The sequence below is a fragment of the Glycine max genome, chromosome 17 (assembly GCF_000004515.6).
Source record: "Glycine max cultivar Williams 82 chromosome 17, Glycine_max_v4.0, whole genome shotgun sequence".
Lineage (NCBI taxonomy): Eukaryota > Viridiplantae > Streptophyta > Magnoliopsida > Fabales > Fabaceae > Glycine > Glycine max.
The window spans coordinates 28,200,706-28,272,794 of record NC_038253.2 but is presented as its reverse complement, the minus strand read 5'-3'; the positions used below and the strand labels follow the sequence as shown (position 1 = coordinate 28,272,794).

General features: G+C 41.1%; 2 protein-coding genes, 1 long non-coding RNA gene and 1 pseudogene across 3 annotated transcripts; 1 reads left to right on the top strand and 3 right to left on the bottom strand.

Annotated features, from left to right (window-relative positions):
- Window positions 1-38,549: 38,549 nt before the first annotated feature.
- On the top strand, window positions 38,550-40,308 carry LOC112999940 (uncharacterized). The gene is made up of 6 exons (XM_026126360.1): window positions 38,550-38,618; window positions 38,704-38,832; window positions 38,935-39,383; window positions 39,564-39,734; window positions 39,984-40,019; window positions 40,113-40,308. Exons 1-6 carry the CDS (start codon window positions 38,550-38,552, stop codon window positions 40,306-40,308), a joined length of 1,050 nt encoding a protein of 349 aa, XP_025982145.1.
- A 5,281-nt stretch (window positions 40,309-45,589) lies between these two features.
- Window positions 45,590-57,781, bottom strand: LOC102667849 (DEAD-box ATP-dependent RNA helicase 8-like; annotated as a pseudogene).
- A 1,992-nt stretch (window positions 57,782-59,773) lies between these two features.
- LOC121173808 (uncharacterized) lies at window positions 59,774-60,540 on the bottom strand. The gene is made up of 3 exons (XR_005889261.1): window positions 60,415-60,540; window positions 59,954-60,025; window positions 59,774-59,874 (listed from the first exon to the last, which is right to left on the bottom strand). It is a non-coding gene; the product is annotated as an uncharacterized lncRNA (long non-coding RNA).
- A 6,001-nt stretch (window positions 60,541-66,541) lies between these two features.
- On the bottom strand, window positions 66,542-69,094 carry LOC100812122 (uncharacterized). Its single transcript, XM_006601521.1, has 5 exons — window positions 69,091-69,094; window positions 68,435-69,010; window positions 68,159-68,299; window positions 67,399-68,069; window positions 66,542-67,018 (listed from the first exon to the last, which is right to left on the bottom strand). The coding sequence occupies exons 1-5, from the start codon at window positions 69,092-69,094 to the stop codon at window positions 66,542-66,544; spliced, it is 1,869 nt and encodes a 622-aa protein (XP_006601584.1).
- Between the last annotated feature and the right edge of the window lie 2,995 nt (window positions 69,095-72,089).

Here is a 72,089-nt window from a genome sequence, read left to right as displayed (position 1 = left end):
AACACATTATAAAGAGAGAAAGCTCTAGACGAGGTTTCACTATTATCAAGCAAGTCGGAGACCTAGCATGATGATAGATTCACCTCCACTCCTTAAATTCCCATGAACCCGGGTGTAGGGCCCCCCCTTTTTTTTTACTCAAACCCGTGGGTGCTTAGAATGCAGTGTAAAGAATGCGAAATAGACAACAGTTATTTACATTTTACACAGTTCAACAAATTCACACACGAAGTTTCACAATTCCACAATTCCTAAAATAGGCCTAACTCACAAAAAGGTCCCCAGTGGAGTCGCCAACTGTCGCAACGTGCCCTTCGCGGGCGAGCGAGGGCGAGGCTCACGGGTGCGCTTTCCAAAGGAGGAAAGATGCGCGGAGTCGCCACCAACGTTTATTTGTGGAAAACGTCGGAAAAAACCGAAGGAAACCGGTCAAAATGAAAATCCTAAGTTCGGGAGTTGTATTTACGCTTGAGGAAGGTATTAGCACCTCTTACGTTTGTCTCAAAAGACAACAGCCTTATTTTTAGAATTGTGGAATTGTGTTATCTTAACTTTTATTTCTTTTTATTTTTTGAGGTCGACAAAAGCGGGGCTTTTGCTCCTACGTAGTTCTTTCTTACGCGTGAATCAAGTGATTCTTTTTACTTGAAAAGTGATCATTTTAAGGCGTTGGACCATAAAAATGATCCATTTTACTTGGTAAGAAAACTGAAATGATAAACTTTCAAAACCCTATTTTTGTGGACGAGCTTGACTAGGCGAGTTGATTTTAGCCTTAGTTTCACTTTAGTTATTTAGTCAATTCAATTAAGAATGAGAAATCTCAAAGAGAAAACGTCCGATTGATTTTTCGCTTTATTCTACTAAAAGGTACTTTTCCGATTATTATATTATTATTTTACCTCTTTTTTTATTTACAACGTGGTTACAGTACGACCGAACGGTCGAAATTCATTTTAACCAAAATTAACGGATGATGCGATTCAAACGATCGGTGGAAATTTATTTTATTTTTAGATTAAGCGAGAAAAGACTTAAATAAATGGCTTAAGCACGTCAAAAGGGGGTATAAAAAGTAAATGAAAACGAGAATAAAAATACATGAAACAAAATGTGGACCACCACGGGTACATATAATGAATTCAAAAGCTTGGTTTGAGGTACTTACCCGTTGAAGACTGAAGAAAACGAAGAACGAATGATGGATCTTGAAGAACGGTCGAGAATCTTCGCGTAATTACTCACGGAAACGTTACGGAAGCGCCTCGGCTTAGATTTTCTTCACGGAAATAATTTTCCTCAGCAAATTCGAAAGAGAGAGAAGTGCCTAAGGGGCTGAACCCTTTTCTTCTTCACTTCTTCCCCTATTTATAGCAAAATAGGGGAGAAGCTTGCTGCCCAGCTCGCCCAGGCGAGCAAGGTTGCTTCCTCCAGAAGCAACAACCTTCTGGAGGAATCTTCTGGAGAGCCCAAGTGGGCCTGGTTGCTATTTGCATCCCCATTTTTACTAAATACACCCCTCCTTCTATTTTTTTGGTGATTCTTTTTCTGTAATGTTACGAAACTTTACGAATTTCGTAACGATACTGTCATACCCTAATTTCGTTCGGGGACCTTTGCTTGATGACAGGCGACCTTTGTTTGGTCCTTGTAAGGTGCTTGGCACCCATCATTAGGCAATTTGTGAAATTCCGGGACATGCCGAAAAACAAAAGAAAATATTGATGCACAATCCGTAAGGTTCCGTAACAACCCGGAAATCAAATGGAAGCATCATTGCATAAATAGTGGGGTTCCGTAACATTCCGTGAGTCAAAAAGGGGATGATTATGTAATCCGCAAGGTTCCATAACATTACGGAAAGAAAACAAGTATCGTTACGAAATTCGTAAGTTTCCGTAACTTTACGAAAAAAGAATCAACAAAAAAGGGCAGGGGGTGTACTTAGTAAAAATGGGGGTGTAAATAGCAGTCTGGCCCACTTGGGCCTTCTAGAAGGTTCCTCCAGAAGGCTGTTGCTTCTGGAGGAAGCAACCTGGCTCGCCTGGGCGAGCTGGGTGGCAACCATCTCCCCTATTTTGCTATAAATAGGGGAGGAAGTGAAGAAGAAAAGAGTTCAGCCCCTTAGGCACTTCTCTCTCTTTCGAATTTGCTTGGAAAAATTGTTTCCGTGAAGAAAATCTAAGCCGAGGCGCTTCCGAAATGTTTCCGTGAGGAATTTCGCAAAGGTTTCGACCGTTCTTCGACGTTCTTCATTCGTTCTTCATCGTTCTTCGATCTTCAACGGGTAAGTACCTCGAACCAAGCTTTTCGATTCATTATATGTGCCCGTGGTGGTCCACATTGTGTTTTGTGTATTTTTATTCTCGTTTCATTTACTTTTTATACTCCCTTTTGACGTGCTTAAGCCATTTTACTTAAGTCATTTCTTGCTTAACCTAAAAATAAAATAAATTTCCACCGATCGTTTTTATCCGTTAACTTCGGTTAAAATGAATTCCGACCGTTCGGTCGTGCCGTAACCACGTTGGAAATCAAAAATATGTAAAATAATAATATAATAACAAAAAAAAATGTCTTTTAGTAAATAAAGCGGAAAATCAATCGGACATTTTCTCTTTGGGATTTCTCATTCTTAATTGAATTGACTAATAACTAAGGTGAAACTAAGGCTAAAATCAACTCGCCTAGTCAAGCTCGTCCATAAAAATAGGTTTTTGAAGTTTGTCATTTCAATTTCTTACTAAGTAAAATGGATCATTTTCAAGGTCCAACGCCTTAAAATGATCACCTTTTAAGTAAAAAAGAACCACTTGATAAGAAAGAACTGCGTAGGTCTGATTTCCTCATCGCAAATTGAGGAATACGTAGGAGCAAAGGGAAACACCCTTGTCGACCACAAAAAAGAGAAAAATATAAAAAGGGTATAAAGGATATAAGGACATAAAAGGGAACATAAAAATCAAAAGTCATGTTTGCACATTCGATTAAAGGCTGTCGTCCCTTGTGACGGACGTGTGGGGTGCTAATACCTTCCCCGTGCGTAAATACAACTCCCGAACCTTTCACTTAAAAGTTCGTAGATAACGTCTTTTCCGGTTTTTCCGACGTTTTCCTCAAATAAACGTTGGTGGCGACTCCGCGCGTATTCCTTTTGTGGAACACGCATCCCGCGAGTCACGCGTCGCCCTCCCGCCGAAGGGTAGGTTGCGACAGTTGGCGACTCCACTGGGGACTATTTTTAGAGAGTTAGGCCATTTAATCTTGTGCAATGTTTTACCGTGACTTATCCCTTTGTTAGTTTCCATTCATTATGTTCTTGTGTATATAAGCTCTTTGTTGCTTTTAGTGCGTTTTAAAATGTATGCATGAAGTAAATATTTATTCATTTGATGCACACAAACACCAACACTATTTGCACACACTGTGAGTGAAAAAAAAAGGGCCCTATACCCGGGTTCATGGGAACATAAGGAGTGGAGGCGAATCTGTGATCATGCTAGGTCTTCGACTTGCTTGATTACAGTGAACCTTCATCTAGAGCTTTTCTCTTTGAAAACTTATTGTTGCTAGTAGTCCCTACTGCTGCAATATGTTCTTCGAAGAGGATAATACCTCTAGAAACCGTCAAGAGAGATATGACTACCTTGGGGGGTTATCACTAAATGCCTAGTTAGTTCTCTCCCTTATAGGTCCCTTAAATAGGGGCACGGAGCAAACACGCTGCGTGCCATTTTTCACACTGCCATGCATTAGTATCATATATCCTTTTGCTCATGTTCAGTGAATATTGTCATACTATGTACATTCCCGCATTGTGTCTTTTGCATAAGCATCCCATATGGGTTCTGTCTTGATCCCTTCTGTGAACAAACCAACGGAGGGTCCGGGTCGCCTTCTTAAAAACGTACGTTGGGGCACTTTGCTACCCCTAGACGTTATATCTAAGAAGGGGACAAATTCCTCGGACCACCGCATTCCTAGATTGCATCTGTGTCATATGCATTCCTTCATGCATTCATCCATTTCACCCATGAGATATCGGAGTTTTGATTTGCACCGGCTTTTTGTCTCACCTTAGTAAGCATGGGAACAAATCAAACCGGCAAGAGGTTTTACCAAGTCAAGGTTAAAAGCCTAGATACCACCAGCATCAAGGAATTAGGGCGGTTGATGAAACCTCTCCAAATGCAAGCCTTCCGCAAGACTTACGGAAAGATCTTAGAGTTGACCACAACAGAGGTATCCATAGAAGCTATTGCATCACTCACCCAATACTACGACCAGCCTTTGAGATGCTTCACATTCGGAGACTTCCAATTGGTACCAACCATTGAAGAATTTGAGGAAATTCTAGGATGTCCTCTCAGGGGAAGAAAACCATACCTTTCCTCCGGGTGTCTCACCTCTTTGAGCAGAATTGCAACTGTGGTCAAGGATTCAGCAAGAGGTTTGGACCGCATAAAACAGACTCGAAACGGCATAGCGGGCCTACCACGGAAGTACCTAGAAGATAAGGCGAAGGATATGGCAAGTCAAGGGGATTGGGTCCCGTTTATGGATGTGTTAGCGTTGCTAATTTTTGGGGTCGTCCTCTTTCCAAACGTGGATGGTTTGGTGGACCTAGCAGCAATCGACGCTTTCCTTGCATACCACCATAGCAAGGAAAGTCCGGTGGTAGCTGTCTTGGTAGATTTATTTGACACATTTGACCGAAGGTGCAAAAAGAGTAGCGCACGGATCATCTGTTGCTTGCCCGCCCTCTGTGTTTAGTTGGTTTCGCACTTGTTCCAGCAAGACACAAGGCATCCATGTCCGCTCCTGAGCCATCGCTCGTGTACTGAAAAGAGGAGAATAGATTGGGACCAGCTTTTGGCCGGGATAGGAGGTAGAACAATCAATTGGTTCCCCCGATGGAAGGAAGGAAAGGAAGGAGTCCTTTTCTCATGTGGAGGATACCCAAACTTTCCGCTGATAGGAACGAGGGGTTGTATTAACTACAATCCCGCGCTCGCTATAAGACAACTAGGGTACCCCATGAGGGGGGCACCAACGGAAGAAGGCATGTCTCTTTTCCTTGTGAGGGATTTTGGCGCACAAAATTCCAAGACTATACAAAGAATCCATAAGGCATGGGAAACCCCGTTAAGGAAAGATCAAGAACTTAGAGGCATTCGTAATGGCATCATTGGTGGCTACCATGAATGGCTGAAAGTTCATATACGAGGTTTAGATTGGCTCGCCAAGTTAAAAGTCGTCAGCGAAGAGAGTTTTGAGGCACCGGAGGAGGACGAAGAAGTCCAAGCTCTCAAAGGTGAGTTAGGAAAGGCGAGACTTGCCAAGGAGAAGTTCAAGTTGGCCGCTACACACATTCGGAAGGAATGTGCCGGATTACGGGAAGAGAATGCAACTACCGCGAGAGCCCTTGAACAAGAGACCAAGAGGGCTCGCAAGGAAGAGTATGGTCGGAATAAATTTCGCGGAGCTCTGTGGGGTAGCAATAGTGAACTCAAGCTGCGAAGGGAAGAGAGGGACCAGTCGCGAGCACATAGCATGGTCTTGAAAGAGGAGTTAGTTGCCTGTTCAAGGTCCAAAAGGAGCTTGTCTCAGCGTTTATGCGAGACGGAGACCAACATGCTAGCTATCATCGCTGTCGCAACCTACCCTTCGGCGGGAGGGCGACGCGTGACTCGCGGGATGCGTGTTCCACGAAAGGAATACGCACGGAGTCGCCACCAACGTTTATTTGAGGAAAACGTCGGAAAAATCGGAAAAGGCGCGATCTACGAACTTTTAAGTGAAAGGTTCGGGAGTTGTATTTACACACGGGGAAGGTATTAGCACCCCACACGTCCGTCCCAAGGGACGGCAGCCTTTAATCGAATGTGCAAACATGACTTTGATTTTTTATGTTCCCTTTTTATGTCTCTATATCCTTTATACCCTTTTTATATTTTTCTCTTTTTGTGGTCGACAAGGGTGTTTCCCTTTGCTCCTACGTATTCCTCAATTTGCGATGAGGAAATCAGACCTACGTAGTTCTTTCGGAACAAAGTGTTTGGTTACATTGTTTTTGTCTTTTTTGCAAAATATGTTTTTATTGAACAAAAGGTCATTTAAGGTGTTGGACCATTAAACGGTCTTTTGATTTTGAAAGGAGAGAAACGTTAAGGCGTTGGACCATTAACGATCTCTTGTTTTTTTGAAAGGTGAGAAACGTTAAGGCATTGGACCATTAACGATCTCTTGTTTTTTGAAAGGAGAGAAACGTTAAGGCATTGGACCATTAACGATCTCTTGGGGTGGTCGACAAAAGCGGGGCTTTTGCTCCTACGTATCCTCAATTGCGATGAGAAAATCAGACCTACGTAGTTCTTTCTTATCAAGTGATTCTTTTTTTTTGCTTAACTGGTGATCATTTTAAGGCGTTGGACCTTAAAAATGATCCATTTTACTTAGTGAGAAATTGAAATGACAAACTTCAAAAGCATATTTTTATGGACGGGCTCGACTAGGCGAGTTGATTTTAGCCTTAATTTCACTTTAGTTATTAGTCAATTCGATTAAGAATGAGAAATCCCAAAGAGAAAACGTCCGATTGATTTTTTGCTTTACTTTACTAAAAAATATTTTTTGATTATTATATTTATTTTTTTACCTCTTTTTGATTTCCAATGTGGTTACGGCACGACCGAACGGTCGGAATTCATTTTAACCGAAGTTAACGGATAATACAATTCAAACGTTCGGTGGAAATTGATTTTATTTTTAAGTTAAGCGATAAATGACTTAAGTAAAATGGCTTAAGCACGTCAACAGGGGGTATAAAAAGTAAACAAAACGAGAATAAAAATGCACGAAACACAATGTGGATTACCATGGGTGCATAGAATGAATCGAAAAGCTTGGTTCGAGGTACTTACCCGTTGAAGATCGAAGAACGATGAAGAACGAATGAAGAACGTCGAAGAACGGTTGAAACCTTTGCGAAATTCCTCACGGAAAACGTTACGGAAATGTTTCGGAAGCGCCTCGGCTTAGATTTTCTTCACAGAAACAATTTTTCCAAGCAAATTCGAAAGAGAGAGAAGTGCCAAAGGGGCTAAACCCTTTTCTTCTTCACTTCCTCCCCTATTTATAGCAAAATAGGGGAGGTGGTTGCCGCCCAGCTCGCCCAGGCGAGCCAGGTTGCTTCCTCCAGAAGCAACAGCCTTCTGGAGGAATATTCGGGAGGGCCCAAGTGGGCCTGGGTGCTATTTGCACCCCCATTTTTACTAAGTACACCCCCTCTGCTTTTTTTTGGTGATTCTTTTTTCGTAAAGTTACGGAAACTTACGAATTTCGTAACGATACTTGTTTTCTATCCGTAATGTTACGGCCTTGCGGATTACATAATCATCCCCTTTTTGACTTACGGAATGTTACGGAACCTCACTTAATTATGCAACGATGCTTCCATTTGATTTCCGGTGTGTCACGGAAACTTACGGATTGTGCATCAATATTTTTTTGGTTTTTCGGCATGTCCTGGAATTTCACAAATTGCCTAATGATGGGTACCAAGCACCTCACAAGGACCAAAGAAAGGTCGCATGTCATCAAGCAAAGGTCCCCGGACGAAATTAGGGTATGACAGTTGCCCCTCTTTACTTGTCTTTTATTGGAGATAAAAGGAAAGTAAAGATAAGACACTAATTTTGTTCCTCTCGATTTGACGATAGTCGCGGGTGACCATAAAATCTCCACATGCAAATGACTTGTTGCTCCCGGATTTTCACAAATTGCCTAATGATGGGTGCCAAGCACCTCACAAGGACCAAAGAAAGGTCGCATGTCATCAAGCAAAGGTCCCCGGACGAAAATTAGTGTATGACACTAATTTCGCTCCTCTCGGTTGACGAGAGTCGCGGGTGACCATGACTTGTCGTTCCCGAATTTTCACAAATTGCCTAATGATGGGTGCCAAGCACCTCACAAGGACCAAAGAAAGGTCGCATGTCATCAAGCAAAGGTCCCCGGACAAAAATTAGTGTATGACACAAATTTCGCTCCTCTCGGTTGACGAGAGTCGCGGGTGACCATGACTTGTCGTTCCCGGATTTTCACAAATTGCCTAATGATGGGTGCCAAGCACCTCACAAGGACCAAAGAAAGGTCACATGTCATCAAGCAAAGGTCCCCGGACGAAAATTAGTGTATGACACTAATTTCGCTCCTCTCGGTTGACGAGAGTCGCGGGTGACCATGACTTGTCGTTCCCGAATTTTCACAAATTGCCTAATGATGGGTGCCAAGCACCTCACAAGGACCAAAGAAAGGTCGCATGTCATCAAGCAAAGGTCCCCGGACGAAAATTAGTGTATGACACTAATTTCGCTCCTCTCAGTTGACGAGAGTCGCGGGCGACCATGAAATTTCCGCATGTAAATGACTTGTTGTTCCCGGAGGAACAAAAGATGCAGAAGACTATGTCAGCCTCTGCATGCTATCAAGTGTTCTGTCTTACAGATAGCAAAAGAATGTTTATACGGATAACCACTCGGGTATTTCCGCGTATCATCGGGCCCGCCGCCTCTGGATGACACAAGGGTGCGGATAACCGTAAGGTATCTCCGCGTATCATCGGGCCCGCCGCCTCTGGATGACACAAGGGTGCGGATAACCGTAAGGTATCTCCACGTATCATCGGGCCCGCCGCCTCTGGATGACACAAGGGTGCGGATAACCATAAGGTATCTCCGCGTATCATCGGGCCCGCCGCCTCTGGATGACACAAGGGTGCAGAATGACCAAATTTTGTCTCTGCTTGTCATCGGGCCCGCCGCCTCTAGATGACAAAAGGGTGCGGATAACCGTAAGGTATCTCCGCGTATCATCGGGCCCGCCGCCTCTGGATGACACAAGGGTGCGGATAACCGTAAGGTATCTCCGCGTATCATCGGGCCCGCCGCCTCTGGATGACACAAGGGTGCGGATAACCGTAAGGTATCTCCGCGTATCATCGGGCCTGCCGCCTCTGGATGACACAAGGGTGCAGAATGACCAAATTTTGTCTCTACTTGTCATCGGGCCCGCCGCCTCTGGATGACAAAAGGGTGCGGATAACCGTAAGGTATCTCTGCGTATCATCGGGCCCGCCGCCTCTGGATGACAAAAGGGTGCGGATAACCGTAAGGTATCTCCGCGTATCATCGGGCCCGCCGCCTCTGGATGACACAAGGGTGCATGTCACATGACCTCAGGGTCAGTATGACAAAGATTATGGGGCGGCCGACAAAAGCAAGGCTCTTGCTCCTACGTATCCTCCAATGAGGAACTCAGACCTACGTAGTTCTAGATAATTTGTGAGACTTGAAAAGTCTCCATCGGAAAATGCTGACATCTCCGGAAAGGGCGTAGATGACCATATTGGCCTCTGCTCGTCAATCACACTTGGGGTGACTGAATGACGAGGTGCGGATAACCGTAAGGTGTCTCCGCGGGCTACCAGCTCTTGGGTCATGGCAACAAAAGGCGGTATGGTCGACAAAAGCGAGGCTCTTGCTCCTACGTATCCTCCAATGAGGAACTCAGACCTACGTAGTTCTGGATAACTTGTGAGACTTGAAAAAGTATCGGTGTTTTCTTCGCTAAAATGCAAACATGCTTTAGTAAAGAGATAAATATTCCAACTGATTTAGAGCAGCATATGCTTTTTTTTTTTTGAGTGAAAAACAATGCGTCTACCGGGGAAGGAGAGTCTGCTGATGAAATCCCCCATAACCATAAATGAGATTTTGGATGTTAGCATTTCGTTTCTAAATGACCATTTAGAGGAAACACTGGGTTCGACAAAAATAGAAGAAATCCACTGAAAGTGTATCAATCTCACACAGGTAAGTGTTTCATCCTAATTCCGAACCATAGATATGTCATGAATTGACTTTGCAAATTATTTCCTATCAAATCAAAAATTACATGCGTGATCATGGATCAATAGGACTTCCCTTGGGAATGGGTTCTTTTGGTGGTTTTTTCGGTTTTTGTGTGTTTTTGGCTTTTGATTTTTTTTGTTGGCTTTTTCTTTTTCTGTTTTTTTGTTTAGTGCGGGGCGAAAAAGTCGCTAGCGCACGGGATTTTGGTTGGTAATCAAAGGGAGAAGACCATTTTAGGTCGTGGTTTCCTTTCCTTCTTTTGTTCATTTGGTGACAATTCTGTATTGTTCAGATATTGTCCGGTCCAAAGACCTTTCTGCACATTTCTTCTGTTTTCCTTCGATCCCTGATTAGGAGCTTTCTTTCCTTCTTCTTCTTCCTTTTTACTTTCTCCCATTCTTTGATTGGGAATTTTCTTTCTTTTCTTTTTGCTTTCTCCCACTCTTTGATTGGGGAATTTTCCTTCTTTTCTTTTCTTTGATTGGAAATTTCCCTTCTATTCTTTTCGCTTCCGAGGGTAAGGATTGACATTCTCACCCTGGGTCAAGGTTTATGGTGAGTCAGGATTTTGGCTCAAAGCTTGTAGAATGGCTAGACATGATACATGTCAGGGCTTGGTTTGGTTCAAGGATAAAAGGGATGCCCCACATTATTTCCATGACACAAATGCAAAAAATGATGATTTGGAAATTTTATGCAAAACTGGTCATGCATGCGCCTATGCGGACGCTCAAGTGTCAAATTTTTATGGTCATGTGATGCTAGGGCTCAGGATTCATTTCCTCTATTTTAAATCAACCCAATGTTTCCAAAATATGTTCTTTTATCAATTTGTGCATTCCTCCAAGTCCATTTCAAGGATGGCCTTCACTTTTTCGGGGTCTACCTCTATCCCTTTCTGGCTTACAATGAAACCAAGCAATTTCCCTGATTTGACCCCAAAGGTACACTTAGCGGGGTTCAACCTTAATTGATATTTCTTAAGCCTTTCGAACAACTTTCGCAGGTTGACAAGGTGTTCTTCCTCGGATTTAGATTTAGCAATTATGTCGTCCACGTAGACCTCGATCTCTTGATGCATCATATCATGGAACAAAGCTACCATGGCCCATTGATAAGTTGCCCCGGCATTCTTGAGTCCAAAGGACATCACTTTGTAACAGAACGTCCCCCACAAGGTGACGAAAGTAGTCTTTTCCATATCCTCGGGCGCCATCTTTATCTGATTGTAACCAGAGAAACCGTCCATGAAGGAAAATAAGGCGAAATTGGCCGTGTTATCCACGAGGATATCGATGTGTGGTAAAGGAAAATTGTCCTTGGGACTGGCCCGATTCAGGTCCCGATAATCCACACACATTCGTACTTTCCCATCTTTCTTAGGAACTGGTACGATGTTGGCAACCCATTCTGGATACCGAGCGACGGCCAGAAATCCAGCGTCAAATTGCTTCTTCACTTCTTCTTTTATTTTCAAGGAGGTTTCGGGCTTCATCCTTCTCAGTTTCTGTTTTACCGGGGAACACTCGGGATTTAGAGGTAATCGGTGCTGTACAATGTCAGAACTCAAACCGGGCATATCTTGGTATGACCTAGCAAAGATGTCTTGGTAGTCTTTTAGCAGGATTATTAATTCTTCACGGATAGGTGCGGTAATACCTGTACCTATCTTTACTTCCCTCTTTCCACTGCCAATTCCTAAGTCTGCTAGCTCTATTTCTTCTTGATGAGGCCCCGTTTCTTGGTCCTCATGGGCGACCATTCTTTCTAGTTCTGGGGGAAGTCCCACATCCTCATTTCCTTCATCTTTCGTTTGATTCATTTCTTGCTCGAAGTCAATAGGCGGGTCCCAGGTATTAGTACCTTCGGGGGACTCGTCATCGGATCTGCCGTTTCAGAAAAAGAAGTAAACATGCAAATGAATGAGAATGGGTAGAGACCAGGAACAGATGAAGAAAGATCCTTGTCTTATAAATTCAAAAACAAAAGACACAAAGCGTTAACAAAAGGAAAAACTCTAAAGCCTAGGCCCAACTATAGAGCTTTTAAAACTGTAAAGGTTTACATTATGCTCGTTGCGTAAATGTCGGGGCGTTCTTCCACTCGCCAATTTCCCAGCCGGAAATCAGGAGGGCATGGTCGTACCAAATCCAAAGTACTCGGAACATCATCTTCGCATATCGCGAACACTTGACCTTTGTCTCCCAGACCCGCGCTTATAAAGCTTCTACTTATGTGGCAGGGCGGGCTTCCTTCACTTTCTTGTCTCCAACGCGAGCTTTGACCACTGTTCTTCCTTCCCGCGATGCTTCTTTTCATGTCCGCCTGAGTGGGCTTATAGCCTAAACCATACTTCCCACAGTTTCCTTGAGTATTTATCAGGCTAGTTATGCCGCCGTTGTCTTTGCCTAAACCCATCCCGGGTTCATAACCGTTCCCCAACATAACTCGGGCCATCATTACCGCTGCATCGGACAGACAAGGCTGCCCAAAGAGGGAGTCCACGGAGGAAATGCTGACCACCTCAAAAGACTGGAAAGCAGTTTCTAACGATTCTTCTGCGGCTTCCACATAAGGCATGGAGGATGGGTAGCTTACCAAGATGTCTTCCTCGCCTGACACGATGACCAAGTGCCCCTCCACTACGAATTTCAGCTTTTGGTGGAGTGTAGAAGGCACAACTCCCACTGAGTGGATCCACGGGCGCCCCAACAGGCAGCTGTAAGGGGGGTTAATATCCATTATTTGGAAGGTGACTTGACAGGTGTGAGGGCCTATTTGTACTGGGAGATCGATCTCTCCCCTAACCTCTCGGCGAGTGCCGTCGAAGGCACGAACCACCATTGAAATTGGTTTTAAGTGGGAAGCATTGAATGGTAACTTCTCCAAAGTGCTCTTAGGCATCACGTTTAAACTGGAACCATTATCGATGAGCACCTTGGCTACGATATGGTCCATACACTTGACTGATACGTGTAAAGCCTTATTATGCCCTCTCCCCTCGGCGGGGATTTCTTCTTCGGCGAAGGCAAGATAGTTGTTGGCAGTGATATTGTTGACCAGCCCTCTGAAACCTTCTACCGAGATATCTTGGGCCACATGAGCCTCGTTCAGAACTTTTACAAGCAGAGCCCGATGAGGCTCGGAACTCATAAGTAACTCCAACAGCGAGACCCTGGCCGGGGTTTTGTTGAGCTGTTCGATAACCTTGAATTTGCTCTGCTGAATTATCCGAAGGAACTCGCTGGCTTCCTCTAGCGACACCTCCTTTTTACCATCCTTTTTCACCGGGGGGCCCTTTGCCGGAATATCTTTATTCGAAGCGTGGGGTGCTTCGCCATCTTGTTCCTCCACCACTTTTCCTTTTCCCTTGACGTCCGCGGGTTGGACTGGTAGGTCCGGAGGTGCGAACACATGACCACTACGGGTCACACCACTCAGTCCCGTGATATTTGTTACTTTAGCTGACAGCGAGCTGACGTCAGTGACTTCTTCTTCCTTCTCCCTCGGAGGTGTATATCTCCACGGGACCGCGTGGCTATTTTGGTACGGGAAAGGAACAGGTTTGGCTACTAAGGGGCGTCCAGGCTTTTGTGAAGCTGCGCTTTTAGTGAAGTATATCACCAAGGGTTTGGGCTTCGCAATACCGCTCCCCTACGTAGATTGCATGCATATATGCTGCTCTTCTTTTCCTTCAACGCCGACTTCTAGTCGACCTTGATCTATCATCCGCTGTAACAATTCCTCTACTCCCAAACACGTCTCCATGTCATGCAGCTCGCCGGAGTGTAGCAGACAGGAATCCTCCTTACACCCACTATGGGGAATCACACCTCCCTTTTGTAGGGCCTCAAAGATAAACCTCCTAGGGGTTGCCACATCCCTTAAAGGTTTAGACCTGTGCAGCCTATCGGACTCAACTGCATTAACCGCTCCCCCTCCATGATTGGCGAGCGGGTTGGTTCTCACATTGGGCCGATCCTCTTGGAAAGTCAGCCATCCAGCATCCATTAAATGTTGGACCTTGTATTTAAGGGCCAAGCATTTTTCAACGGAATGCCCTGGGACACCCCCATGGTACTTGCAGGTCGCGTTAGGGTCATACCACTTCGGGAAAGGGGGTTCGAGGACCCTTCCGGGAGTTACCACGGCCAAATGATTGGCGATGAGGGATGGCAAAAGATCTTCGTACGTCATTGGGAGTGGGGTGAATTCCGGAAATGGCCTCGGAGGGAAGTTCCTTGTCGTGTTGGAATTACTGGCCGGTCGAGTCGTGCTCGGAGTTGGAACTTGGGGAGCTTCCCTCTGGGTGGGTGCCTTAGGCTGCACGGGTGTTGAACTAGAGGCGTTCCCAGTATGAGCCGAGAAGCTTGGGTGATGTTGCGCGTACTGATGGGTACCATGAGGTGTTTGCTGGGGTTTGACCCACGCGGGTGTTGAAGAGACGGCATGGGCATCTCCTTCCTTCCTTTTTGCCCCTGTTGCCTCGATTCTTTTGGCATTCGCATTTGTGGAGGAAACGTAATCAAACTTTCCTCTTTTCAATCCTACCTCGATTCTTTCCCCGGCAAACACTAGATCCGCAAAGCTGGACGGCATGTAACCTACTAGCTTCTCATAGTAGAACACTGGCAGAGTGTCTACCATCATGGTGATCATCTCTCTCTCAACCATGGGAGGAGCTACTTGTGCCGCCAAATCCCTCCATCGCTGCGCATATTCTTTAAAGGTTTCACCCTCTTTCTTGAACATATTCTGCAGTTGAGTACGGTCAGGAGCCATATCAGAATTGTACTGATACTGCCTTAGGAAGGCGGTAATCAGATCCTTCCAAGTACGGATACGGGAAGCTTCCAAATTAGTGTACCACACTACCGCGGCTCCGGCCAAGCTATCCTGAAAGAAGTGTATTAATAGCTTTTCATCTTTAGAGTGGGCGCCCATCTTACGGTAGTACATCTTGAGATGATTTTTGGGACAAGTCGTCCCTTTATACTTGTCGAAGTCCGGCACTTTGAACTTCGGGGGAATAACAACATCGGGTACTAAGCAAAGATCCGTCATGTCTGCGAACGGATAATCCCCAAATCCTTCCACGGCCCTCAATCTTTCCTCAAGGAGATCGAGCTTCCTCCTTTCTTCAGTTGCCGGAGGCGGCCCTTCCGTGGACAAAACTATTGGTGGTGCTGCGATGTTGGGTTGAGGCAACGTGCCTGGTGCCGGCCCTTTGGGGATCGGGGGATAGAACTCAACATCCCTTCGAGCATAGTCTTGAGGGTCTTTATGGACTTCGTCGGGCTGCTGAGGAGGCTCTCTTTCATGGACGGGAGAAGCAATGTGGCCCGCATCTTCTTGCAAGACGGGTGGTGAATAGTTGGGCGGCAATCCATAAGGGTAAACCGCTCGGTTGTATCCCAGGTGAGGGCTTCCATCGTGTCCCAGTGTGTCCCTTCCCCGTCCTACTATGTTTGAGGGAGGATGGTGCGTAGTTGCCAAGAGAATCGGGTCTGCTTCGGCAGCCGAACTAACAGCGGCAGCGGTGGCCGCGTTCTTCTCTATGAGCTGCTTCATACTTAACATGGCCTCCATCATGGAGGCCATTTGTTCTTTCAGAGCCGACATGTCGGCTTTCATCTGTTCCTGCGTCTCCTCTTGATCACCCATCGTTCTAGATTTGGATCTGGTGCGATAGGGATACCTTGCGGCGCGTTTAGTTATGGTGTTTTTCCCTGAAAAACCAAACGTGAGGAGGGGGTAAAGAAAGAAAATGCATGCTAGAGATGAAATGTAGGAGTGATTTGATTTGCACAAGCTTTTTGGAGTAGAAACATGGGACAAACTCATTTTATTTCAAAAAGGAAGTCGTATCTAGTCAAGGTCTGAAAGATCATACAAGTTTCCTAACGATTTCTAATTATGTGGGCCATTAAGTCTATCATATGCTGACAATAGCCGAGAAGCCCATGAATCTCTTCGGGGGCGGAGTAAGTGTCTGCCATCGCCTTGGCCTTGGCTAACAAGCGGGGAAGTTCTTGACTCTCGTTCAAGGTAAGAGCAAACCGATCCATCCACATGGTTGCCTCTTGGTGTAAAGAGTTGATCACCCTTCCTCTAGCCTCTTTTTCCGCATATACTTGAGCATACTCGTCCGCGATTCTATGCTCGTGGGCCGTGGCTAGACCTAACTCTTCTTGGTACTTGGCGATGATAGCTAGCATGTTGGTCTCCGTTTCGCATAAACGCTGAGACAAGCTTCTTTTGGACCTTGAACAAGCAATTAACTCCTCTTTCAGAACCATGCTATGTGCTCGTGACTGGTCCCTTTCTTCCCTTCGCAACTTGAGTTCGCTATTGCTACCCCATAGAGCTCCGCGAAATTTATCCCGGCCATACTCTTCCTTGCGAGCCCTCTTGGTCTCTTGTTCAAGGGCTCTTGCGGTAATTGCATTCTCTTCCCGTAACCCGGCACACTCCTTCCGAATGTGTGTTGCGGCCAACTTGAACTTCTCCTCGGCTAATTTCGCCTTTCCTAACTCGCTTTTGAGAGCTTGGACTTCTTCGTCCTCTTCCGGTGCTTCAAAACTCTCTTCGCTGACGACTTTTAACTTGGTGAGCCAATCTAAACCTCGTATATGAACTTTCAGCCATTCATGGTAGCCACCAATGATGCCATTACGAATGCCTCTAAGTTCTTGATCTTTCCTTAACGGGGTTTCCCATGCCTTATGGATTCTTTGTATAGTCTTGGAATTTTGTGCGCCGAAATCCCTCACAAGGAAAGGAGACATGCTTTCTTCCGTCGGTGCTCCCCTCATGGGGTACCCTAGTTGTCTTATAGCGAGCGTGGGATTGTAGTTAATACAACCCCTCGTTCTTACCAGCGGAATGTTTGGGTATCCTCCACATGAGAAAAGGACTCCTTCTTTTCCTTCCTTCCATCAGGGGAACCAACTGATTGTTCTACCTCCTATTCCGGCCAAAAGCTGGTCCCAATCTATTCTCCTCTTTTCAGTACACGAGCGATGGCTCAGGAGCGGACATGGATGTCTTGTGTCTTGTTGGAACAAGTGCGAAACCAACCAAACACAGAGGGCGGGCAAACAACAGATGATCCGTGCGCTACTCTTTTCGCACCTTCGGTCAAATGTGTCAAATAGATCTGCCAAGACAGCTACCACCGGACTTTCCTTGCTATGGTGGTAGGCAAGGAAAGCGTCGATTGCTGCTAGGTCCACCAAACCGTCCACGTTTGGAAAGAGGACGACCCCAAAAATTAGCAAAGCTAACACATCCATAAACGGGACCCAATCTCCTTGATTGGCCATACCCCTCGCCTTGTCTTCTAGGTACCTTTGTGGTAGGCCCGCTATGCCGTTCCGAGCCTGTTTTATGCGGTCCAAACCTCTTGCTGAATCCTTGATCATAGTTGCAATTTTGCTCAAAGAGGGGAGACACCCGGAGGAAAGATATGGTTTTCTTCCCCCGAGAGGACATCCTAGAATTTCCTCAAATTCTTCAATGGTTGGTACTAATTGGAAGTCTCCAAATGTGAAGCACCTCAAAGGCTGGTCGTAGTATTGGGTGAGTGATGCAATGGCTTCTATGGACACCTCTGCTATGGTCAACTCTAAGATCTTTCCGTAAGTCTTGCGGAAGGCTTGCATTTGGAGAGGTTCCATCAACCGCCCTAATTCCTTGATGCTGGTGGTATCTAGGCTTTTAACCTTGACTTGGTAGAACCTCTTGCCGGTTTGATTTGTTCCCATGCTTACTAAAGTGAGACAAAAGCTGGTGCAAATCAAAACTCCGATATCTCATGGGTGGGATGGATGAATGCATGATGGAATGCATATGACACAGATGCAATTTACGAATACGGGAGCCCGAGAAATTGTTTCCTTCTTGGATACAACGTTTGGGCAGCATGGCACCCAACGTATGTTTTTAAGAAGGCGACACGGACCCTCCATCGGTTTGCTAAAGTGAGGGGATCAAAGACGAAACCCACGCATGATGCATATGCGAAAGGCACAACACGGGGATGTACATAGTACGACAATATTCACAAACAAATATAAGCAAAAGGGTATATGATACTTATGCATGGCAGTGTGAAAAATGGCGCGCAGCGTGTTTGCTCCGTGCCCCTATTTAAGGGACCTACAAGGGAGAGAACTAACTAGGCATTTAGCAATAACCCCCCAAGGTAGTCATATCTCTCTTGATGGTTTCTAGAGGTATCATCCCCTTCGAAAAACATATTGCAGCAGTAGGGACTACTTGCAACAATAAGTTTTCAAAGAGAAAAGCTCTAGATGAGGGTTCACTGTAATCAAGCAAGTCGGAGATCTAGCATGATCACAGATTCACCTCCACTCCTTATGTTCCCATGAACCCGGGTATAGGGCCCTTTTTCACTCACAATGTGTGCAAATAGTGTTGGTGTTTGTGTGCATCAAATGAATAAATATTTACTTCATGCATACATTTTAAAACGCACTAAAAGCAACAAAGAGTTTATATACACAAGAACATAATGAAGGGAAACCAACAAAGGGGTAAGTCACGGTAAAACATTGCACAAGATTTAAATGGCTTAACTCTTTAAAAAATGTCCCCAGTGGAGTCGCCAACTGTCGCAACCTACCCTTCGGCGGGAGGGCGACGCGTGACTCGCGGGATGCATGTTCCACGAAAGGAATACGCGCGGAGTCGCCACCAACGTTTATTTGAGGAAAACATCGGAAAAACCGGAAAAGGCGCGATCTACGAACTTTTAAGTGAAAGGTTCGGGAGTTGTATTTACGCACGGGGAAGGTATTAGCACCCCACACGTCCGTCCCAAGGGACGGCAGCCTTTAATCGAATGTGCAAACATGACTTTGATTTTTTATGTTCCCTTTTTATGTCTCTATATCCTTTATACCCTTTTTATATTTTTCTCTTTTTGTGGTCGACAAGGGTGTTTCCCTTTGCTCCTACGTATTCCTCAATTTGCGATGAGGAAATCAGACCTACGTAGTTCTTTCGGAACAAAGTGTTTGGTTACATTGTTTTTGTCTTTTTTGCAAAATATGTTTTTATTGAACAAAAGGTCATTTAAGGTGTTGGACCATTAAACGGTCTTTTGATTTTGAAAGGAGAGAAACGTTAAGGCGTTGGACCATTAACGATCTCTTGTTTTTTTGAAAGGTGAGAAACGTTAAGGCATTGGACCATTAACGATCTCTTGTTTTTTGAAAGGAGAGAAACGTTAAGGCATTGGACCATTAACGATCTCTTGGGGTGGTCGACAAAAGCGGGGCTTTTGTTCCTACGTATCCTCAATTGCGATGAGAAAATCAGACCTACGTAGTTCTTTCTTATCAAGTGATTCTTTTTTTTTGCTTAAGTGGTGATCATTTTAAGGCGTTGGACCTTAAAAATGATCCATTTTACTTAGTGAGAAATTGAAATGACAAACTTCAAAAGCCTATTTTTGTGGACGGGCTCGACTAGGCGAGTTGATTTTAGCCTTAATTTCACTTTAGTTATTAGTCAATTCGATTAAGAATGAGAAATCCCAAAGAGAAAACGTCCGATTGATTTTTCGCTTTACTTTACTAAAAAATATTTTTTGATTATTATATTTATTTTTTTACCTCTTTTTGATTTCCAACGTGGTTACGGCACGACCGAACGGTCGGAATTCATTTTAACCGAAGTTAACGGATAATACAATTCAAACGTTCGGTGGAAATTGATTTTATTTTTAAGTTAAGCGAGAAATGACTTAAGTAAAATGGCTTAAGCACGTCAACAGGGGGTATAAAAAGTAAACAAAACGAGAATAAAAATGCACGAAACACAATGTGGACCACCATGGGTGCATAGAATGAATCGAAAAGCTTGGTTCGAGGTACTTACCCGTTGAAGATCGAAGAACGATGAAGAACGAATGAAGAACGTCGAAGAACGGTTGAAACCTTTGCGAAATTCCTCACGGAAAACGTTACGGAAACGTTTCGGAAGCGCCTCGGCTTAGATTTTCTTCACAGAAACAATTTTTCCAAGCAAATTCGAAAGAGAGAGAAGTGCCAAAGGGGCTTAACCCTTTTCTTCTTCACTTCCTCCACTATTTATAGCAAAATAGGGGAGGTGGTTGCCGCCCAGCTCGCCCAGGCGAGCTCAGCTCGCCCAGGCGAGCCAGGTTGCTTCCTCCAGAAGCAACAGCCTTCTGGAGGAATATTCTGGAGGGCCCAAGTGGGCCTGGGTGCTATTTGCACCCCCATTTTTACTAAGTACACCCCCTCTGCTTTTTTTTGGTGATTCTTTTTTCGTAAAGTTACGGAAACTTACGAATTTCGTAACGATACTTGTTTTCTTTCCGTAATGTTACGGAACCTTGCGGATTACATAATCATCCCCTTTTTGACTTACGGAATGTTACGGAACCTCACTTAATTATGCAACGATGCTTCCATTTGATTTCCGGTGTGTCACGGAAACTTACGGATTGTGCATCAATATTTTTTTGGTTTTTCGGCATGTCCTGGAATTTCACAAATTGCCTAATGATGGGTACCAAGCACCTCACAAGGACCAAAGAAAGGTCGCATGTCATCAAGCAAAGGTCCCCGGACGAAATTAGGGTATGACAATCGCCAAGTACCAAGAAGAGTTAGGTCTAGCCACGGCCCACGAGCATAGGGTCGCGGACGAGTATGCCCAAGTATACGCGGAAAAAGAGGCTAGAGGAAGGGTGATTGACTCTTTACACCAAGAGGCAACCATGTGGATGGATCGGTTTGCTCTTACCTTGAACGGGAGTCAAGAACTTCCCCGATTGTTAGCCAAGGCCAAGGCGATGGCGGATACCTACTCCGCCCCCGAAGAAATTCATGGGCTTCTCGGCTATTGTCAGCATATGATAGACTTAATGGCCCACATAATTAGAAATCGTTAGGAAATTTGTATAGGTCTCTCAGACCTTGACTAGATACGACTTTCTTTTTGAAATAAAATGAGTTGGTCCCATGTTTCTACTCCAAAAAGCTTGTGCGAATCAAATCACTCCTGCATTTCATCTCTACCATGCATTTTTCTTTCTTTACCGACTCCTCACGTTTGGTTTTTTAGGGAAAAACACCATAACTAAACGCGCCACAAGGCATCCCTATCGCACCAGATCCAAATCTAGAACGATGAGTGATCAAGAGGAGACACAGGAACAGATGAAAGCCGACATGTCGGCTCTGAAAGAACAAATGGCTTTCATGATGGAAGCCATGTTAGGGATGAGGCAGCTCATGGAAAAGAATGTGGCCACTGCTGCCGCTGTCAGTTCGGCTGCCGAAGCAGACCCAACTCTCTTGGCAACTGCGCACCATCCTCCCTCAAACGTAGTAGGACGGGGAAGGGACACACTGGGGCACGATGGCAGCCCTCACCTGGGATACAACCGAGCGGCTTACCCTTATGGATTGCCGCCCAACTACTCACCACCCGTCTTGCAAGACGATGCGGTCCATATTGCTTCTCCCGTCCTTGAAAGAGAACCTCCTCAACAGCCCGACGAGGCCCACAAAGACCCTCAAGACTATGCTCGAAGGGATGTCGAGTTCTATCCCCCGATCCCCGAAGGGCCGGCACCCAGCACGTTGCCTCAACCCAACATCGCGACACAACCAATAGTTTTTTCCACGGAAGGACCGCCCCCGGCAACCGAAGAAAAGAGGAAGCTTGATCTCCTCGAGGAAAGATTGAGAGTCGTGGAAGGATTTGGGGACTATCCGTTCGCAGACATGACGGATCTTTGCTTAGTACCCAATGTTGTTATTCCCCCGAAGTTCAAAGTGCCAGACTTCGACAAGTATAAAGGGACGACTTGTCCCAAAAACCATCTCAAGATGTACTGTCGCAAGATGGGCGCACACTCTAAGGATGAGAAGCTTTTAATACACTTCTTTCAAGATAGCTTGGCCGGAGCCGCGGTAGTGTGGTACACTAATTTGGAAGCTTCCCGTATCCGTACTTGGAAGGATCTGATTACTGCCTTCCTAAGGCAATATCAGTACAATTCCGATATGGCTCCCGACCGCACTCAACTGCAGAATATGTTCAAGAAAGAGGGTGAAACCTTTAAAGAATACGTGCAGCGGTGGAGAGATTTGGCGGCACAAGTAGCTCCTCCCATGGTTGAGAGAGAGATGATCACCATGATGGTAGACACTCTGCCAGTGTTCTACTATGAGAAGCTAGTAGGTTACATGCCGTCCAGCTTTGCGGATCTAGTATTCGCCGGGGAAAGGATCGAGGTAGGGTTGAAAAGAGGAAAGTTCGATTACGTTTCCTCCACGAGTGCGAATGCCAAAAGAATCGAGGCAACAGGGGCAAAAAGGAAGGAAGGAGATGCCCATGCCGTCTCTTCAACACCCGCGTGGGTCAAACCCCCGCAAACACCTCATGGTACCCATCAGTACGCGCAACATCACCCGAGCTTCTCAGCTCATACCGGGAACGCCTCTAGTTCAACACCCGCGCAGCCTAAGGCACCCACCCAGAGGGAAGCTCCCCAAGTTCCAACTCCGAACATGACTCGCCCGGCCGGTAATTCCAACACGACAAGGAACTTTCCTCCGAGGCCATTTCAAGAATTCACCCCACTCCCAATGACGTACGAAGACCTCTTGCCATCCTTCATCGCCAATCATTTGGCCGTGGTAACTCCCGGATGGGTCCTCCAACCCCCTTTCCCAAAGTGGTATGACCCTAATGCAACTTGCAAATACCATGGGGGTGTCCCGGGGCATTCCGTTGAAAAATGCTTGGCCCTTAAGTACAAGGTCCAACATTTGATGGATGCTGGGTGACTGACCTTCCAAGAGGATCGTCCCAATGTAAGAACCAACCCGCTCGCCAATCATGGAGGGGGAGCGGTTAACGCCGTTGAGTCCGATAGGCCGCGTAAGTCTAAACCTTTAAGGGATGTGGCAACCCCTAGGAGGTTTATCTTTGAGGCCCTACAAAAGGGAGGTGTGATTCCCCATAGTGGGTGTAAGGAGGATTCCTGTTTGCTGCATTCCGGTGAGCTGCATGACATGGAAACGTGTTTGGGAGTAGAGGAATTGTTACAACGGATGATAGATCAAGGTCGACTGGAAGTTGGCAGTGAAGGAAAAGAAGAGCAGCATATATGCATGCAGTCCACGGATGGGAGCAGTGTTGCGAAGCCCAAACCCTTGGTCATATACTTCACTAAAAGCGCAACTTCGCAAAAGCCCGGACACCCCTTAGTAGCCAAACCTGTTCCTTTCCCGTACCAAAATAGCCACGCAGTCCCATGGAGATATACACCTCCGAGGGAGAAGGAAGAAGAAGCCACCGACATCAGCTCGTTGTCGGCTAAGGTAACAAATATCACGGGAACGAGTGGTATGACCCGCAGCGGTCGTGTGTTTGCGCCTCCGGACCTACCAGTCCAACCCGCGAACGTCAAGGGAAAGGGAAAAGTGGTGGAGGAACAAGATGGCGAAGCACCCCCCGCTTCGAATAAAGATATTCCGGCAAAAGGCCTCCCGGAGAAAAAGGATGGTAAAAAGGAGGTGTCGCTAGAGGAAGCCAGCGAGTTCCTCCGTATAATTCAGCAGAGCGAATTCAAGGTTATCGAACAGCTCAACAAAACCCCGGCCAGGGTCTCGCTGTTGGAGTTACTTATGAGCTCCGAGCCTCATCGGGCTCTGCTAGTAAAAGTTCTGAACGAGGCCCATGTGGCCCAAGATATCTCGGTAAAAGGTTTCGGAGGGCTGGTCAACAATATCACTGCCAACAACTATCTCGCCTTCGCTGAAGAAGAAATCCCCGTCGAGGGGAGAGGGCATAATAAAGCTTTGCACGTATCAGTCAAGTGTATGGACCATATCGTAGCCAAAGTGCTCATCGATAATGGTTCCAGTTTAAACGTGATGCCTAAGAGCACTTTGGAGAAATTACCTTTCAATGCTTCCCACTTAAAGTCGAGTTCAATGGTGGTTCGCGCCTTCGACGGCACTCGCCGAGAGGTTAGGGGAGAGATCGATCTCCCAGTACAAATAGGCCCTCACACCTGTCAAGTCACCTTCCAAATAATGGATATTAACCCCCCATACAGCTGTCTGTTGGGGCGCCCGTGGATCCACTCAGTGGGAGTTGTGCCCTCTACACTCCACCAAAAGTTGAAATTCGTAGTGGAAGGGCATTTGGTCGTCGTGTCAGGCGAGGAAGACATCTTGGTGAGCTGCCCATCCTCTATGCCTTATGTGGAAGCCGCAGAAGAATCGTTAGAAACCGCTTTCCAGTCTTTTGAGCTGGTCAGCATTTCTTTCGTGGACTCCTTCTCTGGGCAAGCTTGCCTGTCCGATGCAGCAGTAATGATGGCCCGAGTTATGTTGGGGAACGGTTACGAACCCGGAATGGGTTTAGGCAAAGACAACGGCGGCATAACTAGCCTGATAAATGCCAAAGGAAATCATGGGAAGTATGGTTTAGGCTATAAGCCCACTCAGGCGGATATGAAGAGAAGCACCGCGGGAAGGAAAAGCAGTGGCCAAAGCTCGCAGTTGAGACAAGAAAGTGAAGGAAGCCCACCCTGCCACATAAGCAGAAGCTTTATAAGCACAGGATTGGGAGACGAAGGTCAAGTGGTCGCGATATACGAAGATGATGTTCCGAGTACATTGGATTTGGTACGACCATGCCCCCCTGATTTCCAGCTGGGAAATTGGCGAGTGGAGGAACGCCCCGGCATTTACGCAACGAGCATAATGTAAACCTTTACGGTTTTAAAAGCTCTATAGTTGGGCCTAGGCTTTAGAGTTTTTCCTTTTGTTAAGGCTTTGTGTCTTTTGTTTTTGAATTTATAATACAAGGATCTTTCTTCATCTGTTCCTACGTCTCTACCCATTGTCATTCATTTGCATGTTTACTTCTTTATTTCTGAAACGGCAGATTTGATGACGAGTCCCCCGAAGGTACTAATACCTGGGACCCGCTTATCAACTTCAAGGAAGAAACGAGTCAAACGGAAGATGAAGGGAACGAGGATGTGGAACTTCCCCCAGAATTAGAAAGAATGGTCGCCCATGAGGACCAAGAAATGGGGCCTCATCAAGAAGAAACAGAGCTGGTAGACTTAGGAATTGGCAGTGGAAAAAGGGAAGTAAAGATAGGTACAGGTATTACCGCACCTATCCGTGAAGAATTAATAATCCTGCTAAAAGACTACCAAGACATCTTTGCTTGGTCATACCAAGATATGCCCGGTTTGAGTTCTGACATTGTACAACACCGATTACCTCTAAATCCCGAGTGTTCCCCGGTAAAGCAGAAACTGAGAAGGATGAAGCCCGAAACATCCTTAAAGATAAAAGAAGAAGTGAAGAAGCAATTTGACGCTGGTTTTCTGGCCGTCGCTCGGTATCCAGAATGGGTTGCCAACATTGTACCGGTCCCTAAGAAAGATGGGAAAGTACGAATGTGTGTGGATTATCGGGACCTGAATCGGGCTAGTCCCAAGGACAATTTTCCTTTGCAACACATCGATATCCTCGTGGATAACACGGCCAATTTCGCTTTATTTTCCTTCATGGACGGTTTCTCCGGTTACAATCAGATAAAGATGGCGCCAGAGGATATGGAAAAGACTACCTTTGTCACCCTATGGGGAACATTCTGTTACAAGGTGATGTCCTTTGGACTCAAGAATGCCGGGGCAACTTATCAACGGGCCATGGTAGCTTTGTTCCATGATATGATGCATCAAGAGATCGAGGTCTACGTGGACAACATAATTGATAAATCTAAATCCGAGGAAGAACACCTTGTCAACCTGCGGAAGTTGTTCGAAAGGCTTAAGAAATATCAATTAAGGTTGAACCCCGCCAAGTGTATCTTTGGGGTCAAATCAGGGAAGTTACTTGGTTTCATTGTAAGCCAGAAAAGGATAGAGGTAGACCCCGAAAAGGTAAAGGCTATCCTTGAGATGCCAGAACCCCGTACAGAGAGGCAAGTCCGAGGTTTCCTGGGACGCTTGGATTATATTGCTAGATTCATATCGCAGCTCACCGCCATTTGTGAGCCGTTGTTCAAAGCTCTTACGCAAAAACCAAACTGATCACTGGAATGAGGATTGCCAAGAAACTTTTGGAAGGATCAAGAAGTTCCTTATGAATCCTCCCGTGCTTATGCCACCAGTACCTGGAAGGCCTCTCATTTTGTACATGACAATCTTGGACGAGTCAATGGGGTGTATGCTGGGGCAACATGACGAATCAGGGAAGAAAGAGTGCGTTGTTTACTACCTAAGTAAGAAGTTCACGACCTGTGAGATGAATTACTCCCTGCTCGAAAGAACGTGTTGTGCTTTAGTATGGGCATCCCATCGCCTAAGGCAGTACATGCTGAGCCATACTACCTGGTTGATATCCAAGATGGACCCGGTTAAGTACATCTTTGAAAAGCCAGCTCTCACGGGACGAATCGCCCGGTGGCAAGTCCTGCTATCCGAGTTTGATATAGTCTACGTCACCCAAAAGGCGATAAAAGGAAGCGCCTTAGCAGATTATTTGGCTCAACAGCCTCTTGACGACTATCAGCCCATGCATCCTGAATTCCCGGATGAGGACATCATGGCCTTGTTTGAGGAAAAATTGGACGAAGATCGGGACAAATGGACCGTATGGTTTGACGGAGCGTCAAATATTCTAGGCCATGGCGTTGGGGCAGTATTGGTCTCTCCGGACAATCAATGTGTACCCTTCACAGCCAGGCTAGGATTCGACTGCACCAACAACATGGCCGAATATGAAGCATGTGCCCTAGCCGTCGAGGCAGCGATTGACTCCAATGTCAAACTACTCAAGGTGTACGGCGACTCAGCGTTGGTAATCCATCAGCTGATAGGGGAATGGGAAACTAGAGATCCCAAGCTGATACCCTACAAAGCCTATATCAAGGAATTGGCTAAAACCTTTGATGAGATCTCCTTCCATCATGTTCCCCGCGAGGAAAATCAAATGGCGGATGCGCTTGCTACTTTGGCGTCTATGTTCCAGCTAACGCCGCACGGGGATCTACCCTACATTGAATTTTGGTGTCGTGGCAAACCCGCGCATTGTTGCCAAGTTGAAGAGGAACGGGATGGTAAGCCTTGGTATTTCGACATCAAGCGATATGTCGTAAGCAAAGAATACCCGCCAGAGATTGCCGACAATGATAAGAGGACATTGAGAAGGTTGGCAGCCGGTTTCTTCATGAGCGGAAGCATACTGTATAAGAGAAATCACGACCTGACACTCCTGTGGTGTGTGGATGCCAGGGAGGCAAATCACATGATCGAGGAAGTCCATGAGGGCTCGTTTGGAACACACGCCAACGAGCATGCTATGGCCAGGAAGATCCTAAGAGCAGGTTATTACTGGCTTACCATGGAAAGTGATTGTTGTGTCCATGTGAGGAAATGCCACAAATGTCAAGCGTTCGCAGATAATGTCAATGCCCCACCACATCCTCTGAATGTCATGTCCGCCCCTTGGCCTTTCTCCATGTGGGGAATAGATGTCATCGGGGCCATTGAGCCCAAGGCCTCGAATGGTCATCGCTTCATCCTCGTGGCGATAGATTATTTCACCAAGTGGGTCGAGGCAGCTTCCTATACCAACGTCACGAGGGGTGTGGTGGTCAGGTTCATTAAGAAAGAGATCATCTGCCGATATGGTTTGCCAAGGAAGATTATCACAAACAATGGCACCAACCTGAATAACAAGATGATGGGGGAAATGTGCGAGGAGTTTAAAATCCAGCATCACAATTCCACACCCTACCGGCCAAAGATGAATGGAGCCGTGGAAGCGGCCAACAAAAATATCAAAAGGATTATCCAAAAGATGACCGTGTCATACAAGGATTGGCACGAAATGCTCCCATTCGCATTACACGGTTACCGAACTTCAGTGCGAACGTCAACTGGGGCAACGCCGTTCTCATTGGTATATGGGATGGAGGCTGTGTTACCGTTTGAGGTAGAAGTCCCGTCATTAAGGATCTTGGCAGAATCCAGATTAAAGGAATCAGAGTGGGCTCAAACGCGCTATGACCAGCTCAACCTCATCGAGGGTAAGCGCTTAACGGCCATGAGTCATGGGCGCGTGTACCAACAAAGAATGAAGAGTGCATTCGACAAGAAAGTACGCTTGCGCAAGTTCCATGAGGGAGACCTTGTGCTAAATAAAATGTCCCATGCTGTCAAGGACAATCGAGGGAAATGGGCCCCAAACTACGAAGGGCCTTTTGTTGTGAAGAGGGCTTTTTCCGGAGGAGCCCTGGTGCTTACCAACATGGATGGCGAAGAGCTACCTTCACCCATGAATTCTGATGTCGTCAAGCGATATTATTCTTAGAATCTGGGGCAATTAAAGATGTCACTGCATGTTCTTTATCTTTATGTGTTTTCTGGATTTCCCCCAGGGATTTCCCGTCTGTTGTATCTCTTGTTACAATCTTTTCAAAGAAATGAACGTGGATTCGAGGCCTTAGTCCTCACGTTGGTTTCGAACCTTGCGTTGATTTGTGATCACCTAAGCCCTTCCGCTCAGTTCATGGGATGCCCCAAGCGCTTAATTAAAATTGGACCTAAACCAACTTTCACTAAAATTTACTGCATTTGAAAACATTCATGCATACGCATACGCATGCATATTGTTATGGTAAAACAGGGGCAGGATCGTCTTGAGCTACCTTCTGGTGTGAGGACAAAACATGGACAACAGAAACCAATCAAGGTAAGACAACGACGCGGTCAAGATTGGCCATACCTGGTTGTTTATTACTTGCAGGTACTTAGGAATGGATGCAAGTGGGGATAGGGTCACGATCGACTGATCGTTGCCCTTTCTCTGTGCTAGACAAGCCGAGAACGTCGCTGCAAGGCAGCCCCGTATCCTTTGTATTCGCAGTTTTCTTTTACTATTTGTTTGTTTTAAAAATAAAAATAAGTAATCAACGCCTAATTCTAACTTAAGTAAGTTCAAGTTAGGCAAGACGCTAATCCATGAGAAAGGAGGGGACATGGTTAATGTTCCCCTCAAAAAAAAAATGCAGGTTAGCTCGCCTGGGCGAGCCACCCCTGCACCAAATTATAAGAATGACGAAAGGGGGGACGTTTTTGCATTCAAAAACCTCTTTTCCCCCCTTTCAAAAGCCATACCCACGGGATTTACGAGTTTGCAGCCCTAGGGTCATCATTTTTTGCATTTTTTGATTCCGTTTTGCGCTTTTGTTCATCACTAACAAGTAAGTATTCCATCCTTAAGCTTTCTAGCTTTTCATTGGTGTATTTTGATCTCCTTTTGGTGCTCTAAAATGTGGGAATGTGCTCAAATATGTGGGGCAATTTTGGTTTGTTTTCTTGCTTGATTGGGATGGATTGGGGGTTTGTATGGGATGGCCCCAGGCCTATAATGCATTTTGAAGCAATGGGACATGCCACATTGTCCCCGTTCTCTTGCTATTGATACCTAAACGCGCGCCCACCAAGTGTTCGGTGAAATGCCTCAATGGCATTAGCGCGTGACTTTTGTAAGGAAACAACCCATGGGGCATTTTGGTTTGCACATATTTTCTATTTTTTGGGACATGCATTCATTCCCGAAAAAGGCTAGAATAATTGCCCCACATATATCCTAGGCCTAGGAACCAAAGTTTTTATGCAAAAGAACACAAGAGGAGGTGCATGTTGGGTAAAGTTACCCATTTTTGGCCAGCAATCAGCTATGGGCCACGCTACAATAGTTTCCCTACGCCTAGATGTTTAGGAATTTTGCTCATCATAAACGTGTAGGTTTAGAATAGGTAGCAAAATACCTTTGGCAATTTACACTTTGGGTGTGGTAGCAAAATACTTGGATGTATGTACATGTAATTTTTGGTAGTCAAAATGTCTCACAAAAATATATAAATATGTTGCATGTTATGTGAAGAAAATACCTTACAAAAATACCTTTTAATTTGAATACAATTTTAGTCGGCAAAAGAAAATATACTTGAATTTGCATGCGGCTTTAGGTAGTAAAAATACTTGAAAAAAAAGGGCATGAAATGTAACACCTTATTGTGTAGATAGCCAAGATTCATCACAAAAATATATAAATATGTTGCATGTTATGTGAAGAAAATACCTTACAAAAATACCTTTTAATTTGAATACAATTTTAGTCGGCAAAAGAAAATATACTTGAATTTGCATGCGGCTTTAGGTAGTAAAAATACTTGAAAAAAAAGGGCATGAAATGTAACACCTTATTGTGTAGATAGCCAAGATTCATCACAAAGTTTGTATATGCATAGGTATTAGAAATACCAGAATGTGCACGTGTGCAATTTTTGGTAGCCAGAATGCTTTGAGTATGCATGTATGTAAATTTAGCCAAGGAAATGCATGTGATGTAGGTAGTACACCTAGGAAGTACATACAAATAATCTAGGTAACGAAGGTGCCTTGATTGTGCGTGGGTGCATTTTTCTTAGTTAGAAGAATATCTTGTGCGAGTGAATGTTCGTAAGGAAATATGTGCATAAGTTTGCTCTAAATTTACATTGATGTTTGTGTTTATTGAAGGAGGTTGTACGCCATTTTTGTCTTAAGGGCCCACTTTTCCTTGCTGATGCCGTATTTGTCACAGACAGTGTCCTCAACACCGTCCTGATCGGCTGCAAAGGCCTATTTCCTCGTGAGGTCTGATTTAAGATGCCTCCATCTCTCCCCCACGGTCTGTAGTAACTTCCTTTTCGTCCTACTGTCAGAAGCCTCTAGGATATCAAATTTCACCTGACAACATGAAACAAAGTTCATTTGTTACAATAATGAAAATTTTTGGCTATTAATTACACAAAATCAAATAAGAAAAGACAAATACCTGAATATCCTCCCAAATCAGGTCCTTCAGGTCCGCTTCACGGCAGGCGTCGAAGCTGATGCGTCCGAAGTAGGAGGAGGACGAGGAGGAGAAGGAGAAGAAGGAGGAGGAGGAGGAGGAGGAGGAGGAGTAGTGGAGGCAGGTGGAGAACCCATGATCTTTTATACAATAACATACAAAATAGGATTAATGAAAAGAGGATCAGTCATAAGTTTTTTTTGGAAGGCAAAAGTATAATATTATTAAACAAAACCCCACCACATAAGGAGACAAGACAAATTAACTAAAGGACTCTGAAAGATTGGTAGTTGTGCTTTTTAATTGTGATTTCATCCATGTTTTCTTTGATATTGATTTTCTTAGGACTTCATCCATGTTTTCTTTGATATTGATTTTCTTTTTTGCAGAAAAGAAAGAGGGGAACGGGCAACAATTTGAAGGTTGTACATTCAGGAACTAAAGAATTCAAAATAGCTAGTAATAAGAGGGATTTGTTTTTGGGATTTTCTGAGCACCAAGAGCGGCTACGCAAGAAGCTTGCACTTGAGGAGGGAAGGATATTTGCAGCTAATGAACAACTTTCTTAACTATATGTCCTTCATATTTTACTATTTTTTTTTTCTTATATGTAAATATAAATAATATAAGGCTATGGCTTATGGACATGGTCATTTTTACCCCTAACAATCTTAGAAGTAAATATAGACCATGTTTTTACGCGATACCCTTATACCATTTATATTTACATATTAGCAAAAAGAAACAGTAAAATCTTAAGGACAAATAGTTAAGAAAGTTGTTCATTACCTGTAAATATCCTTCCCTCCTCAAGTGCAAGCTTCTTGCGTAGCCGCTCTTGGTGCTCAGAAAATCCCAAAAATAAATCCCTCTTATTACTAGCTATTTTGAATTCTTTAGTTCCTGAATGTACAACCTTCAAATTGTTGCTCGTTCCCCTCTTTGAGAATGAGGAGGATCTTCATAGGACTTCATCCAGCTGATGTTTGTCGCCAGTTTCATCATCCACCACCCTTTTCTTTTGTGCCTTCTCACGTTTGTTGTTGTTAAACCCATATTTATGCCTTCTTCCCTTCATGTCTTGTTTTATCACAACTTTAGCTGAATCTCCCATCTTCAGCATAGTTGAATCTCCTGTCTTATTCTCCAATGACACACTTTGATGGCCTGTATCTCTTTTCTTCATATGTTCTAGTGCTTCAGCTTCACAATGCATAGAGCAATCAGAATTTTCCAGTCATCACCAAAGGCTTATGCATCAGCATTGACACTCTCCACCCTCTTTGGTTTATGCTTCTGTGTTTTCTTCCATGCTTCCTCCTTATAATTCTAAAATTTATTGGAGGTCTCACTAGAAGGATCAGCACCAATTCATGCATGTTCCTCCTCTACCAGCTCAATATCTTTCGTTTCACCTTTGCTTTTGTAAACTACATTGTAATTTACAAAACAAAAGTTGAAAGGAAAGATATTGACCTGATAGTCGAGGAAGAAGCACAGATTGGTGCTGATCGTTCTAGTGCAACCTCGAATAAAGCTAAGATTTATAACGAGGAGGCACGGAAGAAAACACAGAAGCATAAACCAAAGAGGGTGGAGAGTGTCAATGATGATGCAGAAGCCTTTGGTGATCACTGGAAAATTCTGATTGCTTTATGCATTCTGAAGCTGAAGTACTAGAACATACGAAGAAAAGAGATATAGGCCATCAAAGTGTGTCATTGGAGAATAAGACAGGAGATTTGACTATGCTGAAGATGGCAGATTCAGCTAAAGTTGTGATAAAACAAGACATGAAGGGAAGAAAGCATAAATATGGGTTTAACAACAATAAACGTGAGAAGAAAAGGGTGGTGGATGATGAAACTGGCGACAAACATCAGCTGGATGAATTCCCAAGGAGGCAAATTGAAACAAAAAACCGATGCCTCAATCAGAGAAAAATGTAGTTGTCACTTACTAGCTTTGGTGACCTCTGTCTCTGCAGAAAATTACATTAGATGATGTTAATCAATTCTCCTTCATCATGATCATTTCGATTAGCATGAACATCGTCAGCTTCTTCTTCTCCGACAACGTTACGAGTGATTTGAGCGGTCAAAGGACTAACATAGGTGTCGATGTATGAATCATCATCTTCTACATTAACACCAACTATTTTTCCCTGCAAAACCATGCACCACCTTTCATCACAAGGGTCTTGCACGTAAAATACTTGTCTAGCTTGTTCTGCAATGATGAAAGGGTCATTGTGGTAACCAAGTTTCTTTAGATCTACGAGCGTAAATCCTATATCATCGGTGCGCACACCAGTGTTGCTGTCAACCCATTTACATTTGAAAACACATATTGTAAATTTCACATAATTAAGCTCCCAAATTTCATCAATGAACCCAAAGTAAGGGATGGAAGCTACACAGGGATTGGCGTCATTGACACTTGCAAAGTGTTGAGATTCAGCCCTTAAGGTGACCCCGCTATTCTGCATTGTACTTTTGTCATCTTGTGCTTTTGTGTAAAATGAATACCTGTTTATGTTGTATCCTTGCCAGGTTATAACATTTCTTTTAGGCCCATCTGCTAGCTTTCTTAATGTTTCTGAAGCATTCTCATCTGCAAAGATTGTATCTTTAAACCAATCACAGAAAGTCTTGTTATGCTTTTTCAACACCCAACTCTTTGACATTTACGAATTATTTTGTTTGACTAAAGCTTCATGCTTAACTATGTATGGCAAAACTTCATTATTGTTGTTCAAGACATACAAGTGAGCTTGTAACAAATCTTCTACACTTGGAGTAATCACCTGCAGTCCTCTTGAACCCTTACCACCCACTCTGTCATCATGCCGAGACTCAGGAAGCCCAACAGGTTTAGCCTTCTCTAAGTATTCTGAACAAAATTCAATGGCTTATTCTGCAATGTACCTCTCAACAATAGATGCTTCTGGATGATATAGATTCTTTGTATACCCTTTTAAGATCTTCATGTATCGCTCAACCGGGTACATCCATCGTACATAAACAGGACCACAACATTTGATTTCTCTGACTAGATGCACAATCAAGTGAATCATGATGTCAAAGAGAGCAGGGGGAAAATACATCTCCAACTGGCACAGTATAATTGCGGCCTCATTTTCCAACTCATCAAACATTACTGGATCAATGACTTTGCTACACATAGCATGGAAGAAAAAGCACTGGCGAGTTATCGTGAACCTGACTTTGTTTGGCAAGATGTCTTGTATAGCCACGGCTAACAATTGTTGCATGAGCACGTGACAATCGTGAGACTTTAACCCTACAAGCTTAAGCTCCTTCAACTGCACAAGGCTCTTAATATTTGAAGAGTATCCTTATGGAACCTTCACCCGACGAAGACACTGACAAAAACTTATCTTCTCCTTCTTGGACAAAGTATGGCAGGCTGGGGGGAAGTAAATTTTCTTCCCATCAGACCTTGGATGCAACTGTGATCTTATACCCATATCAGCTAGATCTTGACGGGTATTCAAGCCATCCTTCGTCTTGCCTTGAATGTTAAGGAGCGTCCCAATCACACTGTCACAAACATTTTTCTCCACATGCATAACATCAATACAATGTCTAACGTCAAGATCACACCAGTACGGAAGATCAAAGAAAATGGACCTCTTCTTCCATATGCAACTCTGACTTTTATCCTTCTTTTGGGTCTTCCCAAATACAGTGTTCAGGTGTTGAACCCGCTGATATACCTGCTCACCAGTCAACGGTATCGGCGTGTTAGAAAGCGGCGATGCCTACTGTAGACTGTTTTTCTCCCATGTTTAAGTTGTATGTAACTTGTATTTTCTTCACAGATGGGGCATGCATGATGACCCTTAACACTGTAACCGTTGAGATTCCCATATGCTGGAAAGTCATTAATGGTACAAAAAAGCATTGCACACATTTCAAGGTCTCCTTGCGAAACGCATCAAACACTACAACCCCCTCGTCCCACAACTTTCTCAGATCTTCAACCAACGGACTTAGATAAACATCAATGTCATTTCCTAGCTGTCTTGGGCCCGATATCATCATAGACGACATCATGTATTTTCGCTTCATGCACAACCAAGGAGGTAAATTGTAAATTACTAGCAGAACTGGCCATGAACTGTGTTGAGTGCTTAAGGTGCCATATGGATTCATTCCATCACTGGCTAGTCCAAGTCTAAGATTTCTTGGCTCATTCCCGAAATCCGGATACAAACCATCAATCTTCTTCCACTGGGAGCAATCAGCCGGATGACGGACCATTCCATCAGAAATCCTTCCATTTGCATGCCATGTAAGGTCTTTTGCGTCGTCCTCGTTAGCAAAAAGACGCTTAAACCTTGGAATGATTGGAAGATACCACAAAACCTTTGCTGGCGGGCCCCTTTGTGACTTTTCATCATAATTGCTTTCCTCGTCATCCTTCACTTTGTACCGTGAAGTCCCACACACAGGGCATTTGGACATTTCTTGGAATTCATGCCTGTAGAGTATGCAATCATTGGGGCAAGCATGAATCTTCTGATACTCCATACCCATGGGACACAGTATCTTCTTCGCCTTATAGTAACTTTTAGGCAGCGTGTTGTCCTCTGGAAGCAGATTGTGCACTACCTCAAGCAGTGAGGTGAAACTTTTGTCACTCCACCCATACCTGGCCTTCACATTAACCAGACTTAACACCGCAGGCAACAGGGTTAAGGAATTCTTGCACCCCGTATACAAAGGCTTCTTTGAATCACTCTGCAATCCTTCATACACAGGGGCGTGTGCTTCTTGAAAACACTCTTTTCCAAGGTCACGAATCATGTCCTCCAAGTGATATTCCATTTCTACATCAAACGGTTCAGATTGGGACCCAGTATGCATGTCAGTCACTTCACCATGCCATATCCACGTCGTGTAATTCTTCTTCATCCCATCACACAATAGATGATCTCGTATGTCGTCAAGTAGTTGTCGTCTTCCATTCAAACAGTTGATGCAAGGACAATAATATTTTCTTTCTTCATTCGATCAACCTCTTTCTAAAGCAAATTGCAAAAACTGCTCGACGCCATCCTCATATTCTGGGCTCATGTGACTTTGATTGATCCAACTTCGATCCATCTAAGCAAATCTATGCATGCAAATCTCACTTTTTTATTTATAGGTGTGGCCCTATCCCATTTAGGAAGACTGTCTTTTATGTTAGCCCCAAACGTCATGGTTAGCATTATTTTGAACAATTTGAGTAAATTTCGGCAGCATTTCGCATTGGTCTCCAAGTACACGACATGACATCGGTGAAACGAATTTCACGATAATCAAGTATGCACTCAGAGAACAACTTGAAATGCATTCAACCGAAATTTCATCAAATTAATCAAAATAATAATAACCTGACCGAATGAGTCTAACATAAAAATACAAGTCTCCCCAAACTGTCCAAACGAAGAATTCAAGACTAAATACAATGACTAATGCAAACTATCCGCAAGAATCATTGCATTCAGTCTCAAACGAGAATCTACGGTTCACTCAGCATGAACAACAGTTATTTATATAGCAAATTACACTCAGCACGTATAACAACATTCATGACATATAAGAACATTCATGACGTACAAGAACATACAAGGACATCAACAGTTGTGTGTGTGTGTGTGTGTGTGTCTGTTTGTCTATGTGTGTGAGTGTGTTTGTGTATGTGTGTGTCTGTGACTCAGTGTGTGTGTCTTTGTGTGTGTGTCTGTGGCTCAGTGTGTTTATGTGTTTGTATGTCTCTTTATGTGTGTGTGACTCTGTGTGTGTGTGTGTTTGTGTTTGTCTCTTTATCTGTGTGTGTGTGTGTGTGTGTTTGTCTCTTTATGTGTGTGTGTGTGTCTGTCTATGTGTGTGAATGTGTTTGTGTATGTCTGTGTCTGTGACTTAGTGTGTGTGTTTGTGGCTTAGTGTGTTTGTCTGTCTCTTTATGTGTGTGTGACTCTGTGTGTGGGTGTGTGTGTTTGTGCTTGTCTCTTTATCTGTGTGTGTGTGTGTGTGTGTGTGTGTGTGTGTTTGTCTCTTTATGTGTGTGTGTGTCTGTCTATATGTGTGAGTGTGTTTGTGTATGTGTGTGTTTGTGACTCAGTGTGTGTGTCTTTGTGTTTGTTTGTGGCTCAGTGTGTTTGTGTGTTTGTCTGTGTCTTTATGTGTGTGTGTGTGTGTGTGTCTTTATGTGTGTGTATGTGTTTGTGTCTGCGTGTGTTTGTCTCTATGTGTGTGTGTTTGTGTATCTGTGTGTGTCTCATTGTAGGGTAGCAAAGGATCATTAAATTGTAAACATCATGAGCCACATGATGAGGGAAGCAGTATCAAATCAATGCTTTACAAGCTTTTGGTCAATCTGAGGAGTGGTGTCTTCATGCTGTAAATTGATGGTTTCTGGGTGGAAAATCCTAATTTGGTTAAGCCAGAAATTCTGCAGCATTTGCAAAGCAAATTCAAATTAATTGAAGTTATGTACAAGCACTGCAGCTTTTACAAAAATAAGCACTGCAGCTTATTTAAGGCAGAAATTCTGCAGCATCTGCAGTATGTGGGTGGAAAAAGGGTGGGAGTGGAACTTTAAATGGAGAAGACACTTGTTTGACAGAGAGCTTGAGATGACAGATTGTTTCCGTAATGATGTTGCTGGCAGCAGTATTCAGATTCACAAAAAAAGATGAGTGGATCTGGAAAATAGACCCTACTGGATAATATTCGGTAATTAAAGGAGAGACTACAAACACAGATAAATTTGAGGAGGAGAAGGGTGGAAATTAATGACACATTATGCCCATTCTGTGGGAATTCTGAGGAGAATGAAGCACATGTATTTTTGACATGTGATAGAATACTTCCATTATGGTGGGAATCTATGATATGGGTCAACATTCATGGAGCTTTTCCGCAGAAACCGTGGCAGCACTTTTCCCAGCACGCGTTCTGTAATGAAACTTTTGATGGTAACAAGTTAATGGAGGATGCTATTTTTACACTATGGACATGACTGAAGAACTTTGAGAAGGACTTTGCCTTCACCTATAGCTATTGGTCGTCTAACATAGCATCAGGATTTGTCTTTTCAGGGGGGTAGAAACTATAGACAGTGGGTGTTGTAGGTCTTTGTAATACATAGTTTTGGTTCCTTGCGAGACTGATCTCAGTCTGAGCTTGGAACCATGTTTCTGGCAAGTCAATCTAATTCATGTACTGTTTTGTACCTCTGGTACTCACAATATATATAAATATAATTTATCTTGGCTGATAAAAAAATGTGGGTGGAAAAATAAGCACTGTAGAAGGTTTTCTGTTTTTTACATCAATTCATTTCCTAAGGGACTCAATTCCTCATTCATTGAAACCAGTATGCAACATTTTAAATCAAACACCAGTATATAACATTTTAAAGCAAACACCACTATATAATATTTTAAATGAAACAACAGTATATACATGCTAGTTCCTATGTACGTACCTGGAGTTGCTATAACCCGAACGACCTTCAACAACAATGTCAATTAAAAGTAGTCTATGATAACCTGAAAAAAAAAAAAAAAAACCAATGGTCATGGACATGGCTGACACATTTGGAGAAGGATTTTGGTATTCATTTCAACCAATGGTCATCCAATATCAGAGCAGGATTTAATCCTTTAAAAGAAATGGAAGCCATTAAACCAAAGTCAATACTCATGAATGCTAGAACATCCATCAAGAATGATAACAAAGCAGTAATTTAAATTAAATTCATGTTAGTTTTTCTATTTTATGATCACTCCTGATTGCTTGAATGGTGAAGGAGTTGCATTAATGCAGAAATTTCCAAGGCTGTATCAGATATCTAGACAGCAACACAACCTTATCCAGCAAGTGGGAAGTTTTTTAGACCATTGTCCCATCCTCTTGAGGTCTTCAATCATTGATTGGGGGCCCAAACCTCTCAAGGTAATGGATTGGTGGTTGAAGGACAAAGGCTTTCAGAATATGGTGGCTCATAGCTGGGGTAATTATCATCCTAATGGCTGGGGTGGTTATGTTCTCAAATAGAAACTAAAGTTCCTCAAACACTGCATAAGACAGTGGAGCTCACAGAACGGGTCTGTTACTGCAAGAAAAATCAATGATCTAAAAAAGCAGATAAATGACATGGAGGCAGGTATTAATGCCTCAACAATATCCCAAACTCAGGCAGACCTCAAGAAATCACTGCAGGAGCAGCTATGGAGTGCAGCCCTTGCCTATGAATCTATGTTGAGGCAAAAATCCAAAGTGAAGTGGTTAAGAGAAGGGGACAGAAATTCATCCTATTTCCACAGAATCATCAATCATAGAAGGAGGGTTAATGCTCTTCAAGGTCTGTGTATTGATGGAGGATGGATCCATGATCCTAACAGTGTCAAGATTGCAGTTCTTCAACACTTTAAAGAAAGATTCTCAGAGCAGAATCCTTGCAGACCAACCTTGGAAGGGATCCAGTTCTCTTCCCTTGATCAAAGGTAAAAGGAAAGCCTTGTTGATAGATTCACTGAGCTGGAAATCAAGTCTGCAGTTTGGGCTTGCGGGGGAGATAAAAGTCCTGGCCCAGATGGTTTGAATTTCAATTTCATCAAACAGTTTTGGGAAACTCTAAAACCTGATTTTATCAGATTCTTTGATGAATTCTTCATTAATGGCAGATTCCCCAAAGGAAGTAATGCATCCTTCATAGCCCTCATCCCCAAAACCAATAGCCCCCAATCTCTTAATGACTATAGACCCATCTCTCTCATAGGGTGTGTCTACAAAATAATGTCCAAAGTCCTGGCTAATAGGCTGGCTCTTGTGCTGCCTCACTTAATTGATGAAAGGCAAACTACTTTTCTCAAAGGCAGACATATCCTCCATGGTGTAATGATAGCTAATGAGGTCTTAGTTGAAGCTAAATTCAAAAATAACCCCTGCATGGTTTTCAAAGTTGACTTTATAAAGCTTATGACTCAGTTTCTTGGGGATTCCTAAACTATATGATGATGAGGATGGGATTTTGTGAAAGATGGAGAAAATGGATCCATGGATGCCTTTATAGTGCAACTATATCAATTTTTGATGAATGGCAGCCCTACTAGAGAATTTGTGGCTGAGAGGGGACTGAGGTAAGGAGATCCCCTTGCACCTTTCCTATTTAATATAGCAGCTGAGGGACTCACTGGTTTGATGAGGACAGCTGTCTCCAAAAACCTTTTCAGCAGCTATAAAGTGGGGAGGCAAAAGGAGGAGATTAACATCTTGCAGTATGCAGATGATACACTATTTTTTGGAACTGCAACTACAGCTAATGTTAGAGTCATGAAATCTATCCTCAGAATTTTGGAGTTGGTTTCAGGACTCAAGATTAACTATGCTAAAAGCCAATTTGGGTGCTTGGGTAAATCTTTGGACTAGTGCAGGGAAGCAACTAGCTACCTTAATTGTGGCCAACTGGAATTTCCTTTTTCTTACCTTGGAATTCCAGTAGGGTCCACCTCTAAAAGCTGGGATGTTTGGCAGCCTCTCATAAGCAAGTTTGAATCTAAGCTAGCCAAATGGAAGCAGAGATGTCTCTCTATGGGAGGCAGGATATTCCTAATAGCCCTTCCTATCTACCTACTGTCATTCTTCAAAATTCCTAAAAAAGTGGTGCATAAGGTAGTATCTATTCCACACTTGGTCTTGGTTAAATGGAATGGAGACAGACTTCCATCTTCATTTTAACCAGTGGTCTACTAGACTTAAGGAAGAAATGTCTTAGGGATCTTTGTTGTATGGGTTCTCATCTTATGAGATATTTTTTGCAGTTGGGGTAGGCAGAATATGCCTTTGTAATTATATATCATTTTCAGTACATCTAGTACTGAAGTTTTATTAATACTATCAGATTTTTGCAATGCAAAAAAAAAAAAAAAACAATCATGCAAGCATATTTGAAAACTTAAAATACGAATAACTCAAGTTAAAATCAATTCATTTTTTACAACTGTGAACAAATTAACTAAGGTACAATAGGCAAATTTGTTTTCACTAATATTAGTAGGTCATCACCACTGCAGTAGAATTTAAGTTAAACTTAGATAAGTACCTTATGAAGAGGCCAACTACCTTGTCACAGCTAACAAGTCAGAACTGAACAAATTTCTGCATGTATAATTGAACAAATTTGTTATCAAACTTGTGTGTGTGTGTTTGTATGATGAGTGTGTGTGTGTGTGTGTGTGTGTGTGTGTCATCAGTGTGTGTCTGTGTGTTTCTATCATACGTGTGTGTGTGTGTGTGTGTGTGTGTTTCATGACCAATTTTTCTTACTGGCAATTCAGTGGCAGTGTATTGCTTAGGCTTCCGTCAAAATGAAAGGAAAATCAAGGAGTCTGACAGAACAACTTCAGTCTTCACTCTTCACTAGTTGAACACAAATAAAAAAAATAAACTACTTCAAGGATAAATAAAAGGTTCAGAAGCAGCAGACCTAGTTTGTCTAAGCTATTTTATAATGGGCAGCTATAGTTACAATGATGATGAAATGAACTATAGAAAAAAAAAGTATAAAATACAGAAGAATAAAAAAACAATTAAGGGCAGAACTTAAAAGCTTTTAGCCATGCTGGTTGGAATTTAATCAATGAATCAATCATGTCACTGAAATTTGGAACATAAATGAACTTCTCCCTTGCTATCATTCTCTTTCTCTATTTTTTCTCTCTCTCTAGCTGCCTTGTTATGTTATATATCTATCTGCATATACAAATGATACTCTCTTTTTACTTCATGGTGAATAATTAACCTACTAGGTCTAGAATGAGGGACTGAAAGTTCCAAGAGAAGAGTTTGAATCCAGAGAATATCAGCTGTGGCAGCAACTAAACTTCTATATTTTGCTGCAGGGGCCACTTCTATATCAGTTGTGGCTTTGTATCTATTGATATTGCCATCATAATTAATAATGATCAAGCAAAAAAGAGAAAATATGTTATTTCATATACATTGACCTAAACATTGATCTACTAACCCGTGTGCTTAAGGACCATATACACTACATTGGTTAAAAGCAAATGTTGCATAGTGGTTAAAACTTGCTTGTTGTAGCCTAAACCAGTTTAGCATCTTGTTCTCAAATTACTGGTTTCATAACTATGCTACTGGCTTGTGTAGCATAGTGGTTAAAACTTGCTTCTTATAGCCTAAACCAGTTTAAGCATCCTATTTTCAAATTACTGGTTTCAATTTTCTACACAAGCTGCATACAAAAATTCTTAGGATCACTTTACAAACAAAAATATGCATAAAAAGCAATCATTGGAACTATCTTAACTTTTTGACCAAAATACTGACACTGTGTTGGATTAAAAGAACGGGCTGATAAAAGAATCCTAACTAAATTGGGAAAGAAGAGCATAAGAAAACAAATGAAACGGCACTCAAACCAAATAATGATTGCATGGGTTGGCTGGAAAACAGTTTGCCTGCCAAAAGACAAAGGTGGGCTTGGCATTAAAGACCTCAGAACCTTTAATACAACACTATTGGGCAAATGGAGATGGGATATTTTCCACAGACAAAAGGAACCTTGGGCCAAAGTACTGATTTCTAAGTATGGTGCCTGGAGGGCATTGGAGGAAGGGAGCAGAGGTTGCAATGACTCTACTTGGTGGAGGGATCTCATCACAGTCCAGCAACAACAGCAGAATGTCCCTCTCAAAAGACAAACAGAATGGAAAGTGGGAAGGGGTGATAAATTCAGATTCTGGGAGGACCCCTGGATAAACACTGAATTATCTTTAAAGGAAAAATTCCAGAGGCTGTATCAGATCTCCTGTCATCAGAAGCAACTCATACAGCAGCTGGGGACACACACAAACACTGGGCGGGAATGGCAGCTTAATTGGAGAAGACACCTTTTCGATTCTGAAATAGCAATGGCAGATAGTTTTCTTGGGGACATATCACAGCAGCAACTTCATCCCCTAAGGGAGGACACTTGGATTCGGAAACTTGAACCTGCAGGACACTACTCAACAAAAAGTGGATATGATTTGATATGGGGAGAGCTGATGGAGGCAAGACAAGAACAAGATTATGGGGCAATATGGAAACTCAAAATACCCACAAAAACAACAGTGTTCACTTGGAGGCTACTTCGGGATAGATTACCAACAAAGCAAAACCTTAGAAGGAGACAAATACCGATAGATGATATGTTATGTCCTTTATGCAGAAATAAGGAGGAGGGGGCTGAACACTTGTTCTTCAATTGTAGCAAAACCCTCCCTTTATGGTAGGAATCAATGTCCTGGGTTAATCTTATCACTGTAATGCCACAAAATCATAGGGACCATTTTCTGCAACATGGAATGGAGGTAGCAGATGGAGTCAGGTCCAAAACCTGGAAATGCTGGTGGATTGCTTTAACTTGGACAATATGGCACCATAGAAATAAGGTGGTGTTCCAAGATACAACTTTTCATGGAACCAAACTGTTAGAAGATGCCATATTCCTACTATGGTCGTGGATCAAAGCAATGGACAAGGATTTTACTCTTCATTTTAACCAATGGTCCTCTAATCTTAAGGAAGGTTTTAGGAACTAGGAGGCGTTAACTCTTAAACTGTTAAACTATTACAAGAACACAATAAAGGTAAGAGAAACTGTTAAACTCCAATAATAGGCGTTAACTCTTAAACTGTTACAAGAACACAATAAGGAGAAGAAGCACAAAGTTGTCACGATGCTCGAGTTAAATATGAGATACCCTAGCCATGTTTAGTTCACTAAGTGTGCGATACATGAATGAAATCAAATATTTATACAGGATTAGACCAAACATACCTACGTGAGGTGGCGAAGGAGAAGAAGCACAGACTTCTAACGATGCTCGAGGGCGACGAACACGATGCTCGACCTTAGACAAAACGATGGTCAGATGGAGAACATACAGCTTCAAGGTAGATGGAGAACAAAGAGAGCAAGAAAGCTTAGATGGAGAAGAAGACAGAGAGAAGGAGAAGACAGCGCGAAGGAGACGAAACATACCTAGGTATGGTGGCGAAGGAGAAGAAGCAGAGACTTGTGACGATGCTCAAGTGCGACGAAGATAATGCTCGAGTGCGACGAACACGATGCTCAGATGCAGACAGGGACCTTGAAGGTAGACGGAGATTAGAAGAAGAAGAGAGCGCAAAAGCTTAGATAGAGAAGAAGACAGAGCGCCAGCTTCTTAGGGCTCACTATATTTTTTAAAATATAAGTTCAACATCGGTTTTAAAAAAAAACAGATGTTAACAAAATGATGTTAACATATCAAACATTAACATCGGTTTTCTAAGAACCCGATGTTAATAAACATATGTTAACATCGGTTATTAAAAAACCAATGTTAACTAATAAATGTTAACATCGGTTCTCCAATAACCGATGTTAATGAACTTCGTTAACATCGGTTTTTCACAAAACCGATGTTAACGTATACACGGTATTTACAATTATGCCACCGCGCATATGTTAACATCGGTTTTTTTAACAATCGATGTTGAATCCGCTTTTTGTAGTAGTGGTTCAATTACTACTTAGTCCTTACCTTAGTGGATTAATAACTTTCCAGGTTTATGTATCTCAAATTTGTCTGGCTAATGCCCAGTATGGTCTGTCTCTTATTTTCTCTAATTCAAGTGAACCGTTGTTGGGTTTGTTATCGTAGCTATGTTGTGGTTTTATGTATAGGGGGAATAGGCTTTAAATTTTCCTTTGTTATGGCTAATGTTGGGTTTTCTTTTCTGATGATTCATATCTTTGTATGTGTTCTCCTTGTACTCTCTTAACCATGTAAGAGTCTCTCTTACCACTACTAGAAAAATGGCTTTTTATGACGGTTATTAAGTGCTTTTAACGACGGTTATAAACCGTCGTTGTATATAACGTCATTGAAACCCAAATGCTTTTTATGATGGTTATTATAATAACCGTCTTTGAAAGTTAGAACAATTCAAAGACGGTTATTATCTAATAACTATCTTTGAATACAGTGTCTGGTTCGAACTTCAAAGTCGGTTATTACATAATAATCGTCTTTGATTGTTACATCTGGTTTAACATTCAAAGACGGTTATTACATAATAACCGTCTTTGAATGTTGCATCTGGGTCGACATTCACAGACGGTTATTACAAAATAACCGTCTTTGAATGTTACATCTGGTCGACATTCAAAGACGGTTATTACATAATAATCGTATTTGATTATTACATCTGGTTCCACATTCAAAGACGGTTATTATGTAATAACCGTCTTTGAATGCAGTGTCTGGTTCGACATTCAAAGACGGTTATTATGTATTAACCGTCTTTGAATGCAGTGTCTGGTTTGACATTTAAATATGGTTTTTGGATAATTCTAAATTCCCCACATAATCACTAAAATAATCTTCCAATATGTGTTATGACCCATATTTAGAGAGATCCTCAAATCCCATGCCTTCAACGGGCTTCAAAAAATTTATGTTCCATGAAAAGAATAACCAGTAGCCATACTTAAATACTACCAATGAGGATATAAGAATATATTTCTATTTTACTTTTATACAACAAGCAAAGGCAACAAGTCAAGCTCTTCATATTTCCACTATAAATTTTGCCAACAAGTCAATGTAAAACACAAGAACTAGGGGAAAAAAACTTCATTGTGCCAATTCATATGATGCTAAAGTGTCAGCAGTGTACCAGTACAAACAAGATTTCGACATGCGCCATTGCGGAAGTCATGAAACACTCTGTTACGATGGTCTTGCAACATCTTTGCATGAATGTAGATACATGAATACCCAAGTTCTGTGATTTTCTTGGCAAGGAGTTCAACCCGATTTACTGAATTGCAGAAGATGATAGACTGGGTTATTTGCAGCTGAAACAGAACCCATCATCAGCATCATCATATTTCAAAGGCAACATATAAGAAAATCTAGAAAACAAAGAAAAAGCAAACCTTAGAAAAAAGAGTATTTAGACAGTGGACTTTCTGTCTCTCTTCCACGAATACATAAGGTTTTCGAAGATACCTATCCTTGAAATCCTTTACAGTAACAGGAAATGTTGCTAAAAACATCAAGATTTGACGAGTTGTAGGAAGAAAATGAATCAGCTGCTCTATAGAAGGTTGAAACTCTGGGGACATAAGCTTATCGGCCTGACAAACCCAAAAAGCAATAGAAAGCCTCAGATTGATAAGTAATTGTTACTACTAAAGACATAAATCTTGAAAGTGCCATAGAATGAACATACATAAATAATGGAAAAGAAAATATGTTCAGCTCTATTTAAAACATGAATGAGAAATCAATGAACATATGCATTTGCTTTAGAAATACAAATTCCTAATCCTAGCACATTGGACAAAAAAATTAAAGAACATAATGCCCATCATATCTTCTTCGTCGAATATGATATAATCATGTTTCTTACCTTTGACTTCCTAAATCTCTTTAAATATGAAAATGTTTTACAAACTGTACAAGATTCTCAACCAAATTATATAAATGAATGAATTCAAGGTGAAATGTGTTTACCTCATCCATAACAAGCATAGCACAATCTTTCAGAATACAAACACCTTTCTTGGCAAGATCTAATATTCTTCCTAGAGTTCCAACTAGTAAATGAACTGGTTGATATAAGAACATTATATCATCTTTCAGGCTGGTACCACCTGTTGTAACCATAACTTGAATTTTCAAGTGCTTTCCAAGCTCTTTGCACACTTGAGAAGTCTACAATGCCAATTCTCGGGTTGGGACCAGTATAACAACTGCATTACAGAAAAATACATTGAAAACATTCAATTCAAAGCAAGGGTAAAGCCAATCATCATGCTTATTCAAAAAGTCCACAACCATGAAATAACTGAAGATGATGCAGAAATGAATCATGAATCAACAATGCCACCAAAAATATATCAACTATTTTTAGCTATTGCAATAAAATCCAAGTATCCAAAAATTCATCTTCATCTAAAATAACTTTTCAGGAGAATCAACAAGATATCCATTAATTTAAAGGGAATATCAAAATCTTATAACTAAAACATAGAGCTTTTATTAAAACCAGATGTTCAGTAGAGAATAAAGAGAAGACAAATAAACTCTGAATTTAGCATTGTTTCATATATATATTGCTTCAATTCTGTGTAGGGTCACATCTCAGGTTTGTTGTACCAAGTGAAGACTGAAACTAAAGAAATCAACATGTAAGTTGTAACAGTTGCAGTATCGTTCATTTTTTATGACAAAAACCAACTTGATGTGCCCTTCAAACTTGAAAGTTCGGCTTGTTACTGCAACTCCAGCTGAACCTTACCAGTCACAAGTCCCATTTTCTTTTTTTAATAGAACACTGCTTACAATCAGTAACAGGCTACCAGATATGCTTATGGAACTGAGACATCTTTAAATACTATTCTTTCAACTAGGCTATGAGAATCATGTGAAAAGCTTAAGGCAAGAGGACTAGAGGAGGACATCAAACCTTGACTAACATTATTGTCCTGGTCAATTTTATCCAATGCAGGAATGCAAAATGCAGCTGTTTTGCCAGTTCCGTTCTTAGCCCTAGCAAGAATGTCACTACCAGTAAAAGCAATCGAAATGCTTTCTTCTTGGATGGGAGAAGGCCTTTCAAAACCCTTCGCATATATTCCCATGAGCAACTCACGCTTCAAAAAGTAATCCTCAAACTCATTTCCTTTAGTTTTCATTACATCCTGAGGAGCAAAAAGGCACCAGATCAAGACAAATAGGTATATATTATAAAATAAAAGTTAATAATGACAAACCCATAATCATAGTAGCTATACGACTAATAAATGGATGGTATTATTTTATGCCTTTCAAGTAGATATTAGAAAATTAAGTAATTATTTACAAGGTTGGCCCATCTTCAAACAAGATATTCTACAAGATATAAAGATATAATATTAGTTTCAACTGATGATTCACAGCTGATATTATAGAACTAAAACTAGTCTGAAATTCTGATACTGAGGACAGATGTCGTACAGGATGTCACGACATCCCGCTTCAGAACATGCAGATTATATATGACAGTATGAACAGATTAAACAAGTAAATAACACAAGAGAATTGTTAACCCAGTTCGGTGCAACGTCACCTACATCTGGGGGCTACCAAGCCAGGGAGGAAATCCACTAGAATAGTATTAGTTCGAAGATCTAACAGCCACTGTATACAACCTTCTCACCTAATCACTACCCATGCAACTTCTACCTAAGAGCCACTCTTAGATATGAGAACCCCTCTCACTCCCTCTCAATCACTCACCCGTGTTTACAAACAAATCAAAGACACACCAGAGATTGCTCTCTGAACAATAGAGATCAACTCTACACACTCAGGTCCAACACTTGATGTTAGGGTAACATCAAGGTGGCTCACAAAACACTCAAGTCACAAAACTCACAAAATAACTCTTCAATCTCGGACTTGGTGGAAAACTCGTGCAGCCTTCATGTTTATATAGCAGTGTGCGTATCTGGGCTGCAACAACTTGCGCTGGATAAGATCTATCATTCTTCTGAAAAATCTGCACTTAAAGATCTAAAAGATAAAGTTTGATCTTTTAGTTTTTATCTTTAATCTTTAATCCCTGAACGAACTATTCAAGTTTGTAATTCGAACTTTAATTATCTTTTAATTCGTTCCTAAAGATAGATCGCCTAATCTGTTGCTGACTGCACATTAATCTGTTAAAGGTATAACAGATTTATGTGTCCAGTATTTTCGGGCAGGATGTCCTGGACATTGTATCCGACATCGTGGATCCTGCAGCTTCAATTCTTCATTTGACATTTTATCTTGCCTTGTGCATTGTGCAGCCCGATCTGATTCCTTGACATAATGTTAGACATCATGTGCAGCAACTCCAGCTTTCCTTCATTGTCTAAGTGCTTATGTTTTAACAAAATTTTAGCCAATCTTTTAAGACTCAGTAAAGCTAAGCACTAACAATCTCCCCCTTTGGCAAATTTTGTCTAAAACATACTTAGACACTTCCTGAGCAGGTACGAGCAGTCATGCAAGTGGGATCAGCAACTTTCATTATCAGAGTAATCAAGCACAGCAGTCTCTGTAGTGGTGACAGCAAAATTCTGCAAGTTGCAAATCTACAAGTCTTTTCCAGGATGTCAAGACATCTCACGTGACATCAGCTTTCTGCTCCCCCTGTCTCCATGCTCTTACTGCAGCATCTTCTATCAGCTACTAGTTTCAGTAGCTTACATCAATCATCATCAGCAGCAGCAGTATAAATACTACTCCCCCTCAAAATCATAAATCATGCATAATATCCTACATGCATAATCTACTGCATAATCTACATGCATAATATCCTATCCTACTACTCCCCCTTTTTAGACAGAATTTGGCAAAAGTAGAATGCATGAAATTAAGGTGCAAATATTACAGACCAATAGCAATCCATTGTTCAAAGGGACATGCCCCAATAGCTAGTAACAGTAAAAAAAATAAAGGTCTGATGGTCATGGGGTGGCATCAGAATCATCATCATCTGATTCTGTATCCTTTGCTGCATCTTCTTCTTCCTCAGCTGCTTCTCCATCATCAATGCCATTGTTTGAGAGTCTTTTGATCAGGCGTTCCAGCTCCATTTTCTTCTCTGTGTTGGCTTTGATGGTTGCCTCCAGCACCTTGCATGTGTCCTTGAGTTCAGCAATCAAATCATCCTTGGACACAGCACCTGAAGTAGCAGCTTTCCCTGATGTCGAGACAATGTCTGGGACATGTGTCCCCTCAAACAGTTTGTAATGCAGGGATAGAGGAGATTCTCTCTTCTTCACAGAGTCAATGTTGTTTAAGATATTGGGATGTTGACTCAACATAATGCCACACAATACAGTTGGGAAGGCAATGGGTAATTTGACAGCAAAAGATTCTGAATGCTTAATAGTTTGATCAAAAATATAGTTTCCAAAATTAAATTTGGACTCGGTTCCAACAGCATACAGAAATTTACCCAAACCTGTGGCAACAGTGGAAGTATGATTGGTGAGTACCCAGTTGGCAGTGCCAATCCTATGCAGGATTGCATACTTCACACTTAGCTTCCCTGCAGAAAGCTTCCCTTTCTTTGGCCAATGTTGGACTTGCTTGGCAGTGATTTCCTTGGCAATTTGATGCTCAGAAACAGCAATATCCACCACTCCTTCAGTTGGTCTGCCCAGGTATTTGTTGATTACAGCAGGGGAGAATCTAATACATTTTCCTCTGACAAACACTTTCTGATACTCATCACTCTTTCTGTTTGTTATGTCAGAGGGAATGTTGACAATGAATTCCCTGACTAGGCTTTCATAACAATCTCCCAACTTGGTGACTGTTTTCAGCAGTCCAGCAGCCTTGATGAGGTCCATGATCTCCTTGCAATCCAAGGCATCTCTTCCCAGTTCTCTTTCTACAGCAAGTCTGCGTTGATATACAAATTTCCACCTTTCAACATTGCCAATGGAGTGGAATGAAATGTTGTCCAATGGGGCATCAGGGACATTTCCAGGCACCTTTTTCCCTGATTTCTTGGCTCTCTTGATGTCGGGAACATCTAGTTCGACATCATCATCAGAATCAGATGAGGAAATTTCTTTCCTCTTCTTGGAAGGGATTGCAACTTTGCTCCATCTGGATGTGGTAGGAGTGATTGGTGTGCTCTTCTTCTGTGCAATAGTTTTGATTCGTCCAGACCTAGTAATGGGGGTTTTTCCCTTTCTGCTTTGTAATCTTTCTGCAATGCCAAGTGCCAACTTTTTGACAATGGGTTCCTCATCAGATTCTACCTCTTCTAGATCAATGAGGTCACTTGGAGCAGGTTCTGGTGCCTTTGGTGCAGGGGTCTCCTCTGTGGCTTGATCCTCTTCCTCTGTTGATTTCTCTTTACTGGATGAAGAGAGGACTTCAGCATTTGGGGTGGAAGATGTTGGGACATCTTTATCAGCATCAGGGACAGAAGCATTTTTCAAAATGCTATTCACAAGACTGCGGATCTTCTTATCCATCTCAGTGTCTACTTCCCTAGGGCTTGTTGCAAAGCTAGGGTTTTCAGAAATCTTCACTCCCTGTTGTCTTTTAGGGATCAGTTTCTCAGGAACAGGGCCTGGACCAGGAATCATTTGTATGGGTTGGATATTGAATTCGGGTTGTTCCTGGTTTGATGGAGTTTTGGAGGATGATGGAGATGATGGTACAGAGGGTGAAACAGGGGATGAGGTTTCTTTTGGTGAGGTAGCCATGGAGAAGCAGAGCTTTTGGAGTGGTTTCGTGAATATCTGAGAAGTGTTGGGGAATGAAAACGAGATTGCCACGAAAATGTAAGTTTGAATGAGGAAGGTAGGGGGACGGAGTTTGAATTTGTTTTGGCTCAGTAGTGAACGTGCTATTAATGTTGAGTGAGACGTTTGAGCACGTTCAGATAGAAGTAGCTGCTATAATTCCTCTAGCAGACAAATGCCCAGCTTGCCCCTCAGTTTTTCAAACTGATTTGCATCCAATGCCTTTGTGAAAATATCTGCTACTTGTTCCTCTGTGGCAACATGCTTCAGTGTGATAACTTTATCATCAACAAGATCTCTAATATAGTGATGTCTAATGTCAATGTGCTTGGTTCTGCTGTGTTGAACAGGATTTTTAGAGATATTAATAGCACTCATGTTGTCACAGTACAATGTCATGACATCTTGTTCGACATTGTACTCCTTCAGCATCTGCTTCATCCAAACTAGTTGTGAACAGCTGCTTCCTGCTGCAATATACTCTGCTTCTGCAGTAGATAGGGACACACAGTTCTGCTTCTTGCTGAACCATGCAATAAGATTGTTTCCCAAATAGAAACCTCCACCAGAAGTGCTTTTTCTGTCATCTGCACTACCAGCCCAATCAGCATCACAATATCCAACCAGCATTGATTCTGAACAATGACAGTACATAATCCCATAGTCACTGGTGCCATTTACATATTTCAGAATTCTCTTTACTTGATTCAAGTGACTTATCTTGGGATTGGCTTGATATCTTGCACAAACACCTACTGCAAAGGTGATGTCAGGTCTGCTTGCTGTTAAATATAGTAAGCTCCCAATCATGCTTCTGTACAAACTTTGATCAACACTGGTGCCAGCTTCATCCTTTGACAGCTTCAAGTGAGTAGGTGCAGGTGTTCTTTTATGGCTGGCATTTTCCATCCCAAACTTCTTGACAATGTTCTTTGCATACTTGCTTTGTGAGAGGAATATGGAGTCTTCCATCTGCTTCACTTGGAGTCCCAGAAAATAAGTCAGCTCTCCAACAAGACTCATCTCAAATTCAGATTGCATCTGTTGGACAAAATGTCGAAGCATCTCATTCGACATCCCTCCAAACACAATGTCATCAACATATATCTGTGCTATCATCAAGTTTTCAGCATCTTGTTTAACAAAGAGAGTCTTGTCAATTCCTCCCTTCCTATACCCTTGCTGAGTAAGGAACTTTGTTAGCCTTTCATACCAAGCTCTTGGAGCTTGCTTCAATCCATAGAGAGCCTTCTTGAGCTTGTATACATGATCTGGATGAGTTGGATCTGCAAATCCCTTTGGCTGCTCCACATAGACTTCTTCATTCAGGTATCCATTCAGAAACGCGCTCTTCACATCCATCTGATACAGCTTGAATTTGAGGATGCAAGCTACACCAAGTAATAGTCTGATGGACTCAAGTCTAGCAACAGGGGCGAAAGTTTCATCAAAGTCTACACCTTCAATCTGAGTGTAGCCTTGAGCAACAAGTCTGGCCTTGTTTCTGGTTATAACACCTTCTTCATTGGTTTTGTTCTTGAAGATCCACTTGGTGCCAATCACATTAGTTCCCTTGGGTCTAGGAACTAGCTCCCAGACTTCATTCCTTTTGAATTGCTCCAATTCTTCTTGCATAGCATTGATCCAGAACTCATCAGTCAGTGCCTCTTTCACATTCTTTGGCTCAGTTTTGGAGACAAAACATGAATTGGAGACAATCTCAGACTCCCTTGATCTTGTAGTGACTCCTCTGTTTGGATCTCCTATAATCAGCTCCTTGGGGTGCATCTTCTGGATTCTAATGGAAGGACTCTTGTCAGGTTGATTGATGTTTGGTTCATCTGTAGCAGAATCAGAGTTTTCTGCATTTTCTGCATTTTCTGCACTTTTAGCTGTATCTGCTACATTGTCTCCCGATGTTCTGACATCGTCTTCGACATCCTTCTTTCTTGCTGGAGTTAGATCATCAACAACCACATTGATGGATTCCATCACAGTTCTGGTTCTGGAATTGAATACTCTATATGCTCTGCTGTTTGTAGAGTATCCCAAGAATATTCCTGCATCACTCTTGGGATCCATCTTTCTCCTTTGCTCTCTATCTGCCAAAATGTAACATGGACTTCCAAAGATGTGGAAGTGCTTGACAGTTGGCTTCCTCCCTTTCCAGATTTCATACAGTGTGGTTGGAGTCCCTCTTCTAAGTGTGACTCTGTTGTGGATATAGCATGCTGTGTTCATGGCTTCAGCCCAGAAATTATAGGGAAGTTCTTTGGCATGAAGCATGACCCTAGCAGCTTCTTGCAAAGTCCTGTTTTTCCTTTCAACTATGCCATTTTGTTGTGGTGTGATGGCTACAGAGAACTCATGAGTGATGCCTTCAGATGTGCAGAATTCAGTAAACTTGCTGTTTTCAAACTCTCTGCCATGGTCACTCCTAATTCTCTTGATGACACAGTCTTTTTCTCTTTGAAGTCTTAGACTCAACTCTTTGAATACTTCAAAGGTGTCTGATTTCTCTCTGATAAAGTTGACCCAGGTAAATCTGGAGAAATCATCCACAACAACATAGGCATACCTCTTTCCTCCAAGGTTTTCAACTTGCATAGGCCCCATCAAGTCCATGTGAAGTAGTTCCAGCACCCTGGAAGTGGTCTGATGTTGAAGCTTCTGGTGGGACATCTTGACTTGCTTTCCAATCTGACATTCACCACAGATTCTGCCTTCTTCTATTTTCAGATTGGGAATGCCTCTAACAGCACCTTTGTCAATGATATTCTTCATGCCTCTTAAGTGCAGATGTCCAAATCTTTGATGCCATATTTTGACTTCATCTTCTTTGGAGGATGGACATGTGGAGGAGTAACTGGTTTCTTGAGGTGTCCATAGGTAGCAGTTGTCCTTTGATCTGCTGCCCTTCATTAGAACTTCATTCTTCTCATTTGTCACCAAGCATTCTGACTTTGTGAAGTTTACATTGAATCCTTCATCACACAACTGACTGATGCTGATCAAGTTTGCAGTCAGTCCCTTCACCAGCAGTACTTTGTTCAGACTAGGAAGTCCATCATGGACTAGCTTTCCCATTCCAGTGATCTTTCCTTTAGAGCCATCTCCAAATGTCACATAGCTAGTGGAGCAAGGTTCAATGTTCACCAGGAATTCTTTAACTCCTGTCATGTGTCTGGAACAGCCGCTATCTAGGTACCAATCTTCCTTAGCTGATGCTCTAAGTGAAGTATGAACAACAAGACTAACAATCTTGTGTTTTGGAACCCACACCATCTTTCTTCCGCTGCTGCTATTTTGAGTTCCATGACGTGGATGGCCATGTAGATGATAACAAAAAGGCTTTATGTGACCATACTTGCCACAGTAGTGACACCTCCACTTCTTTCTGTTGCTCTTTTTCTGCTGCGCTCCATGATGTCGAGACCGATGTTGTGACATCGAGGCTCCAGTGCTGTTTTTGGCAGGAACAAATTCTGTCATGGTTGATCTGCCAGCAGATTTATGATTAAATCCAAGTCCTCTCTGGTTTCCAACATTCTTTCCAAGATGTAGCACCTCATCAAGCATATCTGAGCCTTTATTCAGCATCTTTATTGATTTTGTCATGTTTTCCAGTTTAGAGTTCAGAAAACCAATTTCTCCTTTAAGCTCAGAGATTTCCTCTTCATGTGCCTCCTTCTCAGCCTCCAGATTTGCAATGATCTTCTTCAGTTGTGCCTCTTGCTGAAGAATCTTCTCACTTTTGATGCATAGTTCTCTATAGGATATAGCAAGCTCATCAAAAGTGATTTCAACATCAATATCACTTGAATCTTCATCAGATTCAAATATCCCAGTGAGTGCATTCACATCTCTGTCAGAATCACTTTCTTGTTCACTCTCTGTATCATCAGACCAACATACAGAAAGTCCTTTCCTCTGCTTCTTGAGATGGGTGGGACATTCAGCTTTGATGTGTCCGTAGCCTTCACACCCATGGCATTGAATTCCTTTGCTGGGCTTTTCATCTGACATCTTCTGGTGTTCACTACCTTTCCTGATGTCGAAAGGGATGTTCCGGACATGTGGTTTCTGCCTCCTGTCCATTCTTTTCAGCACTTTGTTGAACTGTTTTCCAAGGAGCACAACTGCGTTAGTCAGACCTTCATCAGTATCCAGGTCATACTCATCTTCTTCTCCTTCATCATTGGACACGAACGCCAGGCTCTTGCTCTTCTTTTCAGTCCTATCCGAGAGTCCCAGCTCAAAGGTTTGAAGGGAACCAATGAGTTCATCTACTCTCATGTTGCAAATGTCTTGGGCCTCCTCTATTGCAGTGACTTTCATGTCAAATCTCTTAGGCAAAGATCTGAGGATCTTTCTCACCAGCTTTTCATCTGTCATCCTTTCTCCCAAGGCAGTGCAAGCATTGGCAATTTCAAGAATGTTCATGTGGAAGTCATGAATGCATTCTTCCTCCTTCATCTTCAGATTTTCGAATTTTGTAGCCAATAGTTGCAATCTGGACATCTTCACTTTGGAGGTTCCTTCATGAGTGATTTTCAGAATCTCCCATGCATCCTTGGCAACTGTGCATGTGTTGATCAATCTGAAGATATTCTTGTCAACTCCATTGAATAGGGCATTCAAGGCTTTGGAGTTTCCAAGTGCCAATTCGTCTTCTTCTTTTGTCCAGTCTTCTTCTGGCTTCAATTCATCAGTGGGCTTTCCTTCTGTGTCCAGCATCTTGGGATGTTCCCAGCCTTTGATGACAGCTTTCCAGGTTCTGCTATCCAGTGATTTGAGGAAGGCCACCATCCTTGCTTTCCAGTATTCATAGTTGGTTCCATCCAGAATTGGTGGTCTGTTCACTGGTCCTCCTTCTTTCTCCATGTTCATCAGAATTTATCTCCCTAGATCTCACTCAGTGATTTAGAGTGCCCGCTCTGATACCAATTGAAATTCTGATACTGAGGACAGATGTCGTACAGGATGTCACGACATCCCGCTTCAGAACATGCAGATTATATATGACAGTATGAACAGATTAAACAAGTAAATAATACAAGAGAATTGTTAACCCAGTTCGGTGCAATGTCACCTACATCTGGGGGCTACCAAGCCAGGGAGGAAATCCACTAGAATAGTATTAGTTCGAAGATCTAACAGCCACTGTATACAACCTTCTCACCTAATCACTACCCATGCAACTTCTACCTAAGAGCCACTCTTAGATATGAGAACCCCTCTCACTCCCTCTCAATCACTCACCCGTGTTTACAAACAAATCAAAGACACACCAGAGATTGCTCTCTGAACAATAGAGATCAACTCTACACACTCAGGTCCAACACTTGATGTTAGGGTAACATCAAGGTGGCTCACAAAACACTCAAGTCCCAAAACTCACAAAATAGCTCTTCAATCTCGGACTTGGTAGAAAACTCGTGCAGCCTTCATGTTTATATAGCAGTGTGCGTATCTGGGCTGCAACAACTTGCGCTGGATAAGATCTATCATTCTCCTGAAAAATCTGCACTTAAAGATCTAAAAGATAAAGTTTGATCTTTTAGTTTTTATCTTCAATCTTTAATCCCTGAACGAACTATTCAAGTTTGTAATTCGAACTTTAATTATCTTTTAATTCGTTCCTAAAGATAGATCGCCAAATCTGTTGCTAACTGCACATTAATCTGTTAAAGATATAACAGATTTATGTGTCCAGTATTTTCGGGCAGGATGTCCTGGACATTGTATCCGACATCGTGGATCCTGCAGCTTCAATTCTTCATTTGACATTTTATCTTGCCTTGTGCATTGTGCAGCCCGATCTGATTCCTTGACATAATGTTAGACATCATGTGCAGCAACTCCAGCTTTCCTTCATTGTCTAAGTGCTTATGTTTTAACAAAATTTTAGCCAATCTTTTAAGACTCAGTAAAGCTAAGCACTAACATAGTCCACAAGAAGGAACATACGAAGTGTTTGCTGTGCGAGAGAGGCTTGAAGCTAAGTTCTTGTTCAATGATAATACCATGCTTAGTATTGACATAGGTGAAATGCTTAAATAATTTGTAGACAAAAAGAAGCTTACACATCCGGCATTTGGCAATTATTTGCAGAAGTCTTTGTGAAATTGTTCAAAGATAAATCACTGAAAGAGAACATAAAGTGAGAATAAATTTCATAATTCAATGAGTGCTAACTAAAGAGACATGCTTACATATGCTTTTTTATGCTCAGTATCCAATCAGGAATTGGTCCACTTAGAGAATTGTTAGTTAGAAACCTGCATCCATCATGAATATATGTCACATTATATCAGAAAAAAATAAGTTGAGAAAAAGCAACCAACATTCTTGAGATCAAATTAATATAAACATTCACATCCTTTCGGTTAAATCTTCTTGCTGGCAAATGAAAATACACACTTACAAGTAATTTAGATTTCCCAAATCCTGAAATGAATCTGGGATTGAACCTGTTAACATGTTGGAGCTCAGATCTCTGAAAGAGAAAATAGGAAATTACTATGATGTAGTAATGGCACATGCCACATCCAAATTCTAACAACAAAATATAATGGAGGTAATTTCAAGTTTCCAATAATTCTTATTTTTTTTCTCTTTTTGATGGCATTTTGAAACACAATATTGCAGATAATAATTTGCACAGATGATGCATGTAAAATTTATATCCACATTCTTGGTAGTTATATTGTCATTATACTGGTATAACTAACCAACAAATCACAATCACCTTAAAGGACATGCCCCCAATGATTACACAAACAGATGAAGAGTGTCCAAAAATAAGTCTTGAAAAATATCTAACAATACTTGATTACCAGAGGGGCAAAGAAGTGTTAATCACAAAATTAATTGGATTCAAATTATTTCCTAAATCCTGATCTTTATAATGTAGAAATTCCATACTCATAAACTTTATCTAATGAAGAATAGAGGGAGAAAAGGTGCTACCTAACAATATAGGTGCAAAATTAAAATAAACACATATTGTAGAAATGGAGATGATAAAATGATCAAATTATTACAGAGTGACTTCTAAATCCTTAATTGCGTCATGATTCAACTAAAATTAGAATGTGTTTTTGTATACTAAAATTAAATAGATAATAATGAGATTGGTAAACAGGTTGATAAAAAAACTAAAGAATATATAGCTAGTTATATACTCTTGATGCAACTTACATGCTTTTCAAACTTTCTATTTCTCCAATGTAGTTTGGAATGGGAACAGTTATTAAGCAATTCCTCAATTCCCTAAGTAACAGAAATATGATAGAAGCCTAAATGAATTATATAGTTCTTCACGTAAGAGCAGTTAAGGTTTCAACTCACAGTCTTAGCAAAAGTTTCAAATTCTTCAGATTAGGAAATGTCATAGTTGGTCCCTTCAAATCATATATCCTCCTGATATATAAATGTTTCATCAATGAAAAGAAGATGTTCCACTATAAGAGATTGCATTCCATTACGATTGTAAAATGCACACAAAATGTAATAATTTTGGAATACTCTTAAAAGGACAAAGTGCTCACAATTCTGTCAAATTTGTCAAGTAAGATATGACAGAAGGAATTGGGCCGTCCAAGGATGTGCCCTGCAAATCCCTACAAAAAGTTTTCTTAGATAATACAATGCAAGTTAATCATGATATAACTTTATTTTATTCTTCAACAAAGAAAAGGTCATGGATGAACCAAAATTTATCCCGTCTAGTTTTTATACTCAACTGGTTTCACAAAGGTGTTTAGAAGCTGCTGGAGCTTCTAATGGAATCACCGAAAAGGTGCTTAGAAGCTAAGGCTACATTCCTTTGCTTATTGTTTTCTTTTATCTATTTCATTTCATGCATTCATTCTTTTAAAGCAAAATTTATCCAAACAAAGAATTTTAAAATCCAAAGAATTTAAATTGACGCAAATAAATTTTCTACAATTAAAATTCCTTATTCAAACACTACTTGTTTACAGGACAAGTTTAACTTAGTTTCTTTCTAACTCAATTTTGATAGTTTTTTTTCCTTATATTTGACTCATTGTATGGCATGTCTCAAATCTATCTGATTCATTAACATAATATATAAATTTTAATATTTTTTATAATTAAATTATAGTATTAAATAATTAATGTATAATTTATAATATATAATATATATCTTAAATTAAATAATATCAATGTCAACAAAATATTATTATTATTACAAAATATTGTCGATTAAGTAACAAAAAGAGTCCAAATGTCCTACATAATTATTTACCTAAAATTATTTCATTTCTTTGTCAATTTTATCTTTTTTTACAATTTTTGTTCAAATCCTTCAAATAGCTAGAGCTTTGTTGTTTTTAAAAAGTGTCATGTTTATATAAATGGTTTACTTAAAAATATTTTATGTAGAAGTCTGTAGATTCATTTAGTTAAAGTGAAAAAAAAGGAGTTAGGGATGTGTGGAGAAAACAGTATGAAATTGTAGATAATATGGAGGCAATTTAATGATTTAAATTGATTATGTAAATCAAATGAAATTAAAAAAATGAAACAAATAGTGTCACAATCTCAGCAAGTTGCTCATTTTTCCAAGGCTCGGGGGAAGAGGTCCCTCAAGTTGATTATCTTCCAAAATCCTGTAAACATGGATTACAAATATAATTATTCCACCTCCAATTTTAATCAATTAGCATCATAGTTTTCTGAAACGCTTACAGTTCTTGCAGACTAGCCATGTCACCAATTTCTGAGGGAATTGAACCAGTAAGTCGATTTCCTAAAAGGTTCCTGAAGCATGTAGCAATTGTACTGTGAGGAATCATGCAAACCCCATTTAGGATTTTTTTTAATTAAAATGTAATGATAGTATAAAAGATTTTACACTATCATCCAATAATAGGTTGTTGGTAAGATTATTGACTTCTAGTTGGTTGTCGGCTACGTAGGTCACACCACGCCATTTGATTCTTAAAAACCAAAGCCTTATCTAGGGTGATTTCTAATGGGTTAACAATGTAAAAAATTTTACACTTACAATTTATGAAAACTAAACTCAATTGCAAGAAGGAAAAAAAAAAGACAGTCGCAAAGGTTCTTAGTTAACAAATGAAGAACATGCCTCACAAATAGAGCAAGCAAGATGAAAATACACAGATGCATAGGTAATGATGACTTACAGAGTGACAACTGATGAGAGGCGTCCAAGGCTTTTTGGAATTGAGCCATTGAAATAATTCCTAGTGAGTTCACTGCTCAGTATAAAAGTTTCAGTTAGTTATTTCTAAGTAGATTCCTTTGCATTTGATAAAGTTAATAATGTTTTGACCTTCATATAAAAGAACTAGAATGTATACTACTAATGACAAAATAACACTACAAATATTGCAATTCACCATTCATATTTGTATAACAGCATGCATGGTGGGGCATTACCCTACAATCCATAGTTTCTTTTATCGTTTAAATCAAAGACAATACTAGAAAGTTTATAATAACTCATGTGTCCTATTCAACCAATTCAACTAGATCTCATTGGTTAGTTGATTAGTGTTCATAGTTTTATTTTCTTATTTGAAAATCATGACATAAATGGGGAATCCAATGTACATGGTGCAAAAAGAATTCTCAAGCAACTTAGTATTTACCTCCCTCAAAAGTTTGAACTGGGTTAGGAACAAGAACACTAACAGCATTTTCATCAACATAAATAATTGGATTTCTTCTTAAAACAATCTCCAACTTCCGATAAACATTCTTACAAGACTTTCCGAGGAAATAATTCTTTTAGTCTTGCACTATTTGAGTCTGCCACAGTGTGGAAAAGATGGCTCAAACCAACCACAGATGCCACAACTGAACCAAGAAACTTCAAACCCAATAAAAAATGCACAGGAATTAGCCTCTACAAGAGTATAAATAGCAGTCAAAGAATCTAGAAACAAAGGAGAAGTGGCTTCACCTAAGCCACCAAATGATTACATGGCTGACGATATTATTGCTGGAATTTAACATGAAAGCTAAGATATTCTACTAGCATACCTTAACCACAAGTCAGGTTTCGGGGTATATCATTCTAACCCAAGCTAGGTGAATACATCAGTTATCAATAACGGATGGCTGCGGAACATGGCAGAAGGCTGAAATTCCACCACATAAACATGCCATTGCGCCTTATGGTGTCACCATGGCCAGACTTCCTTCACAAATTGCCTACGGCAGTTGGCAAAAAATCCACCATGGCAGGGCCATAGCCACTATTTAACAACACTTGATACAGTTTGCAAATATTAAATTTAAAAGCACAAAAGTATGTTAGTTTATATCCAAAAATAAATACAGAGGCAGTGGCAAGGGAAGCCAACCCCAGCACTGCAAACAGCAATATCTCTGCATGACATACTTGAGTACTTACAGGAGAAGCCTCAAAAGATTCTGACAGAACAGAAGTTCTATAAAAGTGAATTCCAGGTACTGAAGTAACAAGATGTCCTGTTGACCTCCAAAGTCATATTTTGTAAGCTGAGTAATCCAGTAAGCCTGGCTGGGTACATCAATAACAAGAGATGCCATAAACCTAGCCAACTGAGCAGTGAAGTCACAGTTTGAACCTTGATGAATGTCAGCATTGCCAACTTTTGGGAAAAGTGATGCAAAATCAACAGAAGTGGCATGAGGGAAATCTTGTCACCATATAGTGTTAGTCACACTGTTCCACTACATAACCATGAAAATTGATCAACAGTTTTTCCATGTTAATGACATACAAACATTGAATCATATAATAGTTGTAAACCTACTATAAGCATGACTTAAGGTACCTATAGAAATGCTAATTTACATAAATATAACCTGATGATACAAATGTTGCTATTATAGGCTTCAAAGTTTATATTAGGGACACTAAGGCAATTGCAGTTGATGTCTTACAGATAACCATTTTACAAGTATAATGCTAAGAGTTACAATGTTTTTATACTGAACTGAAGTATCATATAAGTTAACTTAATCGAGTGAAGTGGCCTCCAAAACTGAATGTTAATAACTAGAAGTTTGGTTCATAGAACACCTGCTTTTCCACCAAATTAGCCGATGTAATAACAATTTGAATACTATCTTTTCTTTGCAAAACAATCAACTTTGGATGATGGCAAGCAATCCCCTGTCTCTTGCAGTTATTACCAAATGCTATTATGGTTTCAGGGAATTGAGGACACCTAATATCCAACAAGAAAGTACATTCACAAATAGGAAAAATAAAGTAGCGTATTGTGGCATGCAATTGTAACTAGTAGATGAAGGCACCTTGTAATATGTCAAGAAAGAGCACTGTGGAAGGAACCACAACATGAGACAATAATAGCCTGAAACAAGTGTCCATGAGTAAAAAGATTCATAGAAAAAACAACTAAACTGATTCTCATAAAAATTAAAAAGAACAATCAAAATAGAATAGCAACAAAGGACAGATGCTTGTGCTCAAATAAAGAAAAATAACTTTCAGGTTGTAAAATTGAATGGTAAATTACTAACATTATGAACAGACAACAAAAGTAGAAAAATATATAAATAAATATAAACTATTAAACCTCCTACATCATATAAAACAAAAAAGAGGATGATATAACAAATTTGGTGAATCACTGATTTTGGAGTCGTTTGCCTAGGGCCAGCTATTCTGCATACAAAGCAAAAGCCTCAACAAGGAAAAATTAAACTCATTCACAAATAAATAAAAAATGTAAAATTACCATGCTGTGTCGGGATCCTTTGGCTCACAGAAGGGTCTATTCTTGGAAGAGTTGTGTAGCTGTCCTCCCCATCATTCACTCTAAATCTGATAGAGGCAAAGAAATCTCATTGCCAATAAGAAGCATTGCTTCTTTACAGTTATAAAAGAATAAGTATGTACAGGAGTTAGAAATTTGTGAATTTTATGTCTACTGTCTTATTAAAAAAAATAATAAGCGGTATAGCAAAAATGTAATTATTGAAAACCTAAGGGTCTTCCCTTGCTTGATATCGTTCCATCTGCCATTAATGACAAGAAATTAAAAGAAGTTCCATTCTCTCAGTCTAACAATTTTGTAAAGACAACAAAACACAAAGTTTCATAAATATATTTCCAAATAAATACAAGCCAATATAGTGACATTTGTATCAGTAATGTTCACAATAACCAAAAAATTTCCTATGTCAACTAAGACTTTGTACATTGATTGCTTTGAACTTTAAGAAAATATTCTGCCCATTTCTGGCGAATCGTTGTAATTGTTTCATTGTCTAGCACCGTTCCATCAAGAAACCACTACAAAATATGAAGAATACAAAGGGTGTATTTAATGAAGATGTAAAATGAATGAAAATACTACTAAAATAGTAATTTGAAGATGTTAAACCGAACATACCATGCTCCAATCATTCTTTAAACCCCCACTGATGATGTTCCACATCCAATGCATCACGTAGTAGCCACACTCATACCCTCTGCTTTGAACATGGCTCTACATTCAATATAAATAATAATTCGATCTAACAATTGTATTGAGGTTATCATTTGAAGATCAATACTGGAAAATAATGATTAATTGCATCACTAACCTTGACTTCAATCCACTTAGGAGTTGCTGGATTATTTGTACCATCCGCAGTTGTGTTTGTTGACTTCATTGCACTGCTTATAATAATAGCATGATCAACATCTATATGACGATAACAAATGGTTGACACAAAATATTACACTGCATGATATGAGGGACAATACAAAACTTTACTTGTTAATTGCAGTTTTGATATGAGTATCAAGCTTCTTACGTAACGAACAAAACCATGCAACAACATTGGTCGCAGGACACAGTACTACTAGTTGCCAATGGCCCCTACAAGAAACAAGTATTAGGTAAGTAGAACTTCAACATTATTTAACCATTTGAATTAATAGTACTTACTGATTTAAGTAAGCTCCCAGGTACACCTCTCATTGCGATTCCTTAAGCCATGCTTGTAAGTAATGCTCACATTCAGCACGTCGATCCTTTGCATTGTGTATCGATTGTGGCTCAAGGAATCCATACACAGAAGCATGACCCAAAGTTGAGCCCCACTCATCCAAAAACCTGCTTTGATAAAATATACATAAAAATTGATACTGATGCATAGCATACAAAATACTACTTATCAATGAATCATATTAAATTTACTTACAGCATCCATAACTGTAGTATAGATATGTTCAAACATTTGTATCCAGCTACTATTTCATTTACATCAGAGAATGTCAAGAAGAATGAAGCAACAACATTTGAAAGCCCAAATTTGCTGCCATCCCACTTAAACTCAACAGGTGTGTCGTACATGAAATATAGGCTCTTAATCAGTTGACGCAACAGATCATGGTCAAAATCATTCGTCCCCCTTTCATTTGTTTCAGGAAGTTTCTTTGGACTAGTATCGGACTCCTAAATGTGTAATGAAAACAACAATTTACATAATGTCACAAACTAACATATATTCATGTAAACATGTGATGCAGCAAATATAATAACACCAAATTTACCTCATGTGACACTTTTTTCACAAGATTTGTTGGCCATGCAATGAATGTTTGAAGAGCCTGCCTGACATATTGAATCTCTAATGTCAGGAAGGGCACTTCGGCGTCACCTTCTATAACTTTGTCAACACTCACCCTTACAACATCATCAGCATAAGTGACATTGTGAATGGCAGATCCCCCCTCACATATTTTCCCCAAGGCCACCAACATTGTAGTATGTTGTCGTTGCACGTATAACCCCATAGTGGGTTTTAAGCTCACATTTTTGTCGCCTGATGGGTCAACATCAGCAGTTTCTACATTACTTCCTTTAGTGCTAAGACGTGCATCCAATGCCTGTAAATCCACCTCAATAAGGGGAGAGTATTGTGATCCCATCTGACTCAACTGAATGAAGATCTGACTGGACAACTCCTTCTTAAATTCCTCCAGACTCCTCTTATGTTGTTCTTCATATTCATTCCTTACTTGTTCCTTTATGTTTCCAATAATGCCAACCCACTGTTGCTGCATTAGTGTTGTTGAGGAACTACTCGACGTACGTGTTGCCCTACCATAAAATTGAGTAAGGGTCATACCAGATCCCGCTGCACGAACTCGACCTGGATGTTTCGATTTGCCAATGGTCGTATTCAAGATGTCATCCCGACCATGGGGAACAAAACTACCCTGTGTCGTCTGCTCTTCTAACGAGTCCTAAAACAAGCACAACATATTGAAAGAGTTAATGAGGTAGTAATTATAAAGCAAACAAAAATTAGTTCCAAATTGATTATAATCATGCTACAACTCACAATTCTATCCGAAATTTCTTTTGCTGCCTTTGATGTCATCTGGCCATATCATTTTGTTCTAGCCATTTTCCACTTCACTTGCCTTTTAATGGGAGATGGCGGCTCCTCCAGATCAAACAATGGATTCTCAGTCAAAAGTGCTTGCTGTTGTCTTTGCTTTGTTTTCTCATCTAACAATTTTTTCTCAAGCAAGTCATAACCCCCACGAGACAGTACGTGGGGGCAGTCATTGTATTTTTTACTCTCCTTTGCCTTTTTCCGAATTTCCTGTCATTGACAATATATTATTTGCATTTATTTAATTGTTAAAAATGTACATTTCTAAAGAAATTTAAACTAAATTGAACAAACATGTTACCTGCCAATCCGGGGTCTTGCGACTTGCAACAAATTCGTCCTAAGTTTGTTTAACCATACCATATTTTACTGAAGGATTTTCTTCCTGTCCGGCTTGTGTATCAGCATAGACAAATTTAGTGGTTAGCGAAGACTTAAATTGCCTCCACTAGTGCCCACCGTGGACATTACTTTTTTCTTGGCCTTTTCAGCTTCTGGGATATCAAATTTAGCCTGCATTACATATTCATCATGTCAATTTTAGTGCATGTAAACATTTTTTTGAAAATAAACTCAATGTTTCAATACATAAAGCTGTTAACGTGACTTACCAAAATGTCCCCCCATACCATGTCCTTAAGAGTTTCTGGCACATTTTTCCAATTGCTGTGGATAATGGGGATCTTTTCTCCAGCTACAACCCCTAAAAAACTGTGGAACTTTTGCTTCTCTAGGCTTGATGCTCTTCCACTTGTAGGATCCACATTAACTATTGGTCTAGGCTGATCTAAACTTCTTAAAGTCAGCCTTCTAAGACGTGTGCTTTGTCGTGTCTTCTTAGGTTGTGGCTCCGAATTACCATCTAACTGCGAAGGGGACCTTGGCGGTGTCACCATGACGCTATCCAAATGAACCTTCAGCATGATCATGACGAATCGCATGTACGTCATCCACCTCTGCTTGTTCACATATTGAAGGCATTTTTGTACAAAAACGAGGAGTCTCACAAATGTCAAGGGATGCATCATGAATTTGTTCCCTAAGACCAATTGGCATTCCTTGTAGAACCACTGATAATCTATGACTATTTGGATCTTGGATGTAAAACACTTGTCTAGCTTGTTCTGCCATAATGAATGGTTCCTCCTTGTAACCTACCTTGTTAAGGTCTACTAAAGTGAATCCCATTTCATCTCTATGAACACCGGTATTTCCATTAACCCATTTACATTTAAATACTGAAACTCTAAATTGATTATAATCAAGCTCCCAGATTTCTTCAATAACTCCTAAATAAGGCATTGAGGCTTCAATTGGGTTGTTATCAGATGCTCTAGAAAAGTGCTCAGAATGAGCCTCCACAATCACCCCACTATTCTGCACACTACTTTTATCATCTTGTGATTTGTATAGAACGAATAATTTTTTATGTCATACCCCTGCCAAGTAGGGACATTTAGATTCGGACCAATAGCCAACAATCTTAATGTTTTGGAAGCATTGTCATCACTCATAATTGTTTCTTTAAACCAGTTCATGAAAGTTCTATTATGCTCTTGCAACAATTTCATCATATTCAATTTTGGGTTAATAGATGTCATATATTGTTTGTGAGTTTGTATGTATGGAACGACCTCCTGTGTGTTATTCAAGATATACAAATGCGCTTGTGACACATCTTGTCGACTCATGGTAACAACATTGAAGCCTCGTGTCCCTTGACCTCCTCGTGTCCGGTCATGACGAATTTTCGGTACCCCCACAGCTTCAACTGTTTCCATGTACTGTGAACAAAATTCAATAGCTTCTTCAGCAACATACCTTTCTACAATGGAAGCTTCTGGTCGGTATTGATTTTTGGTATATCCCTTCAACACTTTCATGTAGCGTTCAATTGGATACATCCACCGCAAAAAAACCGGACCACACAACCAAATTTCCCTCACAAGATGAACAATTAGGTGAACCATGATGTCAAAAAATGATGGTGGGAAATACATCTCTAACTGACAAATGACAATGGCAGCCTCATTCTCCAAGTCATCCAATTGATGAGGATTAATGACTTTACTACATATGGCATTAAAAAGAAAGCACAAACGGGTTATGGCAACTCTAACTTTGTCAGGCCAGATGTCGCGAATCGCAACAGGGAATAATTGTTGCATTAAGACACGACAATCATGAGACTTCAAGCCAACCAACTTAAGATCATTGAGGGCGACAAGGCTCTTGATATTTGAAGAGTATCCTTGTGGAACTTTGAGATTCCACAGACATTGACAAAAACTTATCTTCTCTGTTGTTGACAGTGTGTGGCATGCTGGGGGTAAATATGTTCGCCGACCTTGTGATATGGGATGCAACTGCTCTCGTATTCCCATGTCAACCAAGTCTTGACGAAATTTCAAACCATCCTTTGTCTTCCCTTTAATGTTAAGAAGAGTACCAATTAAACTATCACACACATTTTTCTCCACATGCATAACATCTAGACAGTGCACATATAGATCAGACCAGTATGGAAGATCAAAAATATTGAGCATTTCTTCCACATGTTGTTGGGAGATGATGTCTTCTTCTGGGACTTGCCAAACACGGTTACAATTTCCTTTACGCGATCATGAACTTGGTTTCCAGTTAATGCTTCTGAGGGGCCTTCATTTTCATGACTTCCATTAAAAGCTTTTTACAATCGTCGATAAGGGTGAAAAGTTTTTAGAAATCTTTTGTGTCTGGTATATAATGCCTTCTTTCCATGCTTAAGTTGGATGAAGCTTGTATTTTTCTCACAGATAGGACATGCATGATGCCCTTTCACACTGTATCCACTTAAATTTCCATATGCTGGAAAATCATTAATAGTACAAAACACCATTGTGCGTAACCTGAACGTCTGCTGCATATTTGCATCCCACACATCTACCCCTTCTTCCCACAATTGTTTCAAGTCTTCGATTAATGGCATAAGATACACATCAATATCATTCCCTGGCTTCCTTGGACCCGCGATCATCATACACAGGATAATGTATTCACGCAAAATGCACAACCATGGGGGAAGGTTGTAAATCATCAGTAAAATAGGCCACGAACTGTGGTTGCTGCTTAAGCTACCATAAGGATTCATTCCATCAGAAGCAAGAGCAAGCCTTAGGTTCCTTGGCTCATACCCAAACTCTGGATACAAATGATCAATTGTCTTCCACTGCGGCGAATCGGCAGGATGCCGTAGTAATCCATCAGATTTTCGGTCATTCGAATGCCATGAAAGGTTTTTTGCATCATGTGCATTAGCAAACAATCGCTTAAACCTTGGTATTATTGGAAGATACCAGCACACCTTGGCAGGACGACAATTTTTGGTTCCTGCATCATCAGTTAATTCATCTTGTTGCACTTTGTATCGTGATACCCCACACGTGGGGCATTGTCGTAGTTCTGCATACTCATTTCTATACAATATGCAATCATTAGGGCATGCATGGATCTTCTTGTACTCCATTCCCATTGGACACAATCTTTTTGGCCTCGTATTGATTTTTCGGCAAAGTATTTTGTTCAGGAGGCATGTTCTTCAATAAGACCAGCAATTCAGTGAAGCTTTTATCACTCCACCCAAATCTTACCTTCAAGTTTACCAAAGCTAACACTGCTGACAACCGCGTGAAAGATGTGCACCCCTGATACAATGGCGTGTTGGAATCACGTTCTATTGTATCATACGGAGGTGCATGCGCTTGCTCAAAAGTCTCTTGTCCAAGATCACGGATCATTTCCTCTACACGCTCTCTGCTGTCTTCGTGAACCGCCTGAGACTGAGAAACAGTTGGAATGTCGGCCGATTCCCCATGCCATATCCATTTTGTGTAATTCGGAATGATGCCGTAACATATCAGATGTGATCGGATTTCATCAACTGACTGTCGTCTACCATTAAGACATTTAACACATGGGCAAAAATAATTGCCCCTCAAACTTTCAGCATTAAGTTGCGTAAACTGTAGAAATTGTTCCACCCTGTTCTCATACTCATCACTGATGCATTTTGCTTTCATCCAACTTCGATCCATGTTTCGTCTTTGCTATTCATGACAATGAATAAGTTATCTGTGATGCATGCTAAACTCACTTTTTTGCATTGAAGGTGTGGCCCTACCCTATTCAGGAAGACATTTTTTATAGTTGAATCAAACGTACAAGTAAAATCTCTTTCAAGTGATTTGATGAAATTTCGGCAGCATTTCACATTGGTCTTCAAGTACACAAGATGAAAGCGGTGAATGTGTGAACAATCACCGCGATCAAATATGCACCCGAACAACAATGTCAAATGCAGTATACCGAAATTTCTTCAAATCATTCAAAAGATAATTTACCTCTACGTATGATTCAACTATAAAAATATGTCATCCCAAACTGTCCAAACGGACAATTCAAGAATCAATACATCGATTAATTCAAACTATTCGTATTAATTGATGTATCGAATCTCGAACGGGGAACTAAGGTTCACTCCTAATGCAACTAACTAGTAACATGAAACAATACCGATATTTGAACAACGACATGTTACAATCATACCACTTTTTAAAAATAGAGACATACCTCGAAAGATGCTCAGTGTCAACGACAACGAGTGCGGGGATGCAGTTACAGGGAAAACATTAACACAAATGTTGTAATGACGACATATAATATGTACCATCAATGGGGGAAACTATCAGCTGGATCAATCATACTCAAATAACAATGCATCATGTTTGAGGTTTATAAAATAGTACAACCAGTAAAGAGGTTTATTTTAAGTGAAATAAGGATAATTTAAATATTTGGTCAAATGGAAACAAATTAAGTTTTGGCTAACATCTTAACTTGACCAGAACAGGGAAAAGCATACTCATGTATTCTTTAACATGTTGAGGGCAACAAGCATCTTTCACATGATAATAATACCATTCCAGAGTTGCTATGTGCCCACTAATTTAATTACATTGAATTAGAGGTAGAATTACACAGTAATATTACTTCAATCAGTACAACATCCATTAACCAAGGCCCGATTTTGTAGGTGTATAACAATGCCAATTATGTACAGAAGTCAAGTAATTAAATTCCCTGTACGTAAGGGCATTCATGAGTGACATGAGGCTCGTTTTTGTTGTTATTGTCTTTGAAAATTATTATATCTTTTGTTCATTTGTTTTCCATTATTTATGATTGCTCCATTTTTGGCTACCTAGCTGGCTAGCTTTTAGATCAAGGGAAACAGTGGGTTGATTCTAAAGGGTAGAGGCCTAGTTGACTAAAGACAAGAGAAATTAGAAAATAGCATTTTTTTTTTTTGGGGGGCTGAAAATAGAGGCTTGAGGAGTTGATGTTTTGCCCTATAAAGTAGGTCAATATCAAGAATCTTCCCTAGCAACGTTAAATTGGTGTTTGCATCACAAAATTGTATTCAGAAATGATATTTCCATCGTTAGGATTTAATAGAAAGACTTTTAGCAATTCCGGGAAAGAACACAAGAAGACTTATCATAAATCTGTATTGTTTCAAATATTGTGGAGTAGTAGAATGGGATGGAATGGCCTTCAAAAAGATGAATAACCTCAAAAGACTTATCATAGAAAGTGGTAGCTTTACCACAGGTCCCAAACATCTTCCAAATAGTTTAAGAGTATTAGAATGGTGGGACTATCCTTCCCCATCTTTACCAATTGATTTTCATCCAAAGAAACTTGTCAAACTAGAGTTACTCGGTAGTTGCTTAATGTCTCTTGATTTGTTCATGTCAAAGAAGGTATGCATACAAGTTCTCTTCACTACTTCTATATCAATAAGTTCTTTTGAATATTAATCCTTTGATTCCTATTTCTTTCTCTTTTTTGTACCTTTTTGGCAGATGTTCATGAATATGAGAGTTTTTGAATTTTTCTGATTCTCAAAATATAACAGAGATACCTGACCTATGTGGTGTCCCAAATTTACAAGAATTATCATTTTGCAATTGTGAGAATTTAATTAAAATTCATGAATCGGTTGGATTTCTGGATAAACTTAAAATCTTGTATGCTGGTGGCTACAGCAAGCTTACGAGTTTTCCGCCAATCAAATTGACCTCTCTTGAAGAACTTAAACTTTCATATTGTGGTAGTCTTGAGTGTTTTCCAAAAATATTAGGGAAGATGGAAAATGTAACTTCCCTTGATATTAAAAACACTCCCATCAAAGAATTTCCATCTTCAATTCAAAATCTCACTCAACTTCAAAGGATTAAACTGAAGAATGGTGGAATTATTCAGTTACCAAGTAGCATTTTTGGGATGAAAGAACTTCGTTATTTTATTGTTAAAAAATGTGAGGGGTTGCTACTATCCAAAGAGAATGAAGGGGAAGCACAAATGACCTCAATGGTCTTTAGAAATCCCATTGATTTTCTTGATCTTT

What these genes read in the sequence shown, in the direction of transcription:
- LOC112999940 (XM_026126360.1), top strand. Translation starts at nt 38,550, where the DNA reads ATGGAAGCCATTAAACCAAAGTCAATACTCATGAATGCTAGAACATCC. An exon ending in TCAAGAATGATAACAAAGCA is followed by an intron (nt 38,619 to 38,703) that starts GTAATTTAAATT and finishes GCATTAATGCAG; the next exon opens with AAATTTCCAAGGCTGTATCA. An exon ending in TTCTCTTCCCTTGATCAAAG is followed by an intron (nt 39,384 to 39,563) that starts GTAAAAGGAAAG and finishes CATTAATGGCAG; the next exon opens with ATTCCCCAAAGGAAGTAATG.
- LOC100812122 (XM_006601521.1), bottom strand. An exon ending in GCATCATGCATGTCCTATCT is followed by an intron (nt 68,300 to 68,434) that starts GTGAGAAAAATA and finishes ATGAAAATGAAG; the next exon opens with GCCCCTCAGAAGCATTAACT. An exon ending in AAACAGTTGAAGCTGTGGGG is followed by an intron (nt 67,019 to 67,398) that starts GTACCGAAAATT and finishes AGTAGTGTGCAG; the next exon opens with AATAGTGGGGTGATTGTGGA.